The sequence below is a fragment of the Lolium rigidum genome, chromosome 2, assembly GCF_022539505.1.
Source record: "Lolium rigidum isolate FL_2022 chromosome 2, APGP_CSIRO_Lrig_0.1, whole genome shotgun sequence".
Lineage (NCBI taxonomy): Eukaryota > Viridiplantae > Streptophyta > Magnoliopsida > Poales > Poaceae > Lolium > Lolium rigidum.
The window spans coordinates 40,415,742-40,486,258 of record NC_061509.1 but is presented as its reverse complement, the minus strand read 5'-3'; the positions used below and the strand labels follow the sequence as shown (position 1 = coordinate 40,486,258).

Sequence of the window (70,517 nt, the reverse complement as noted above, 5' to 3'; positions counted from 1 at the left end):
GGCCCGCCTCCCTCTGTCGATCGCGTCCTCCCCCACCACCAAGGCCGGGCAGGTGTGCAAGACACCCCCTTAATCAGCCCGAGTGGAGGGGATTAGGGATTTACCGGAGAGGATTCGGTCGGCGCCGGAGTTTCTTCCCTTCGCCGACTCGATCGCCAGCGTCGGTCTAAACCCTAGAAAAAACTAGGTTGCTTTGCTGCTCCTCATGTGTTGGTGACTTGGTGTGCCTAAGAAGAGCCTCAACGGAGAAGGACGTGCGGAAGAAACCCAACCCTCCAGGCCCATGGACGCTCGCGGCTGGCCTACATGGCCGCAAATTTCTGGCTTTGATCTTCCACTACTTAGAGGGGATGTCTGGCGCCTTGTCAATCATCATGGGTGAAGAAAAGAAGAGGGGATCTTCACCATCGGCGTCATGACATTATGAAATTGGCATTACTGAAGTCACTGCAGCTATAATCACTACTAGGAAAAGCCTTATAGGTGGATCTTAGTTCTGTGGCGCACCACCAAAAAATGCGCCATAGAAAGTTGTTTTGTGGCGAACCAGGCATGGTGCGCCACAGAAATAGCTTAATTTTGTGGCGCACCAACAATCCATGCGCCACAGAAACTTGGTGGGGCCAGCCCCAATCATTGGTTTCACTACTTCTGTGGCGCACAGGACCACGTGCGTCACAGAAATAAGACATTCTGTGGCGCACTGGTCCTGGTGCACCACTGAATTAAGACTTTCTGTGGCGCACGCGGGATGGTGCGCCACAGAAGTTTATGTGGCGCACATGAGTTCCATGCGCCACAGAAGTTTTTTTTGCTCCCCACGCAACTCCACCACCACCCCCTAGTGGATCGCCTTTTTTACCTCTGTAAAAAATGAAAGAAATAGATAGAAATTTCAAAAAATAAATTCCATCAAGATGCCCATGTATTATGTTATCTTTTACCACTGAAAATTAGCAAACATAAATTTCGACTTTTTTTTGCAAAATTGTGTGGGAAAATCATCAATCTGGATTTCTGGTTGCATACGAACTCGAAAAAAGACGCACAATATATCAAAATGATCCCACGAAAATTCGGAGGAAGAATTCATCGGGGCTTGCCCGGTTGGACAATTTTTAGAATCCCCAAATTCGAAAAGAGTAAAAAGTTACGGCCAGTTAAAGTTTTTTTGCTGCAAAATACAAAAAAAGAAAAAAAATCTGTGGCGCACCAAGTGCCCATGCGCCACAGAATTAACGTCCAAAATTTGAATTTTCTGCCGCCCTCCTCCACTTCTCCTCCACTTCTCCTCACTTATCCTCTTTGGATGCAAACTTCTCCTCCACTTCTCTTCCTCCTCCTCCTCCTCCACCACGACCACCATCACCTCCTCCGGACAGCCTCCTCCTCCTCCACCACCACCTCCTCCGGGGCCGGCCTCCTACTCCGGCGACGACCACCTTCTCCTCCTCCTCCGGCGACCACCTCCTCCTCCTCCACCACCACCTCCTCTTCCTCCACCACCTCCTCCACCACCACCACTACCACCACCTCCACCTCCAACTCCACCTCCACCACCACCGCCACCACCACCACCTCCACCACCACCTCCACCACCTCCACCACCACCACCTCCACCTCCACCTCCTCCACCACCACCACCACTACCACCTCCTCCGGCCGTCCTCCTCCTCCTTCACCCACCTACCCACCCAGCCACCCACCTCTGGCTACCTTCCAGCGAAATATCAAAAAAACAATTAAAAAATTCGGCGGCCCTAGATCTAGATCTAGATCTGGCCGCCATTTTTTTTGAATTTCAAAAAAAAAATCTGTGGCGCACCACCGTCGGTGCGCCACAGAAATAAGTTTCTGTGGCGCACCACCGCCGGTGCGCCACAGAAATAAGACTTTCTGTGGCGCATGGGCTGGTGCGCCACATAAACCTTATTTTTGTGGCGAGAATTCTGTGGCGCACCGCCCATGCGCCACAGAATCATTTTTTGGTGCGCCACTGATGAGGCTTTTCCTACTAGTGAATTTTTCATATCTACTTGCTACATTATCTCATAATATAATACTAATCTATTTAGTAGCATCTTTATCATGGGGAAAATGGAGTTGATCAACTGGTTGGTACTATTAAGGTAAACAACTTTATTACATTTTTTGGTCCCCAACCTTTATTCTACAATCTTCACAGTGACATTGTTCCATGTCTTAGTACTCTAACAATGGAAGATTTCAAGTGAATGAATCCAAACTTCGGGAACTAGCCATTGTATATTCACAAAGCTCTCACGTACTTGAATATTCCATCTTTATCAGAGACACAAATGTCAAACCTGAAGTTTGAACTCTGCTGGGCTGGGGGTAAAACCACCCTCTTAACCACCCAATATTAGGTTTGTTCTCAACATGGTAGTTACGTATTGTACATTGTTCTTATAACAAATCTAAAAACCATGTTTGTATCATGTCTGTGCTTCAAATAGTATCTACTCATGATTAGTTGGTATTTACTCGTGTTTCTTTATTTCTGTTTCAAAAATATGACTCTTATCAGACCAAGTATAAGTCATTACATCCCTTTTTATGTGTTTTGCTGTGTACACATGTGCTCATGATCTTGTTACAAACTTGGCAGAGGAATCTTAGGAACTATGCAACAAAAGTCTGGTTTCTTTCTTTGTGTATCTGTGTGTTCATATCTTATTCGATCAACAATTACATATGATTTTTGGTGCCAAAGTCTACCACGATTAATGGGACAAGCATCATCGTCTACTTACGGAATTTGGTTGTGTTTAAGTTACGAAGGTCTGTAGTCTGTACTACTGGGCCGGATGAATACCTCTTTCTTTAGTTTTGATTGAGTTTGCAGTTTGGTATCTGGTCGTGCAATAAGTGTGGTTTCATGTTGTAGTTGTCGTTTCTAAAGTCATTTGAACCAAAAAAAAAAATTACATGCTATCGTTAGATCTAAGAGTTCACTCAAGATTTATTGTCTCTCTCTCTGTTTGTGTATAATATGGTGTACATATAGTCAACATGCCATAAACTTAATTTTTCCTTTTCCTATTTTATTTTTAGTCTGTTATTCCTCACATTCTTACAATTTTGTAATATTCAACTGAACTGATGTTGTTGTCATGGAGTTCACAGTATCTTACCATTTGTAACTATTCAAGTTAACTCATGTCGTGAAGTTGACAGTATTTGGTCCGCTTCTTACAACCTACCAACGTACTCTATTATTGGAATTAGATATGGGTTTCACCATCATGTTTTTCAATGTTGTGAACACCATTCTTTTCTACTGCAGGTAATAAGAAGACAAGGTAGTAAATATTTCCATGGTATATAATCAGTATTTTCATTCCAATGAAAATTTCAGATGATATAGGTTATACTCATGTAGATTTTGTTTTTCTCTGTGCTCATGTTACTTTAGATAATGGATAATGTACATTGTTTTTTTTTAGCACATATCAGCTTCTCGGTGCATTCATTCTCAAAATAATGACATGTTTTTTATTTCCCTGCTCCATGGAGCTGCAACATTCAGAGATGTTGGTTCAGATGACAACGTTAAGCGGTGGTGGCATCAAAATGTTACTTGGGAGTTGGCTCGCGATCTCTCTGTGAGTATATGAGTGCCTGCACGTCCATGAGTACAACGTGGTGTTGCTGATAAAGTGGCGATGAAAAGTAAGCCCCCAACCAGACATAGGTTCTCAATTGCAAGGGGCTTCACGATTTTTTTTTTGTATTGCAAGCAATATTTTGGGGTTTTGATTATGTGTGTGAAGTATTGGCATAGAATTTTCTTGAGCTTTATTCCTATGGATCATACAATGTTGTACTTCCTTCGTACCAAATTAATCGACTTGGATTTGTCTAGATTCACATGCAAATCTAGACAAATCCGAGCCAATTAATTTGGGACAGAGGAAGTAGTATTTTAGATTGTGTGAACTCCTGTCAATTGATATATATCAGTCTCTAGAGGTAGTTACATTACTTCCACTATCGATTCACTCTAATGTAGGTAGTTATCATTCATTACAGTTACGAAATAATCGAAGATGAAGCAAACGGCAGGTGCATATTATTGAGCATGATTCCTTGTTCAAAATGTTTACCTATAAAAGTTAGATACCATAAATTGAATCATAAATTGAATGATATTGCATTCGATTCAATCTGGTTACAACTTACAAGAAGATAGCCTGCTTTTCCTCAAAGATTATGTATTTTAAGATGCACAATCATTCATCTTTATATGACCATACTGTCAATTCAAGAACAGAATTTGCATGTATGTGTCCAAGATCACTCGATATACAAGGAGTTATTCATGCGTCATGTATACTATTGTAGATGCTTGATCTGAATCGAATTCAATGCATCTTGGATTTTGTCTGTACTTTAAATGTAGACATATGTTGAATGGTTATACTTGTCTAAATTTCTCCTTATGTTCTGAGGAGGATATGTGAAGGTAGAGCAGGTTATAATAGAAAGCCAACATACTCTCTACTTGAAAGGTCGGGGTTGAATAAGGTGAGGGTAAAAAAGGCTGTGACGGTAATCATATATTTATATGTTTATAGTAACGTACGAGCATTCAACTAGTGATAGTAATATAAATAAGAATATAGTCTCATATTCATATTACTTGATCTTAACATAGATGTATCTAGACACATCTTAGTTGTAGACATATCTATTTTAGCATCAATTAATATGAGTCGGAGGGAGTATAAAAGTAGCTCTATCAAATAATACTCAAAAGTTAAGCATATTTAGGTTGGAGCAATTTGAGAATGAGTGATCTAGTGGGAAGTCGTCATTTCAATTTCTAATATATATTTTTTAATTGTTTTTGAGAATTCTGTGGCGCATACCACAAATGTGAAATTCTGTGGCGTGTGCGCCACACAGATAAATTTAGTATCGACTGAAGAAGAATTGAAACGTCGGTCAAACGAGGAACGGCGATCCGATCTGCCTGGCTGCGCATTGTTTCTGATTTGCAACTGTTGACCGCCTTGACTCTTATGCTTCCCTGCGGTTGAATGGGCTAATTGCCACGTTTGGGCTAGTACTCTTTTGAGCATCTCCACCGGCAGCCTTCAAATAGACGTCGGTAGGGGCGCTGGCACCTCCGTTTGGGAACATTGGAACTACATTCTCTATTTGGGGAGCTGTTTCCATACCGGCGTTCCCAAAACGGCGGCCCCGATAAATGTTTTGATTTAAAATCATAAATGTATGCATAGAAAATTAAACAAAAAATATTTTATTCCACAAACTATAATACATAATTGGGAACATGGTTTACATGAAGATATAATTTGGAACATGGTTTTCCACAAACTAATACATAGTTTGAACCATGGTTGACACATATATAAAATATTGCAAAAAAAACTAAACCTAACTAGGCCGGTCATCGCAGGTTTCGTGGAAAGAACACTCGAGGGCACACCCAGTCACCCAAACTGGAAAATCCAGCTGGTGATGGTGTCCCTGTTGGTTCTTTCGACGAAGAACATCCGAAAACATGCGTGCCGATATTCGCTGCGAAGAAACAACACTCAATCGTCGTCCTGCTCGGCGCTGTCGCCCTGGTAGTGGCGGCCGCTACGCGTCTCGTCGAACACCTTGACGCTCATGTCCCTGTCGCCAAAGTAGGAGAACACGAGCACGAAGCCGGCTTGGAGGCGGTGGTGGCGCCGCGAACTTCTCCCAGCCGATGTGGAGGTACATCTTGCCGCGCGCGTCGTAGATCACGTCCACGATCCACCGGTAGTAGCCGCACGCAGCCTCCCGCAGATGCAGCGTGCCCGGGCGGTCGTCGCCGACGACGAAGTCGGAGAAGGTGTGGGGCAGCCGCTGGATGCCGCGTGGGTCGCCCTTGAGGACGAGGACAAACTCGAACAGCAAGGGCCCCTCCTCGTCCATGTCCGACGATGAAGACGACGGCGTCACAGGGGCGACGGTGCGTGCACCTCTGCCACGGCCACGACCACGGCCTCGGCTAGGGCTGGGGAGAGAGGCGCTAGGGTTTATGTGTGAGAGGGACGATGAGAGGCAGCCCTTTCTATAGGCCGGAGGGAGGCGGGGGAGCGGTGGCGCTCATTAACGGCGGCACGAAAAGCAAGGCGCGCACGACGAGACGGTTCGCTGCGAGTCTGCGGAAACTGCACCGCCGCTGCGCCCCTATTAACTCCCGTCGCGAGGTAGGCGATGGTTAGGTTAAAATTGAATGAGCCGCTGACGCATCGGCCCCGCCAGTACCGCTGGCGTCGACTTTTCGGATGTGTGGCTGACAGGCGTGTCCAATTCGCGCCCTTGACGAAGGGGCCGGCACGGGGCTGCCGACGATTCTATTGGGCTCCAAAATTGGCCGCCGCCGTTTGAGGCGCGCCGATGCGAGCCCATTTTCGCTCCCGGCCCCTAAAAAGCTATCGGGGGCGCCGGTGGAGATGCTCTTACAACTTGCAAGCAATTTCACATATCTAAACTCTGCACAATATTCATTCCATTCTGAGTCAATAGTCGCAGCACTTGTATTGGTATATTTCACATATCTTAGTATATGTAACTCTGTTCTTCAGGATCTTCGGCCTTTCGTTCTTCGGCCTTTCGTTCGACGACGAGATCTCTTTCCCGACGTCAATGGTGGTGCTGAAAGATTACAATTATCTAGGTATGGGTGTTCAGATCTTACTTCGCCAGATCGATCTTGGATCTTTTCTCATGGTTGCCGCGAGGAGGATTATCCTCGCAGTTCTTGTCCCGGTTGCTACGTCCTCGACAATGGTGATTCGTATTCTCGGCTCTCCATCAACGTCGACAAGGCAGATCGGTTTTTATTCCCTGACATACCGGTGTTGGTACTCTTGCCGATGTTGATTGACTACTTTAATGGTTGCGCGCGTGCACGCAGCCTTGGCATTGCGGCTCAAATTAAAATTATGGGAGAACCTTCGTTGGTATTTACATGTCTATGGTTTGTTATCTATCTTTGGCTGCCTTCAGAAAAGTACAAGATTATGTCTTGGAAGAAGAAAGAGTTTGAAGACCTCGAAGATTTGCTAGTATCTTTTAGACTTTATTTTGTAATCGCTGGAGACAGCTCGTGTATCTCTACCATGTACTATTTGTTATTATGAATATATGTGGTATTGATTGTCAAAAAAAAAAAACTCTGTTCTTCAGGACATAACCCATAAAGGATGTAGGAATTCTAGGAACATGCTCTGGATATCATCTTGGAAGGACCACAGACGAAGTGCGGGAAGGAGACGATGCCTTTGACGCTGTAGATATTGCTCATCGTGCACACGCTGCTACTACACCATTGAGTACCAGGAAGCTTTTGCTCAAAGCCTAAGAACATGCTGACCAGAACTTAAATGTATCATCGACAGTCATGCTGGCTGGGGAGTAATTCTACGAGATTTCCACAGGGAAGTGATCGCAGCGACAGCGGAAAGAAGTGGCCATGTTGCTGATGAGTTTCGTGCTGAACTGACTACGGTTAAAAGCAGTGGACCTCGCTGAGCAGCTGGGAACTATCAAATTATGTCTCAAAAGAGTAATAAAGCTTGTGCTTTCCCTCAAAACAAAAAGAGAACCCTCCCAGTAAAATTGTTAATCAATAAATGCAAATTCAAGCATCCCGACAGCAGTGTCATATGTTTGGGATATAAACTGAGCACAAACAGAATGCATACAAGGGCATACCATAGACTTAATGGGACATGAGCACACAATGCTGAAAAGGGTGCACACACAATCAACATGCTTGCTTGGAAGGCATAAAAGGAAATGAACCACGTGGTTAACTGAGAGGGCCAACAATATGGAATTAATAGAAGCAAGTTTAGTCTCTCTTCATGCCAGTTGGAATAATGTCTACTGAAACCAGATAACATACACAAATTAGCTACTTCAGATGAGTTCACACTTCAAGGTCCACCAGGGCATGCTAATTCCTACGAGATCACTTCATCTTTGACCAGGGGATGATATAGAAAGGGTCAATTTCACAGGTTCCATGCAGCATACAGAATGAAATGGAAGAACATACAGAAATTAATCCATTTCTGCATCTCAGCCAGCGGAAGTTAACTAGATACCTGCGGAGCAAAAGATGCCATCAGTCAAACCGATTCCTAATATTCATTCATGGAAAGTGTGTTAAACACCTCACAATTTTTGTATGATTCAACCGATAAATATTAGCTTCAAATTATCAAGATTGTACCAAAAGGTCAAAAGCTTTGTCATCTAAGCATTAATGGAAAAAAAACTAGCATTAGAAACAGGGAAAGGCAACATGAAGACAGTAAATCTGTAGTGGCAAACCTTCCAACTCCAAATTGTAGCACATTCTCAAGTTTTTGGCTAACTCTAGTTTCAGTAGAGGTTTAAAGTGGTTCAAATAACTCACTGGAACAACCTAGTTTATCAAAATATGTTGAATTTTTCTTTATTATTATGGAAGTATAAGGGGCTCATGGAGTAACAGAGCAGAAATGTACGAGATATATAGTCACTAGCAAATCAAATTCATGTTGTCAAGCCTGAAGTAAAGGTCGTCCATCATTTTTTTTACTCTCCACTGTAAAAACAAAACACTAGCACATACTTATGAAGAAAGCGATGTTTCAGTCATACCAACCTTATCATGTGTTCTGTATAAATTATTAAATATTCATAGTGACCAAAATGGAAGAAAATCAGACTGCACATAAACCATAAAAACATCCAACATGTAGTTTGAATCATACAAACTATACTGGAGGTTATCTGACTTAGTCATAAATAGAGATATGCTGAGAAAATATTTAACCTATCCTCCTAGCTTAACATAATTGTACAACAATAAGCGAGAACTAGGTATTACAAAGATCCTGAATGAGCAACAATATGAAATGTGTTTCCCTAAATAAGCAATAAAGTGAAGTGGCAAGTCGATATTAATAATGGAAGTTCGAAGCCGAATGCGCACGAGTTTTAAGTTATCAATTATTTTGCATTGAGGGAACATCAAACACATGATCCTCAAACTTGAACTCATAAGCACAGAAAAAAAAAACAGACGTATTGAAGCATCCAGAAAAGGTAAAAGAAAAATAGCATAAAAGGAAAGGAACACATTTCATTCTGCTACCACCGATAGATAGTTACCTGCTTGATCAATACATCACAATAGCATGTCCATCTTGACAAATCATTTTATGTTTTTTGGAAGTACAGCTCCATCATGCGCACCACCAATGCTCTTGTCTACAAACATAAGAAGTCAAGGAACCAATAAGATTCCAATGAAAAGCCAAATAGATACGAGGGGGGCATAAATGAGATATCAAAATAAACACATAGCTGTCATTTCATATAAAACCAATTGAATCTTGGTGGGACAATAAGAACAGATAACAAAACCATATCTACTACTATTTAATACAAATAATATTACAGTGCATACTCTCTTCAGTTTAATTATATAGTATATGAATATACTCGCTTATCTCATAAAATGAACAATGATGCACAACAATTAGCAGATCTCAAGGGAGAAGTCACCTTAAATTAATCTTAAGTATGTCCATGCAATCTCGGATAAAACAAAATATTCTTGTAATAATAAATTCTACAAATAAAAGTGATCATGACTATTTATATTTAGATAAATGTAGCCTGTATACTGCAAAATGGAAATGCCACATACAGCAGGACTCTTCTAAAGGTCAAAAGTTACAGTGTAAATATCACACCATGTGTTCGACATGTGAATTGGTTCAACCAAGTTTTTTAATATAGCTGTCCTCAGTTTCCGACCATTGAGTATCTCATCGTGAGAAATACCTAAGCAACAAGTTATGCACTAACACTAGCTATATTATACAGCTCTTGAATAAGTCAACAGACAGGCAACAATCAAATTTAGTTCCAATAATGTACAAATAATTTGCATGTATACACCTCAAAAAATATTTTTCTATCAATCATTGTATTCTGTTTTATACTAGGCACACCCATAGATTAAACAGCCTAAGTGTTGGTTACCTTAGACTTGAACTATATAATTCGAAACTAGTAATAAGAGAGTATCAGATAACTTGGTCTAGTTATACCTGCAGTATAGACAACTTCAAATGGATAAAAGCCATGCCAATTGTTGTAGTCGAAAACTTTCTTGAACTGCAATGATTCCAGCTGGACCGCGAATACGCCAGTCGATGTCCGTAATAACACCACATTATTGTTCTCAGCAAACCCGAGGATGAATGGGTGCTCTGTCGCACATTCTAAAAGTAGCTTGTCCAGCGCAATAGTCCTTTCCAGCAGCCACGAACTAACACCATCACAATCCATCTCCCTCTTCCATAACTGGGCGCTGAATTTTGACAGGATGAGGAAACCAAGGCCACCATCTTCTAACAAGATAACCGAAATATTGCCAACACCTTCCCACCAGTGAATCTCTTCCCCTGGCACAGGTATCAAAGATAGGCTCTGCCTATCCAAATCGAATTCAAGAATTCCGTAGATTTCCCCACTAATCAACCAGTAAAGGGAATCCCCAGCCATCACAGCGGGGTTGTATTGATTAACACTAGGATCATCAGGCGGAAGCTGTACTGTGATGAGATTACCCCATACGCCGGTCTCGGACGAGTAAACGGAGGCGACGGCCTTTCGGCGGTGCAAGTCGCTGTTTCCTACCAAGACCACCTGGAAGTGCTGGATGTCTCCGGCAGCGGCAGGGCGAAGCACCGCGGCGCTGATCCAGCTGTCATCCGCGTCGAACGCTGGAGGAATGCCCAGGCGGTGCTGGCCGCCGGTGATGGGGTCCCACACCAGGAGCTGGTTCTTGGGCGAGAGGATGAGCGCGAGGCCATGGCGGCACCCGAGGGGCCGGAAGCTGTCACCGGCGTGGATGGGGACGGAGAAGCGGGATGGCGGGATGCGATTGGGCGCGTCCAGGGTAGAAGTGAAGTGGATGTCGTCAAAGAATTTGACGAAGCAGCCGAGGAGGGGAGGGTTGCGGCGGTGGTGTGAGCGGAAGCGGCTGCAGAAGCGGGGGTCGGAGGCGAGGCTACGCCAGCGCTTGGAGACGGCGGAGGCGCGGGGGAGGGACGAGGGCTGCGGCGGGAGGCGGAGGAGGATCTCGGAGAGCAGGTCGTCGTCCTCCAGCGGCGGCGCCGCCGGCGAGCTCATGCCTGCAGTGGGTTGGACTGGAACTGGCGTGCTGGAGTGAAATGAGGTGGAGGCCCAGTATTATGTTATTGAGAATATAGTAGGGGAAATCACGTTGAGGTTCCGAGCCCAGGATGTTTTTGGGCCCAACGATGTTGAAGCAAATTCTTCTGCTAAAGAAAGAAGGGCTTGACTACGCGGCGGCGCCGCACCAGGGAGGTTTCGTGCGGCGGTTTCTCCTGGTGACCTGGTCCCACCGTGCGAAGAAAAGCAGTGCAAAAGAATTCCCTGCGGTGGCGAAAATTGCGCCTTTCCTTCCGTCGCGCATGCATGCGTGCAGGCATTGTCTAAAAAAAATGCATGCTATATCATCAGACTATGGGAAGCCATCTCCACCGTCTTCATATTAAATCTTGTGATCAAAATATGGTGGAGTATTTTTTTCAACACGACCTCACCACATAAAACCTGGCAGCTACTCCTGATTAATTAGGAAAACCTGGCAGCTACTCCAAATTAATTAGGAAATTAGGACTAATTAATCTAGCAATTGGTAATATGATAACTAAACATAATCAATCTGGGAATTACCACGAATGAACCTGGAGGTTACTGCTAACTAATCATGCAATTAATAGTAATTAACCAGACAATTACTACAAATTAAATCCAACAATAGCTAATATGGAAACTGGACTAATTAATCCGGCAATTGCACGTACTCCTAGTTTCATAAGCACATGAACAACCAGTCTCTTCCTTATGTCCGATAGCTCCTTGGGCTCGTCGGCGTGAGCCTCCCCGCAGTCGCCGGCGAAGACCTCTATCTCTCGCGCCTCCCCACACGTTCTTCACCTCTCTTTGCGGCACCTCCCCTGCTCGCTGCTCGACAACGGCGACCGGCTCCCCGCGTGCGTGCTCGCCTGAGTTTTTGCCGACGGAAAACTCCGGAAGGTGCCGCCTCCTCGCACGCTTGGCTCTCGTCGGCGTGCATCCCCGCTGCATGCCCACACGGCGGCGACCTGCCCCGCTGCTGCGTCCTCGGTGGCGAGCCTCACCCCGCTGCCGTGTGCTCGGCGGGGGCGGCCTCCCCGATTGCTGCGTGCTTGGCGGCCGCCGCTTCCCGCGCTGATGCGTGCTCGGCGGCGGCATCCTCGTCCTCTCTTCCCTTTCCGGCGCGGTGCTATTTTCATGGTGGTTTCAGAGAGAGAGAGGCAGAAAGACTGTGTGGTGGAGAGTTCTCCCAAGAGGATAAGGTAGTGAGGGGATAAGTTGCAATCACTCCTTAAGGCTGCGATGTGTTTTTCCCAATCGGTACGCGCCGCACGGAACGCTGAGAGATGCGGCGCTTTTGTATAGATTTTCCCAAGAAAGAATCAAATTCTTGTTCTCATAATGTTCTAGTAGCCTTCAAAACGGAGAATTTCGGTGTATCCATCCCACGGATTGACAGTTCTTGACTCAACGTATTGTTGTACAGTACAATACAATGCTTCAACCGAATTCAGTGGTACTGAGGACGCCAAGGGTTACGGTAGTTATGTGCCCGATGGCCATTCTTAAAGCATCAAGAGCACCTGAAGAGTGGTACTGAGCACGCTCGCCGTCGCATGTGACGCCGTCATCGTCCTCATCGTCGGACAGGCAGGACGAGGAAGGGTCCGTGTTGTTCAAGTTCATCGTCGTCCTCAAGGGCGACCCACACGGCATCTAGATGCTTCCGGATGACTTCGCCGACTTCGCCGCCGACGACTAGCGCCCGGGCTCGCTGCATCTGCGCGAGGATGGCTGCCATTGCTGCTGGTGGATCGTCGACGTGATCTACGACGCACGCGGCAACATGTAACTCCACATCAGCTGGAAGAAGTTCGCGCGCTACCACCGCCTCGAAGCCGGCTTCATGCTCGTGTTCTCCTACTTCGGCGATAGGGACGTGAGCGTCAAGATGTTCGACGAGACGCGTTGCCGCCAGAACTACCACGGCGACAGCGCCGAGGAGGACGGCGACTGAAGAGTGTTGTTTCTTCGCAGCGAAAAAATGGACGAAGGTTTCTGGATGTTCTTCCTCGGAAGAACCAACAGGGGCACCCTCACCAGCTGGATTTTCCAGTTTGGGTGACTGGGTTGAAGGAGATATGCCCTAGAGGCAATAATAAAAGTGGTTATTATTTATATCTCTATGTTTATGATAAATGTTTATATGTCATGCTATAATTGTATTAACCGAAACATTAGTACATGTGTGATATGTAGACAACAAGAAGTCCCTAGTATGCCTCTTAAACTAGCTTGTTGATTAATGGATGATTAGTTTCATAATCATGAACATTGGATGTTATTAATAACAAGGTTATATCATTATATGAATGATGTAATGGACACACCCAATTAAGCGTAGCATAAGATCTCGTCATTAAGTTATTTGCTATAAGCTTTCAATACATAGTTACCTAGTCCTTATGACCATGAGATCATGTAAATCACTTATACCGGAAAGGTACTTTGATTACATCAAACACCACCGCGTAAATGGGTGGCTATAAAGGTGGGATTAAGTATCCGGAAAGTATGAGTTGAGGCATATGGATCAACAAGTGGGATTTGTCCATCCCGATGACGGATAGATATACTCCGGGCCCTCTCGGTGGAATGTCGTCTAATGTCTTGCAAGCATATGAATAAGTTCATAAGAGACCACATACCACGGTACGAGTAAAGAGTACTTGTCGGAGACGAGGTTGAACAAGGTATAGAGTGATACCGAAGATCAAACCTCGGACAAGTAAAATATCGCGAGACAAAGGGAATTGGTATAGTATGTGAATGGTTCATTCGATCACTAAAGTCATCGTTGAATATGTGGGAGCCATTATGGATCTCCGGATCCCGCTATTGGTTATTGGTCGGAGTGAGTACTCAACCATGTCCGCATAGTTCACGAACCGTAGGGTGACACACTTAAAGTTGGATGTTGAAATGGTAGTTCTTGAATATGGAATGGAGTTGGAATATTTGTTCGAAGTCCCGGATATGATCCCGGACATCACGAGGAGTTCCGGAATGGTCCGGAGAATAAGATTCATATATAGGATGTCATTTTATGTGAATAAAATGTCGCGGAAGGTTCTATGGAAGGTTCTAGAAGGTTCTAGAAAAGTCCCAAGAACCACCAAGGTGGCCGCACCCCTTAGGGGCCGGCCACCCCCACATGGGAGGTGGGAATCCCACCTTTGGGTGGGAGTCCTAGTTGGGCTAGGATTGCCCCTCCTATGGAAGGATTTGGTTCGGGTCTTATTCGAAGACTTGGACACCACCTCTTGGGGTTCCACCTATATAATGAGGGACCAAGGGGAGGGGGCCGGCCACCCAAGAACCACCAAGGTGGCCGCACCCCTTAGTGGCCGGCGCCCCCCTCTCCCCAAACCCTAGCCGCCCGCTCCTCCACATCCCGCATAGCTTAGCGAAGCTCCGCCGGACTTCTACACCGCCACCGACACCACGCCGTCGTGCTGTCGGATTCAAGAGGAGCTACTACTTCCGCTGCCCGCCGGAACGGGGAGGTGGACGTCGTCTTCATCAACAACCGAACGTGTGACCGAGTACGGAGGTGCTGCCCGTTCGTGGCGCCGGAACCGATCGTGATCAAGATCTTCTACGCGCTTTTGCAAGCGGCAAGTGAACGTCTACCGCAGCAACAAGAGCCTCATCTTGTAGGCTTTGGAATCTCTTCAAGGGTGAGACTCGATACCCCCTCGTTGCTACCGTCTTCTAGATTGCATCTTGGCTTGGATTGCGTGTTCGCGGTAGGAAAATTTTTGTTTTCTATGCAACGTTATCCTACAAGTGGTATCGGAGCCGTGTCTATGCATAGATGGTTGCACGAGTAGAACACAATGGTTTGTGGGCGTTGATGCTCTTGTTATCTTTAGTTGAGTACTTTGCATCTTTATGGCATAGTGGGATGAAGCGGCTCGGACTAACTTTACATGACCGCGTTCATGAGACTTGTTCCTCGTTCGACATGCAACTTGTATTGCATAAGAGGCTTTGCGGGTGTCTGTCTCTCCTACTATAGTAAAGATTCAATTTACTCTTCTATTGACAACATTAGTATCAACGTTGTGGTTCATGTTCGTAGGTAGATTAGATCTATATCGAAAACCCTAAACCACGTAAAATATGCAAACCAAATTAGAGAGCGTCTAACTTGTTTTTGCAGGGTTTGGTGATGTGATATGGCCATAATGTGATGATGAATATGTATGAGATGATCATTATTGTATTGTGGCAACCGGCAGGAGCCTTATGGTTGTCTTTAAATTTCATGTTGAGTAGTATTTCAAAGTAGTTGTAATAGTTGCTACATGGAGGACAATCATGAAGACGGCGCCATTGACCTTGGTGCTTCGCCGACGATGATGGAGATCATGCCCGAAGATGATGGAGATCATGTCCGTGCTTTGGAGATGAAGATCAAAGGCGCAAAGACAAAAGGGCCATATCATATCACATATGAACTGCATGTGATGTTAATCCTTTTATGCATCTTATTTTGCTTAGATCGCGACGGTAGCATTATAAGATGATCCCTCACTAAAATCTCAAGATAATAAAGTGTTCATCCTTAGTAGCACCGTTGCCAAGACTTGTCGTTTCGAAGCATCTCGTGATGATCGGGTGTGATAGAATCAACAAATGCATACAACGGGTGCAAGCCAGTTTTGCACATGCGGATACTAAGGTGGCCTTGACGAGCCTAGCATGTACAGACATGGTCTCGGAACACGTGATACCGAAAGGTAGAGCATGAATCATATGATTGATATGATGAACACTTTGAGTGTTCGCCATTGAAATTACACCTTGTCTCGTGATGATCGGACTATGGTGTGGTGGATTTGGTTCGTGTGATCACTAAGACAATGCGAGGGATATTGTTTTGAGTGGGAGTTCACCTAGATTTTTAATTATATTGAATTAAAATTTGAACTCATTTTGTCATAAACTTAGTCTAAACTATTGCAAATATATGTTGTAGAGATGGCGTCCCCAATCAATTTTAACCAGCTCCTAGAGAAAGAAAAGCTTAAGAGCAACGGTAGCAACTTCACCGACCGGTTCCGTCATGTGAGGATCTTCCTCTCCGGCGGAAATCTGCAATATGTGCTTGATGCACCGCTAGGTGACCCTCCTGCAGAAACCGAAACCGATGAAGTAAAAGCTGTTTACGAGACTCGGAAAACTCGGTACTCTCAAGTTCAGTGTGCCATCCTGTGCAGTCTGGAATCCGATCTTCAAAAACGTTTTGAGCACCACGATCCTCATGAGTTGATGAAAGAGTTGAAGACTATTTTCGAGACTCATGCGGCCGTGGAATGCTATGAAGCATCGAAACATTTCTTCAGCTGTATGATGGAAGAAGGCAGCTCCATTAGTGAGCACATGCTCGCCATGACCGGGCATGCGAAGAAACTCAGTGACTTGGGAATAGTGATTCCTAACAGACTGGGGATTAATCGTGTCCTTCAATCACCGCCACCAAGTTACAAGAACTTTGTGATGAACTACAATATGCAGAACATGAACAAGGAGTTACCTGAACTCTTTGGCATGCTAAAAGCTGCTGAGATTGAGATCAAGAAAGAGCACCAAGTGTTGATGGTCAACAAGACCACTAGTTTCAAGAAACAGGGCAAATCTAAGGGAAAATTCAAGAAGGGTGGCAAGAAAGCTGTCACGCCTCCTATGAAACCTAAGAACGGCCCTAAGCCTGATGCTGAGTGCTATTACTGCAAGGAGAAGGGACACTGGAAGCGTAATTGCTCCAAGTATCCGGCTGATCTGAAGAGCGGCCTTGTCAAGAAGAAGAAAGAAGGTATATCTGATATACATGTTATAGATGTTTATCTCACTGGGTTCTCGTTCTAGTACCGGGTATTTGATACTCGGTTCGGTTGCTCATATTTGTAACTCGAAACAGGAACTAAAGAATAAACGAAGACTACCGAAAGATGAAGTGACAATGCGCGTTGGAAATGGATCCAAAGTCGATGTGATCGCTGTCGGCACACTTCCTCTACATCTACCTTCGGGATTAGTTTTAAGCCTAAATAATTGTTATTTTGTACCCGCGTTGAGCATGAACATTATATCTGGATCTTGTTTAATGCAAGACGGTTATTCATTCAAGTCTGAGAATAATGGTTGTTCTATTTTTATGAATAATATCTTTTATGGTCGAGCACCACAAAAGAATGGCTTATTTCTGTTAGATCTCGATAGTAGTGATACGCATATACATAACATTGATGCTAAGCGAATTAAATTGAATGATAATTCTACTTATATGTGGCACTCGTCGTCTTGGTCATATTGGAGTGAAGCGCATGAAGAAACTCCATACTCGATGGATTACTTGAATCACTTGACTTTGAGTCACTTGATAGATGCGAAGCATGTCTAATGGGAAAAATGACTAAGACTCCATTTTCTCGGTATGATGGAGCGAGCTACCGACTTATTGGAAATCATACATACCGATGTGTGCGGACCAATGAGTGTAGCATCGCGCGGTGGTTATCATTATGTTCTAACCTTCACAGATGATCTGAGTAGATATGGGTATATCTATTTCATGAAACATAAATCCGAAACTTTCGAGAAGTTTAAGGAATTTCAAAGTGAAGTAGAAAATCAACGTAACAAGAAGATAAAATTTCTACGATCCGATCGTGGAGGTGAATATCCGAGTTATGAGTTTGGCATGCATTTAAAGAAATGCGGAATACTTTCACAATTGACACCGCCGGGAACACCACAACGAAACGGTGTATCCGAACGTCGTAATCGAACTCTCTTAGATATGGTTCGTTCTATGATGTCTCTTACCGATTTGCCATTATCATTTTGGAGTTATGCATTAGAGACAGCCGCATTCACTTTAAATAGAGCACCATCAAAATCCGTAGAAACGACACCGTATGAATTATGGTTTAATAAGAAACCTAAGTCGTCGTTCTCGAAAGTTTGGGGTTGCGAAGCCTATGTAAAAAAGTTACAACCGGACAAGCTAGAACCCAAAGCGGAGAAATGCGTCTTCATAGGATACCCTAAGGAAACTATAGGGTATACTTTCTATCACAAATCCGAAGGCAAAATATTTGTTGCAAAGAACGGAACCTTTCTTGAGAAAAGAATTTCTCACTAAAGAAGTGACTGGAAGAAAAGTAGAACTCGATGAGATTGATGAATCTATACTCGTTGATCGCAGTAGCGCAAGCATCGGAAGTTGTACTCGTACCGCCTACACCGGCAACGAGGAAGCTAATGATAATGATCATGAAACTTCGAACGAGGAAACTACCGAACCTCGCAGATCGACAAGGGAACGTGCCACTCCCGATTGGTATGATCCTTGTCTAAATGTCATGATTGTGGATAACAATGATGAGGACCCCGCGACGTATGAAGAAGTGATGATGAGCCCAGCATTCCAACAAATGACAAGAAGCCATGAAATCCGAAATGGGATCCATGTATGATAACAAAGTATGGACTTTGGTAGACTTACCTCGATAGCCGAAAGGTCGTCGAGAATAAATGGATCTTCAAGAGAAAAACAGATGTCGATGGTAATATTACTCGTCTATAAAGCTCGACTTGTCGCAAAGGGTTTCCGACAAATTCAAGGAGTTGACTACGATGAGACTTTCTCACCTGTAGCGAAGCTAAAATCTGTGAGGATTTTGTTAGCAATAGCTGCATTTTTCGATTATGAGATTTGGCGTATGGATGTCAAAACGGCGTTCCTTAATGGAGACATTGAGGAAGAGTTGTATATGGTACAACCCAAAGGTTTTGTCGATCCTAAAAATGCCGACAAAGTATGCAAACTTCGGCGTTCAATCTATGGACCGAAGCAAGCATCAAGAAGTTGGAACCGACGCTTTGATAAGGTGATCAAAGACTTTGGGTTTATACAAGTGTCATGGAGAGGCCTCGTATTTACAAGAAAGTGAGTGGGAGCTCCGTAGCATTCCCGATATTATATGTAGATGACATATTATTAATTGGGAATGATATAGAACTATTAAGCAAGTGTAAAAGGTTATTTGAATAATAGTTTTTCAATGAAAGACCTTGGTGAAGCATCGTATATATTAGGCATCAAGATTTATAGAGATAGATCAAGACGCCTAATAGGGCTATCGCAGAGTACATATCTGGACAAGATTCTAAAGAAATTTAGAATGGACGAAAGTAAGAAAGGGTTCTTACCTATGTTACCATGCAAGGTCTTGAGTAAGACTCAAGGACCGGCTACGGCAGAAGAAAGAGAAAGGATGAGTAATATCCCCTATGCCTCGGCAGTGGGATCTATCATGTATGCCATGCTATGTACTAGACCGGATATAGCACATGCTGTTAGTTTGACTAGCAGATATCAAAGTGATCCAGGAATGGAACACTGGACAGCGGTCAAGAATATCCTAAAGTACTTGAAAAGAACTAAGGATATGTTTCTTTGTTATGGAGGTGACCAGGAGCTCGTTGTAAATGGTTACACCGATGCAAGTTGGAACACTGATCCTGATGACTCTAAGTCACGATCCGGGTACGTGTTTATATTGAATGGTGCCGCAAGTAAGCTGGGCAAGCTCGAGCGATGCACGGTGGCGAAGTCTTCAACGGAATCCGAGTACATAGCGGCTTCGCAGGCTTCATCGAAGCGGTATGGATGAAGAGGTTCATTGTAGAGCTCGGTGTGGTTCCTAGTGCATTGGACCCATTAATCATTTACTGTGATAACATGGGTGCCATCGCCAATGCACAAGAGCCAAGGTCACACAAGAGGCTGAAGCATATCAAGCTGCGTTACCACTCGATTCGCAAGTACATCGAAGATGGAGAAGTAAAGATTTGCAAAGTACACACTGATCTGAATGTAGCAGATCCGTTGACTAAAGCTCTCCCTAGGGCAAAGCATGACCAACACCGTAATGCCATGGGTGTTAGGTATATTACAATGTAATCTAGATTATTGACTCTAGTGCAAGTGGGAGATCGAAGGAGATATGCCCTAGAGGCAATAATAAAAGTGGTTATTATTTATATCTCTATGTTTATGATAAATGTTTATATGTCATGCTATAATTGTATTAACCGAAACATTAGTACATGTGTGATATGTAGACAACAAGAAGTCCCTAGTATGCCTCTTAAACTAGCTTGTTGATTAATGGATGATTAGTTTCATAATCATGAACATTGGATGTTATTAATAACAAGGTTATATCATTATATGAATGATGTAATGGACACACCCAATTAAGCGTAGCATAAGATCTCGTCATTAAGTTATTTGCTATAAGCTTTCAATACATAGTTACCTAGTCCTTATGACCATTTACGCAGTGGTGTTTGATGTAATCAAAGTACCTTTCCGGTATAAGTGATTTACATGATGAAGCATATCAAGCTGCGTTACCACTCGATTCGCAAGTACATCGAAGATGGAGAAGTAAAGATTTGCAAAGTACACACTGATCTGAATGTAGCAGATCCGTTGACTAAAGCTCTCCCTAGGGCAAAGCATGACCAACACCAGAATGCCATGGGTGTTAGGTATATTACAATGTAATCTAGATTATTGACTCTAGTGCAAGTGGGAGACCGAAGGAGATATGCCCTAGAGGCAATAATAAAAGTGGTTATTATTTATATCTCTATGTTTATGATAAATGTTTATATGTCATGCTATAATTGTATTAACCGAAACATTAGTACATGTGTGATATGTAGACAACAAGAAGTCCCTAGTATGCCTCTTAAACTAGCTTGTTGATTAATGGATGATTAGTTTCATAATCATGAACATTGGATGTTATTAATAACAAGGTTATATCATTATATGAATGATGTAATGGACACACCCAATTAAGCGTAGCATAAGATCTCGTCATTAAGTTATTTGCTATAAGCTTTCAATACATAGTTACCTAGTCCTTATGACCATGAGATCATGTAAATCACTTATACCGGAAAGGTACTTTGATTACATCAAACACCACTGCGTAAATGGGTGGCTATAAAGGTGGGATTAAGTATCCGGAAAGTATGAGTTGAGGCATATGGATCAACAGTGGGATTTGTCCATCCCGATGACGGATAGATATACTCGGGGCCCTCTCGGTGGAATGTCGTCTAATGTCTTGCAAGCATATGAATAAGTTCATAAGAGACCACATACCACGGTACGAGTAAAGAGTACTTGTCGGAGACGAGGTTGAACAAGGTATAGAGTGATACCGAAGATCAAACCTCGGACAAGTAAAATATCGCGAGACAAAGGGAATTGGTATAGTATGTGAATGGTTCATTCGATCACTAAAGTCATCGTTGAATATGTGGGAGCCATTATGGATCTCCGGATCCCGCTATTGGTTATTGGTCGGAGTGAGTACTCAACCATGTCCGCATAGTTCACGAACCGTAGGGTGACACACTTAAAGTTGGATGTTGAAATGGTAGTTCTTGAATATGGAATGGAGTTGGAATATTTGTTCGAAGTCCCGGATATGATCCCGGACATCACGAGGAGTTCCGGAATGGTCCGGAGAATAAGATTCATATATAGGATGTCATTTTATGTGAATAAAATGTCGCGGAAGGTTCTATGGAAGGTTCTAGAAGGTTCTAGAAAAGTCCCAAGAACCACCAAGGTGGCCGCACCCCTTAGGGGCCGGCCACCCCCCACATGGGAGGTGGGAATCCCACCTTTGGGTGGGAGTCCTAGTTGGGCTAGGATTGCCCCCTCCTATGGAAGGATTTGGTTCGGGTCTTATTCGAAGACTTGGACACCACCTCTTGGGGTTCCACCTATATAATGAGGGACCAAGGGAGGGGGCCGGCCACCCAAGAACCACCAAGGTGGCCGCACCCCTTAGTGGCCGGCGCCCCCTCTCCCCAAACCCTAGCCGCCCGCTCCTCCACATCCCGCATAGCTTAGCGAAGCTCCGCCGGACTTCTACACCGCCACCGACACCACGCCGTCGTGCCGTCGGATTCAAGAGGAGCTACTACTTCCGCTGCCCGCCGGAACGGGGAGGTGGACGTCGTCTTCATCAACAACCGAACGTGTGACCGAGTACGGAGGTGCTGCCCGTTCGTGGCGCCGGAACCGATCGTGATCAAGATCTTCTACGCGCTTTGCAAGCGGCAAGTGAACGTCTACCGCAGCAACAAGAGCCTCATCTTGTAGGCTTTGGAATCTCTTCAAGGGTGAGACTCGATACCCCCTCGTTGCTACCGTCTTCTAGATTGCATCTTGGCTTGGATTGCGTGTTCGCGGTAGGAAAATTTTTGTTTTCTATGCAACGTTATCCTACATGGGTGTACCCTCGAGTGTTCTTTCATGGCAGCGAACACACGAAACCTTCGATGTTCGGCCTAGTTAGGTTTAGTTTTTTTGCAATCTTTTATATTTGTGTCAACCATGGTTCAAACTATGTATTAGTTTGTGGAAAAACCATGTTTCAAACTATATCTTCATGTAAACCATATTCCCAATTATGTATTAGTTTGTGGAATATTTCTTCTCTTTATTGAAATAAAAATAAAAATAAACAAAAAAAGTATTTTAATATTTGGGGGAGGCGTTTGGAGGACGCAGCTGGGGAGCGACGCCCTCTAAACGCGGCACGAGCAAAACACATCCCCCAAACGCTCAATCCGGCGCCGTTTGGAAGACGCCACTGAAGATGCTCTTAGCAATAATAGCAGCAACATTGGAGATGTTGGTAGCCGGCGGCGTTTTTGGGACCATTTCCTCTTCGCTGAGTCAAGGAAATGAAACGAAACGTACTAGGACGCGCGCAGAGGACTTTTTCCCATTGCGTCAGTTGTGCTGCAAGTACTACATTTAGTGAGATATTATGAAAACTATTAATTTTGGAGGACCTGTGCATTTACTAGTACTACATTTAGTGAGATTTCTTGGTTGAGGACCTGTGCATGATAAGTCTGTCCAATTGATATTGCTCTCTGCTCATTTACCAAATTATATTTTGTAGCTGATCAAGGATGAATCTGAATGCTCAAGGAAGTTGATGATTACTGTAGCGATTACTCTGTTACTCAACTATTCAGAACAACATCGACGCTGCAATACAACCACGGAACAGAACAACTTTCTCTATTTAGCTACTGTCTGTCTAACTTTGAATGGCTGATACTGAATGGTAATTCAGGCACATACTCAATGGCTGACGTGAGTCATATTGAAGAGTGTCATCTGACTTATGTCAAGATCTGAGCCTGTCATTTGGTTGTGCTATTTCTCTCTGAGTAGTAGTTTGTATTTGATATGAGTGAAGTGCAACAAAATGGAAATATTGGGAAGAGTTTATTTTATTTTTTATAGTTTGTGCCAACTGAAGTATAATTTATGTGAATCATTTTGTGTATATACAGTGTATGTACTGCAAGCTGTTGATCACTGTAGCTAACGTGCAGAGCTACGGCTAAGCTAGCTAGTGTATACCTGATCTAGCTAGTGTATACCTGATCTAGCTAGTGTAGACATGATCTTGATCAAAGAAGCCGCGACAAGCTACTAAAGCTACCCAGTTTGCGTCGACGTGTCCGTATTGTCCAGCGGACACCGCAGACAGCCGAAGGTACTTCCACGGACTCCACGGACAGATAAATTTGCTTTCACGGCTCAGGGCATCTCCAGTGAGCGACCGTTTGTGTCCGCCGTGACCGAAAATGCGTCGTACGTCGTGCACCACCTCCAGCGGCGCGACGCAAAGTGACCGGGCCGTCCGCAGAGACGCAAACCTGGCCCAAATATGCGCCAGGTTTGCGTCTCGGCGGACGCTGCGCGGACGCGCAAAGTGACCGCTTGGTCCTGGCACGGGCCCGCCTGGCAGCGGCACAACTGCTTCGTCTTCGGCGGCATTACTTGCGGGCGGCGCGCCGCAGCCTTTGCAGGGCCGCGTTAATGGCGTGCCTCGGCTTCCGCGAGCGTGCGCAGCTAGTAGACGTGGGCAGCTAGCAGACGCAGCGTCGATGCGTCTTCTCCGCCAGTACTGGCAGCGAGGCGTCGCTTCGGCAGTCTGCGGCTGCCTCGCGTGCCGCGCGTAGTAATGGAGATGCCCCGTGTGGCGCGGCCGTCGCCGTGCCTCGGACCTATATAAACAGGGGGGCCAGCATCTCATCTCCTCCGCACTAAACCCTAGCCGCCGCTGCCGTAGCGCCACTCAGTAGATCCACCATGAGCAGCCGCCGGCGCGGCCGGCTGCCTCGCCTCCACCTCCACCTTCACCTCCCACTCCACCTCCCCCGGCCTCGAGCTCCGACGACGGGTTCGACTCCGACGACAAGCACCGACCTCCTCCACCCGGTCGGGGACGCCGCGGACCCGGGCCGGAGCGGAGAAGGAAGCAGAGGAGGAGCGGGCGGGCCATGCGGCTGTCGACGCCGAGCTGGAACAGCCGCAGCGCGGCGGCCGCCGCTGCGGCCGAGGACTCGACTCGGAGATTTCATGATCATCCGATGACCACGATGCGCCGACGCCGGAGGAGAAGGCGGCGAGCAGCGGGCCCTCGTCGCGTCTTTCGAGACGCTCAAGGACGAGGCCGTCAACGCGAGGCCGGAGCAGGCACCGCAGAGGACGCGGCGCCGCACCGAGCCATAGCGGCCGCGCGGGAGGCGGCGGAGAAGCAGGCCACGGAGCGACGCAACGACGGTGCCGGCCCGTCAGGAACCAAGTAGTCTAGGTCTTCTATAGTTTTTATGTACTTTCTATGTTTGGTTTTCATATGAATCAATCGCTCGTGGTAGAAAACCAAAGGAATTGTAAAGATCAAACTATGTTGCAATTCAAAAATGGGTCGCCCCGGTGGGAGCACACCCAGACGCAAACGGACGCGCGGTCAAAATATGTTCGCTGGGCGACGCAAACGGACGCTGCCGATCACGTTTGGGCGTCTGAAATGTGTCGCGCGATGCCCTCAGTCAATACACGCAACGGACTCTGTGGACGCGTCCGTCTGCATCCTGAGTTGTGCATCAAACTCATCCAGTCTACCAAACGCGCCCTAGGGCACGCCTCTGGGCTTCTCCTTGTCCTCGCCGTCGTGTCGTTCATATATGCTCCACCTCCACATCCCCCGAGACCTAACCATCGCCAATCCGGCAATCCGCAGCATGCACGCCGAGTGGCGGCCCATGCAAGGGTCCGACCCCGCCGCCGGAGGCGATTGGCGCGCCCAGCTCCAGCCTGAGGAGCGCAGCAGGGCCGTCCATAAGATGTATGGCCTCTTAACTGATTTTGCTTTGTTTTCGGGTCAAGTTCGTCACCGGTACATCTGATACTGCTCTGATCCATCCATAGGACAAAATTAATTTCCCGCTGGGATCATCTTGTAACGTACCTGATTCATATTCAACCTTAACTAGAATTATGCTATGGTCCTATCTTCCATAGATCAGATGTAGTAACGAGATACAACGAGGAATTGGGGATCTGTGGTAGGTGGATGAGACTTGGAGAGGAGGAAGAAGAAGCAACGGTCAGTTTTACTGTTCAATTGGACGATCCACTTCACCACTTGACAGCTCAATGGCAGCTCTAAATAGACAGCTAAGTACTACTTGACTGGCCCACGAGCTTGACGCCGTCCCTGCACGCTTAGGCCTTCTTCAGTCATGCTCCGTATTCCCACCGTCAGTCATGGCCGGTGTGACAAATTATATCTGATGAATAATTGAACACAAGCTGCAAATTCAGTATAACGCATAATATCACACCGTTTGATCTCCTAGGGGAAACCATGCTACTAGCACAGTGCCAGGATGCAGTTTGTTCTGATCTATCGTACAATTACCCTGTTACCCAAGGGATATGCCTCACATTATCGCAAGTCGGGACTAGATTAACCCTCGTAGCACTTTCTTTGTCTTAGCATAACGAAAACTGTGCCTTGCTTATAGGAATGGAGGGAGTATGTGAGTGAGAATTGGAGATCTACCTTAGTTGGCTGCTCTTCCTACCCGTTCCAGCTTACTCAGATGCCACAGATTTTGTTACACACTTGTTGAAAGCAATTCATCCCTAATTTATCCACATTTTGTGTTATATGTGTAGGATGGAAACTCTGCAGAAGTGTCTGCCAGTGTCAGTGCCAGAGAGGCTGAACGAATTTCTAGAAATTGCTGTGCAATTCGAAGAGAATATCTATACCGCAGCGACCAACCATGTAATTTAACTTATCCTCTTTCTCAGAGCAGGCTTGATGTGGGGTATTAATAGAGCAGAACTGTCTCCAAATGCTGTAGCAGATTTTTAGTCATTTTAAGTACCTTTAGCAGGTTCCTTCATATTGTGGGACTTTGGATGACTGTTTTGGCTCTCCAGCTACCAACACTTTCTTTACATGCTCTTGGGACAATATCCCATTGTTTCTCATGCTTGGTCTATCTTGTATTGTTGCACCTCAAGTTGCTTCAGTCAGTTACTCTTCCAATTCATGTTTGTATGCCATGTGTCCATGCATCTGAAATTGTTATATATGAAGTCGAACTATCTTCTGTTAAAAAGACAGCAATACCCAAGCCCATGGGATGCGAAATGGTATTCAATCATTTATCTCAGACCAAAAATCAATTAAGACCTTACTCCCTCCTTCCCTCTGTTTGAACGAGCTTCATCTTAATTGCATCTAATCCAGTTCGGTGAATAAAATTCAAATGGATTTACTTGGCTGCAGTGTACCATATCACTATTTCCAATTGGTATTTCTGGTCGACTTGTTTATTTGTGGGAAATCACCTCCTTTTTGTATTGGAGCAGTTTTATCATATTGCTTGATGACTATTGTGATTCTGTTACTATCTTGATTTGGATCTTCTGTTCATATCACTTATTTGAGACATGTGTTTTGCTGCTTAAATGACCTTTTTGTATGATTATGATTCAAATGTTAAAAGATCAAGCACTTTCTCAACTGTGCTAAACTGTTAATCAGACCAGAACTGTTGGTTGCAAACCACTATTACTCTATCAGTAATTTGGTATAAACTTTTTTTTTTCTTTTGTATTACTCAGTCTGACTATCTTCGGAAGATTTCTCGGAAATTGCTCACTATGGCTCCTGTAAATGCGCAAGTGATTTCAAACCAAAACAACCCGGTTCAAGGTACGGTATTCAGTAAACTGAGTGTTGCACATTTTATCTTCTTCGCTTGTATGGCATTTTTTTTGCTTCATCAAGTGCTGAGATTATGCGTTTTATTGTATTGAATCAACGTCCACCCTCTCTGGCATCATGTTATTTGTTGGCTTATTCATTGTATTGTGGTAAAGTATGAACCTTGGTTTTATGCAGCATATGCGGACTCTACTGCTCAAACAGGCCATGCAGGTGGAGGTAATTGGCAGGAGGAGATATATCAAATGGTAATACATAATGTTTATATCATCATTTTTGACACTCCCTTTGTTGGAACTTTCTAAAATTCATGGACAGTGGCAATAGAAGAAAGAGGTTTAGATTGCCCTGATCTAGATTGTTCGAAGATGAAACAACACACCATGTTGGATGTTGGGTCCTTTTACTTTTGCACTTCATATCGCCCATCTCTTCTTCTTTTGGTTTGTGTCCGAACAAACTCCTTCTTCTGTGTAAATGTACCACATTCTCACAGTCCTCTTATAAGGTATATATCAAATGTATCGGGGGTTATGTATGAATGCAGGCTATGGAACATATAGTATGTTAGTATCTAGATGTAGTAAAGCCACAGTACAGTTAGCAGTCCTCATTAAAGCGGTTTTATTTACTGGCCATCGTAGGTGTTTACTTTGTTTTAAATTTTTATGCTTCGAATAGGTATTTGAAATGCTACTGCCATATTTTCTGACTTGATGACAAACCGTGGTCTATTAATTGTTCTGTTTTCATCTCTAAGCTTATGTACCAAATTTATGTGTATGTGGTCTTTGGTGTCAACAGATTAAGAGGTTGAAGGGCCAATACTTTGTAGAACTCAATGAATTGTTCAATAAGGTCTCTGTGAAGCTACAGCAGATTGACAGCCTCATACCACCTCAAGAGCCATCTGAGCAGTATGAATTATTGAAGAGATTTAAAATAATGTTGGACCGTATATTACAAGTTCTGCAAATTAGTAAGAGTGCTATCCAGCCTTCTATTAGGCACAAAGTTCCGCAATGCGAGGAACAGATTATCCGTATCTTGACTTCACGAAGAAGGAAGCTAGTGCAACCACAAGCACCGCAACGGTTCCAGCCACCTGCAGGACAAGCTTCTAATTTCAACATTTCACATCAACAACATCCTTCCCAAAGTCTGTCGCAGCATGATAGTCATACCAATCTTCAAGCAAGTTTGTCAAGCATGAGCACCAGATTACAATCCTCTAGTGCAGCTGTTCTCCGGCATGTACCTGTGCATCCAACAACAAACTTCTGTTTCCCCGCACAGCAAAATGGTTCAAACGTAGAGCGGCAGGCAGGCTATGCTGTGGAGGCTGCTCAAGGAAGCAATTTCAGTTCCTGGCAGTCTGGTTCAATGGGTGGCACATTACGACAGGGAAGCGCTGGGCTGATGCAGGGTACGATGAATGTTCAACTGCAGACAGGCAGTAGTAGCATGTTATCTCACCTCTCAGGGCAGAGGGAACACATGACCAAGCGGAAGTGGCGCGACACCCTTTGATTTGGTTTTAGGAACATGGTAGGATTGTTTTGGCAATTGTGTATTGCTTGGATTTAATGTTGAGAAGGGGCTGGATCCATTGAGAAGTGCATAAGATTAGCTTTTAAAAAGAAGTTCAAGATGCCCTAATTCGGACTCCCCATGCAACTGATATGGATGGTGAAAGTGAGAGCTATCTCAGCCATCTGAAGCAGAAGTGTGGGGGACTTCATTTCGAACTTCTGCACTCAAGATGTTGTGAGAGAACCTGTACAATGTAAGAACAGTGGATTTGTTTCTTTCGGTGCTTGGTGGGAAAGTTTAAATTCATATTTACTATGTACCTTTTGTGAGCTCTGTATTTTCCTATAGCTAGAGGATTACCCCACCCGTTGCAATGGGTATTTATAGAAAGTAAAATGCTATACATACAATAGTTGTAAGCGGCATGAAATGAACAAATAATCCATTTGGGCATAATTTAATATTAATATAGAATGTCAATTGTGTAAACAAAATATTTTCTATAGAGTAGTACAATTCATGTGTTTGCCTTTTAGTTAATCTCAAGCCGAAACTTACAATTATATGCATAGAATCAACTAAGAAGATGGTAGATGCTAAATGTGAATGGCAAAGCTTGAGAGTCGACGATCAGCCCACCCACTTGTGATTTGTATCATTGTGATGATCCGAAAAACAAAGTCTATATTCAAATACATTTTCGCTTCACGTGCTCTTTGATGAAGATCTACTTTTATATCAAGAGAGCTAAGGACCGGATGTGGCCACCATAAGCGGACCTAGGAAAAGTTTGAAGCCTAGACAAAATAAATTTAGTGTGCTAATTTTATATCAAATACATATGAAATACGAACAAAAACAAGCCTGTCGGGCCGGAAGCCCAAGAAGCTGCCCGCCGCACGGGCAATTCCGGCTAGCCGCCCGCAAGTGGGATGCTAGGTCCGCCCCTGTGGCCACCACTCATGATTTAGGTGATATTATTTCCTTCAAAAAGATCAGGTAATATGGAGAGTCGATGTGGATAGACGGTGAGAATCGCACGGTGACACGATAGACTGCATCCTAAAGATAGACTGCATTTAAATGCATTTTAGTTGAGTTTTACTTTATACCAGTAAGGCATGTATAACGGTGATATCTTAGCACTGCCAGACGATAAATATTGAGTTAGATGAGAGAGAATGTAAAAAAAAAAAGGATTTTTTTTTGCGGTGATATCTTAGCACTGCCAGACGATAAATGTCTTCTCTTAATTAAGAGATTATCTCTTGGCATAATTTCTTCATCATAAATTTAAGATATCTGGTTACTAATGATAAAATTAAAAAATTATCCATCATACATCATATTTTATTGTTATATCTAAATTACGTGACGATATTAAGTCTTTTCAAGCATTGCACATGGTCTAAGAGCCAAAAGATATAGACGTGCAAGAGTTGCCAATGGTTTGGCAGCACTGGCTCGCCCAACAAACCAGAGAGTTTTTCTGTAAAAAAGAAAAAGAAAAAGAAAACACTCTGCCACTCCTCTCTTCTGAGAGCGTCTCTCCTCGTCTACCTCCGTCCCCGCGGCCGCGAGACTAACCATCGCCAATCCGCATGGACGCCAACCGGCGGCTCACGCAGGGGTCTGACCCCGCTGCCGTCGGCGGCGGAGTTGATCCGAACGCCCGCTCCGGAGGCGACTGGCTGCTGCAGCCCGAGGATCGCAGCAGGGTCGTCAATAAGATGTAGGGACTAATCGATTTGATTTGATTTGCTCTCCCCTCCCTCTAATCATACTGATTCCATCCTTCCTCCGCCATTTCTTGGTTTCCCCGCATATAATGAATTTTCCGGTCAATTTTGCCACCGATTCACAAGTTGCGTTATACATTTAGAGTGGAAACTCTGAGGATGCATCTGCCAGAGGGATTGGACGAACTTCAAAGAATCGCTGTGCGATTGGAAGAGAGTATCTATGGCGTAGCGACCAACCAGGTGATTTGACCTATCTGCTCTATTTCTCGGACCAGAGCATTGTTTATGTGCTAGCAAAAGAGCATAACTGTCTCCATATGCTGTACATGTTTTTTAGCTGCCAACATTTTTTTATACATGCTGTTGGGAATAAATCTTGATTGTTTTCCCATGCTTGGGACCAAGGCCATGGAGGCCATTTGGAGCACATCCAGTCAGGGCCGGCTTTATCTTTTGCGTGGCCCTTGGGCGAGGCGATGAAAGAGGCCCCTAAAATACCCTTTTTACAATGTTCTGAGCATCCGGCGAAGGCTGCAAATCATCAACTTGTATCATCATCTTGTTCGGGATCATACTCTGCCTTTGAAAAATGGACATCAACACTACTTGTTGCTGAAACATATGTATTTAAAGCACTTCTTTGTGATGCAATAAGTTGATTCGCTCATTTATTTTCATCCTTTTTTGTAGCACCCGATTTATGTTTCTCTTTTGGCATTATGATACCTAATATTATGAAGAAATTAAATACTCTTTCCGTCCCACGAAAGTTGTCTGAATTTGCCTAGGTTCGAATGTACCGAGACACTAAATACATCTAGATACATCCAAATTTTGACAAACTTAAGATAATTTTCATGAAATGGAGGGAGTACATCTCTTACAATATTTACACAGGATGGTAGTAAGTCGGGACCACAAAATTTCTGATCCGTAACCAAATAAGTCAGGAACACGGGCGATCTGGGAGCCTAGGAGTCCAAGCGAGGGTGCGAGGCGGAGGCGCTCGAGTCTTGGACCGAGTCGATCGCTGGCCTTGTTTCTTTCCGTCACATTCGGCCGTTCTCAGCGCTTTCTCGTTGCTTAACTTTTTTTTGTGTGGATAATGGGCTCTGAAAAATCCCCTCATGAATGGCTTTTCGCCTTGCCCAAAGGGTGACTAGAACTTTGACAAAATCATGCCCATGTAGGGACTCCATCATGGTGAATATCCATATTTTTGCAGAAGGTTCCATAGTTGCAAACATATGCTCGGCCACCTCCTCATCTCCTAGAGCCCACACACTTCTAGCCATCGCACATTCCATCTGCGAATGGTGCCATGAGTCAGCGACTGCACACAAAGTACAGGCATGTGTAGTTGACATATTACGATGATGCAACAAATCTGCTGTAGGTAAAGATTGCTTGGCTAACCGCCATAGAAAGACTTCTATTTTTTAGGGGACATCTACCTTCCACATTTTCGTCCAACACTTTGTATCTCGAGAGCTGTCATAGCTGGTTGAACGTCCATCTAGCCAAGCTTCCCTTCTCACTTTAGTATCCACAAGCATGCGATATGCAGATCTTACTGTGAAGAAGCCTCGCTTTTCAAAATTCCAAGTCCAAAAGTCTCCAACAGACCGAGTACATAACGGAATACTCTTAATTGTGTCTATATCCACCCGTACAAAGAATTGTTTAACTTCTCCATATCCCAGGACGCAGATGTAGAGTCGATCAGCTCACTTACCAGAATTGGAGGATCAGCCGCTAGGCAAGCAATTGGTCTAGCCAGTTTTGAGTCCAAATACGAGTAGATGTTCCATCACCAATGCGGCGAATGAGACCCTGTGTAAGAACCTCCCTCCCTTCTATCAATGCACGCCATATCTGTGAAGGGTGATTACCCAATTCAGCGTCCAGAAAATCAACATTTGGATGATAAACTGCTTTGATAATCCGAGCGCTCAATGTTGTAGAATCTTGGAGAATCCGCCAAGCTTGGCGGGCTAGAAGGGCGAGGTTAAAAAGTTCAGTATCCCGAAAACCTAGTCCTCCCATGTATTTAGGTTTCGTCATCTCCTCCCACGAGACCCATGCGGTCTTACGTTCCCCCTCTTTACTGCCCCACCAAAATTTTCTAATAAGAGCATCAATATGTTGCCCTTGTTGCTTAACTGTGTTTGTTTCTCTCCATAGCCTTGTTTCTTTCCATGAATACGTCGCGCTGGGCCTTTGGCCCTTTTCCAAATTCTTTTTCCAGCGGGAAGGTACAGAGGAGAGATGCGCTGACGGGCCCCTCCCAGGCAGTGGCCCATGGGCGTTGCCCATGGTCGCCTAGGGCCAGAACCGGCCCTGCATCCAGCTATGTTAGCATTTTCACACTTAGTATACATACAAATTGTAAGTTAATAAGCTAACTATGTTTTCAATTTTATTTGTTATTTACATAACTGATAGACCAAAACGGTGATCATGATCTTCGTTATTCCCTATCACGTGTTGAATCTTGTAGCCTTAAGTTGCTTCAGTTAGTTAGTCTTCCAATTCATGTTTGTATGTAAATGTCTCCGTTCAATAAGTTAATAATTGCTTTATGATTATGATTCAAATGTTAAAATCTCAAGCACCTTCTCGACCATGCTAAACTGCTAATCACACCAGAATTATTGGCTGCAAGTCACTGTTTACTATATTAGTAATTTGGTATAAAATTTTATATCATTTTCTTTTGTATTGCTCAGGCTGATTATTTGAGAAAGATTTGTCTGAAAATGCTCTCTGTGGAGGCGGAGACACAACAGGCTCCTGGAAATGCTCAAATGATTCCAAATCAAAACAACCCTGGTCAAGGTACAATATGAGTGTTGCACATTTTATCATTGTTGCTTGTATGACTGTTTTTTACTGCATCAAGTGCTGAGATTATGCGCTTTACTGCATTAAATCAACCTCCATCCTCTCCGGCATCATGTATAAGAATTTGCATCTAGCTTATCTGACGTGTGTCCATAGTTATTAAACCTGGAGTGGTTATCTTCATGGTAAATTGACTAAGCTGACCGTATTGAGCTTCTGTGTTCCTTCACCATATTTGGTTCTTTGATTTCTGAACCTTTTTTCTGTCAAGTGGTGCTAGGCTTCATAATCGTTGCAATCTGACATCTAGTTCAATTGTGTCTCTATACGTTGTTGACGGCAAGTGCACCAGTTTTCCAATCCATCCTACAATGTACTTGTAACTTACAAGTTGTTGGTTTGTTCATCGTTGTCCTCTCTGACAACCTTGATTTTTATGCAGCATCTGAGGACTCTACTGCTCAGACAGGACATGCAGGTGCAGGTGATTGGCAAGAGGAGATATATCAAATGGTAAGAAATGATATTTACTTTTGCACTTCATGTTGCTCGTATATTCTTCTTTGGTCTGTGTTCCAACAAACTCTATCTGGAACTATAACCGGAATTTAATACAACAATGCAATAGTCTGCCGTTGTGGATGCACTACATTCTAACAATGTTCTTATAACATTTATCGACGCGGATTTGCTACCATGGTGGCTAGCTATGCACCCACCATTAGCCATTGGATATAGTGTGCAAGAAATTCAAGGGATCAAGATTCCTATGTGTAGCAGTAGAGTGAGCTAACGGAAATATCAATGGCATTACAGCCGTTAGGGTGCTGGCCAAATTGGAATACATGGAATGTTGTATTCTACAATGTAGAATCTGGGTAAATAAGTGAAGTGCAATTTCAACTGTAGTACAAAAATAAATACGCTTCATAGTACACCTGATTTCTACATTTGTTTCTACACTTTCAGATAGGATTGGCTCTATAGTTTATAAAGCAGCATGCCCTCTGGACCTTGCCTTCCTGCATCCTGGATTTACTACACTTTTTTGTACACATGTAATTGCAACATGAATGGTAATACAGTCAGAACTTCGTTCAATATTAAATACATGCATGCGTTGGTTTTTGAAGGTTGCGAATTCTTCTGGGAACTTATGCCATTATAGCTAAAAACAGATTAAAACAACCGGTCAAATTATAGCATCCTTTGTGAAGGGAGTATTCCAATCCTTGGAGCCTGGCTTTGACATGCTTCGTCTAAACTGGGTTTGAAAATTGAAACTACCATTCTCACAGGCGTTTGTTTTGGCATGCTGAACCTACATGCTCTATTTCCTTGTACCGATGATAGTACAGATGATACGCTGGCAGCTGAACTGGCCAACTAATGGGACATTGCAAATTGCAACTCAAATGGCAGTTAAGCATGTTGCAACTCAAATGACAATTTAGCTGTACGTTTTACTCTTCCCACTGAAGTAAAATGGCCATCGAATGGGACACTGGAAATTGCAACTCAAATAGCACCTAAACTGACCACCGAATAGGCAAAAGCAGTGAACCATGCATATGGACATTGCAAATTGCAACTCCAATGACAGTTGAACTGACCAACGAGTAGGCAAAAACAAAACATGTGTATGGACATTGCAAATTGCAAATCCAATGACAGTTTTCTAGTACTCTATTCACACTTAGAATTTTTAACAGGTTTTAAAATTAAAAAAAGATAATTATCCACATGGTTTGTTGATAGCTATAGCAAAGAAAATGACATAGCAGAAAGCAAGAGATTACAGTTTGTACTGCGATTATAATTCCAGTTGGCGTTCGTTTTGACCTCCACACACAGCGTGACCCCGGGTTACAATACTCGACGATTAAGGGGTTGTCGCGGAGGTACGACAACGCCTCCAGGTCGCTCTTGGACATGAAACATGCGGATGATCCGGCGCACTTGTTGGCCTTCTTCTCCTCGAAGACTGTCACCTCGCCGTGCCGTGGACGGTCTGAGCCATGCTTGAGGACTGAGCTTTTCGGGGAAGCCATGACTGCAGATGATGCTGAAATATTCTTATGCTTCTGATGTAATTGCCTGTCTTCAGAAAGACCCATCCTCCACATCTTGGGTGGCCTGGATGACACGGCTGGATGGATGAGCAAAGTTGACATCTACATCAGCACAATGGAAAGTGATGCCCAATGATCGCCCAACTGCATGAACGGCACGATTTGCAAATTTTGTTAAAAGCATGTCAATGCAATATAAAGGAACGTGATATTTATTTTCATGGCGCCGCACTGGTTCATTGTGTTTTCGTAATCTGGGAAAAGGTGTATCAATGTGAGACAAAATCTAGCAGAAGATCAATTACCTTTCTGAGTTCCGCTAGCCTGAAATTTCTCTTAGCCTGTCGAACAGCCAGGCAGTCTTCCGGAGTTTATCCTCCCTCGAACGCCTTGGCCATTATTCATAAACATTAGAGTAAGGAACAGAAAAGTCAAATTGTTTGGCCATTCAGAGATAGCAAAGGTTGCGGCGATCAGCACAGACGGACTGGATCGGGTGGATTCCACTCTTCTTCGATGAAGATTTTGCCTTCACAATTACCGTGGATATTCACCACCTCATACAAGTAAAGCCACCAAGCATGATATCTGCAATTGTTAGGGACAAAGCAAAACGGAATTTAGTGGATGGCACAAAGCAATTCTGGAACCACGATCCCCCTTCCTGGAGGTGAATACTTTGCATATCATTGAACTTGACCTTGGTAAGTGAGTGAACAAGAGGAAGAAAACCAAAAGATACACATGGAGCATGATGCTCCACATTATTAACAGCTCTGACTATTCCTAAGTTTAGTAGACATTTGTGCTGCTAGATTCAGATACATGAACAGATTCGTGACTGAAGACCAAAAAAATTACAAAGCCTCTACTACATCATGAATAGATCCAGAAATCCACATAAGCAAGCATTATCAGAAACAGGTTGTGGACTATCGAGGCACTCAACTACTGGAATCCAGTAACAGGAGAGAGAAATACTGAAGGTGGAGACTAGCAGCAGGGACCTAGTCTCGCCCAAAAAATACAGAACAGAAGCAGCCCTCCTCCCTCCTGTCCGTATGCCACATCCGGTGAGGATCTCATAAACTCCATCCTCGCGACTCGCAGCACGCCGCGGCTAGAGTAGGGCTCCTTCCTCCTTGTCGACATGGGAGACGCAGAGACAGGCGCCATGGGAGAGGAGGATGGAGGGGTGTCGGGCGCTGTCGGGAGAATGCAGCGAGGGAAGCCCTCCGTGCCCGAGGAGGCACGGTGCCGGCCGAGATCGAAACCCCATGGCAAGGTCAACCACGGAAGCACCCCACCGCGCGATTCAGTTTGACCGGAGATGGCAAGAAGAGGGAAATCGACGGTGAAGTCAACAACAAACAATTTCAGCAACATCTTTACAACAGATAAAAAGGCACATACTCAGAAAAGAAAATTCGCGTAGGAGATTAGTAGGCGAGAGAAGAAATTAAGGAGATAGATATTCAAGAAATCAAGATTTAGACTAACAAATCCTGGGAGATCAGCAAAAAAATGAAATGGAAAAAAGAATGTCCACCTTCAGTCACTGCTTCGGTGTGGCTCATCGTCCTCCTCAGAGCAGCAGGAGATGAGGAGAACCTGGCCGGCCATCTCGGAGCAGCAGCAGGCGAGTTACCGAGCCGCCCCATCCCGAACAGCCCCGGCTCCCCTGTGCCTACTCCAACGCGCCGACCGGGCTCACCAAAATCTGGTAGAAGCGATGCAGATAGCCGGTGGAGAAGAACCAGGGCGATCTAGCACCTCCACCACGCGCGACCCGCCCCAGCTCCATCCCGCCCGTTCGATCTGAGGGTCTGAGGCCCGCCCGTCGACTGCCACCGGCGCAGCACATCCATGGCCGAAGTAACGGGGCGGCGTGGCTAGCATCGTGCAGGTGGTCCGCCGCCCTCGCTCGCGCCGTGGAGTGGGTGGCCAAGCCGCTCCGCCGCCGGCACCTTCCTTGGCCACCCCGCCGACTACCCGAGGGGTACATCTTCGCATCCCCGCTCCAGCCATCTCCCAGCATCCGCCGACAAGGACGTCAGTGACCAGTCGAAGCAGTACTTGTGGGGGAGTCCGGGGGCGGCACCATTGGCAGCGATTGTGGGGAAGAAAGCAAAGTGGGTGGAGAAAATGGGTGGAATGGGGGGAGATAAGATGTACGCGTAGCACTCTGAACTCTGAAGTAGAGCGGGAGGCTGCTCTGTGCTCTCGGTGTGACGGCGTTGGATTATTCTGTTATCATCTTTGTGCTCTCGTTACGTAGTATCGTGCTTCATATACGAGATCTAATGGATGGATGCATATGCACAGCTAGCCACCTAGGTAGCCCACTATTTTGGTAACATTTATATTATATGGATAGGAAATTTGTATGAGTATGTGCTATGGAGCATACAACCATACAGTATCTTAACATCTAGATCTTGTGAAGTCACGAGGTAGTTAGCAGTCTATGAACGTGATTTTATTTAATGGACATCATATGTTGTTGTTTTCTTATTCCTATGCTTCTAATGGCTACTTGAAATATCTTGCCGGTGCCATATCTTCCGACTTAGTGACAAAACATGGTGTTCTGTTTTCATCTCCATATATAGCTTCTGCACCAAACTTATGTGTAAGTGGTCTTTGTTTTTGACAGATTAGGAGTTTGAAGGAGCAACACTTTGCAGAGCTCAATGAATTGTTCAATAAGTTATCTGTGAAGCTACAGCATGTTGACAGCGTCGTACCGTGTCCAGTGCCATCTGAGCTGTATGAAAGAATGAAGATCTTTAAACTAATGTTGGGCGGTATATTAAAAATGCTGCAAATTAGCAAGAGTAGTATCCAACCTGCCCTGAGGGACATGGTTCCTCTATACGAGAAACATATCATCAACATCTTGGCTGCAAGACGGTTCCAGCCACCTACAGGACAAGCTCCTAATTCTGACATTTCGCGGCAACAACAGCCTTCTCAAAACCTACAGCAGCATGATAGTCATACTAATCCTCGAGCTAGTTTGTCAAGCATGAGCTCCGGATTACAGTCCTCTAGTGCAGCCGGTATCCGGCATGCACCTGCTGTTTCAGCAACAAACTTCAGTGTCCCCACACAGCAAAATGGTGCAAACATACAGGATCAGGCTGGATCTAATTCGGAGGCTGCTCAAGGAAGCAATTTCAGTTCCTTGCGGTATGGTTTGATGGGTGGTGGGTTACGACAGGGAAGAACTGGGCTGATGCAGGTAAGAGTGAATGCTCAACAGCAGACAGGTAGAAGAAGTAGCAGTAGCATGTTATCTCACCTCTCAGGGCAGAGGAAACACATTATCAAGCGGAGGTGGCGTGACACTTTCTGATTCGGTGACATGAGAGAACTTGTACAACAGCAATGTATAAGCACATTGCTTAATATTTTGTTGTAAATAGTTGGATCTTAGTAAACACAAATGAATGAACATATCCACCAAGTCTATCGTTGACAACAGTGATGTAAGAGTATTGAATTTATAAACTAAAGAATGGCAGACTAACTAATCACATTGGGTCAATGAACATCTACTCTTACGACAAATGATCTCATTCAGTTGAGACTAAAGTTACAATAACATTTTATTGTGGGCACGAATAAGGTGGTTCGGTGCTGAATAATAAATAGTAAAGTGCGGATGAAGAAGACGATATGTTGCAGAGGACTCCAGGAATTGTCATGCACACGGTCCATACATGATGTGTACAATCACAAAATATATCGATCTTGTACTCCCTCTGTCACAAATTAGATATCACAGACTTGTCTAGATTCACATGTATCTAGTACAACGTGTTTAGATACATGTGTGTCTAGACAAATCTGCAACAAGTAATCCGGAACAGAGGGGGTACATCCTGTTGTCTTGTAGCAACGCACATGTATCTTACAGGTAACAAGTTGGCAATGGTATTACATTCAGTCGCGTCAAAGTAAGTCCACGGTGAGCTGTGACAATCAATAATGCCAAAACAAGTCGACCACTGAACATTACATCTGGTCGTGTCAAAAATCCAGCAACCTTCGAAAGGTGTGGATATCATTCTGATTCTACCTATTCATCACCAAGAACAGACATGGACATCTTTACAACTTACATTTATGACTTGTCGAAGACATAAACAAATCACTTGACATTCAGCTGGTATCTGAACAGAGGTTGCAAAACATTACTACAATTCTACCAGCCTTGTCATCTCCCATCGCCGCATCTCCCAAGTCGCGAAGCGCAAAAGTTACTCCCGGAGATGAACTTTGTCAGAATGATTCATGCTATACTTTGTTCATCTGCGGCAACAAATGGTGAACACTACTGCCAACCCATACCGAGCTGAATAGCCAGCTCCAATCAATTCTTCCATGGGATTCAAAAGTTACCTGATTCTCTGTTTCTGTTCTTTGATATCCTCGAGCAGAACATGAACATCAACAAGAACGTTGATATTATAAACAACCTAAAGTAGGTCTTTAGCTCCTGCATTCCGAGGTCAAGGCCTTCAAGTTGTCTGTTTTCATTGCCATTCTTTTCGTCTGCATTTCTCTCCAAAATCTCTCCTCCCATGGGGACCCAGTTATCCAGTGCTCCTTGGGATGCTACTTGACTACCAGGCAGGATTCGCAACCCTTCCTCAAAAAGTATGAGAAACGCCATGCACCACTTGTTAATGACTCTCTGGAAAGAAAACTGCAATGTCAGACATTTGGAAAAACAATGTAGATGATTAGATATACAGGTTCTTGATTTGCGTACATCAAATGTTGTCTTCTCGACAGGGTTGAACATTTTGAAGCAATCGTCGGTGGATGCTTTCTCATCTCCATATATCTGAATACCAACAATGTGATGAGTCATGTTATGTCAATGCAGGTTCATAATTATCGGAATAGAGACAAGAGGTTAACTTACCTCAAAGGTGAAAGGCATTGGCACCTTTGCAATATCATACAGATAATCAGTCGTAGTCCCATGTGCAAGGTACCTAGTAAATGATGGGATGAAAAACCATTACCACATTTCCTTCTTTGTAAGCCTTAGCATAATAACCCAAATAGATTCACAGAACTTGAGCAATTAGATGGATGTTACATACCCTACAGCTCCACCACCTGATCCAACTAGGCAGCTATCTTGGAAATGTCGACGATTCAAATTCTCTAAAAGTGACCTCATCAACTGAGAAGGCGCTCCATCTGGTGTAGTATTCTTGTGGTCATATGGCATAAATAAGGCCTGTAGTGAAACAGCAGAATGAGAGAATTTGTAAAGGAACAGTTAGTGGCATCGATCAAGAGTTATTTTACTAGGGTTACACTATGGGAACTACACATAAGATTGTGGTACTACAACCATACTAGATGTTAGGCCCATCCCTCTTCATGAAATATTATGAAACTCGCTTCAAAGTATGGCATAGCAGCACAACAGAATACCTCCATTCCAGAATGCACATTAACCCAGATATGTGGTTTAAATGACTTGGATAATTCTTGCATGATCTGAGCCTCAGGTTCACTGAAAGGAGCAGTACCAGGATCCTCCTCAAATGGGTTATAATCCTGCAATACAGGATATATATAGGATATAAGATAGATGGTGTGCACACAAGTAAAGTCTGATTAATCAACCTAACAACCAATAAAGAACATGCGTAGTAAAAAGCTAGTGAGCAAAAAAAAAGATGGCGAGCCATGCTATATATAGGTGCAGTTTCTCAAAGCGTACACAAGATTGGCAAAATTATGATTACTCAACATAACAATAAGAAAGAAAATACATGGTGAAGAACCATGGCTACACTTAGTCTGTCCACTCCAGGTCTACAAACATCTGACCTTTTATTCTAATGTTCCTAAATGTCAATCAGCCTAGCTCTTCTAGGGCAATGCTATGTTATTTGCTGTAAATTACACAAGTTCTCTTGCTAATTTCTCAAGTTCTAAAAACGTTTGCATAAAAGAAGTCCACAAACTGTGGAGATTGACATAAAAGACTAAAACATTCAAAATTACATGTAAGGTGTATTTTAACAAAATTACATACATGCATACAGCTAAATCCAAAATGAGTCAGGTTTTCCTAGTGCACAGCGTTAAACAACTGGTGCACAAACCTTTTCCTTCTTCCCCCAATCAACGCTCCAATTTCTGTTAAGATCAACTCCTCTTCCTTCATAAGAAAAGAAGAAGATATAAAATAGTTGGCACAGAATCTGCTTCATGTGATTTAAGAAAAAGACTAATCACCATTTCTTCTATCACAAAGTTCCCCTGCTTCAACACGTTTGCGTCCATTAAAATTTTCCATTGGCACCACCTACAACATTGAAGGCAACTTCAAACATCACTATACCTCCTTAGTTCGAGAAATGATTCGTCAATGAGAACATAAGTAATAACAAGAAAAGAGATTGATGGGGGTGAAAAGGCAGAAGAATATGGATGAAGGTAAAGAACACCACGTAACTACATGCTTCTCAGACAACATATTAAATAGTGCAACTTTATTGCAGAAATAACTTTCTCGTATGAAAAAGAACACTATGCACTAACATTTGAACAATGTGAGCAGATCAAAATATAGTTGATTCAAGAAAGCAGGCATAATAAGGCTGCCAAAAAATGAACATGATATTTCACTATCTGTAAATTCCTTTTTCAACAAGCAGACCAACTGAAAAGTGAAAATTTCATTATAATTCTGCTTCTAAGCACCAAAGACATAAAATAAGTTGCAGGACTTACTTTGATCACAAGATGCTCCAGAATTTTCTCAAAGGATGATAGATCTACACCGGCGATTCTACGCTTCTCCGTTAAAATGTAGAGCAGACTTAACGCAACTTCAGAGGTAATAAGCTCTCTACCATGCTGCCCAAAGCTCTGGAAGACAATGAACCTTCCGTCAAAACTGCAAGGTATCAATAATTTCATTTACGCACCAACTTGCCAAAACGTATTGAAAGACACAATTGCGTTGTTTTATTTTGTGTTGTAGGCCCACTATTCCATCAAAGAATTGAGGAAAAGATGGACAAAGCAAAAGCATACTTGACCTTGAGATATTGGATGACTCAAGAGGCTAAAGCTAACCGACTTGGAGCAGAGTGATGCTTATGATTGGGAGAAAAATAGCGGAAAAATATCTGTTGGGAACTAACCAGCATGATTTTAATCTTGGAGCCATCTTCTACGGTTTCCTTGGCATGGTTAAAAGTAACGACGAACATCTCTGCAGAATACCCTTTGTTACTTGCTCTTACTGTATCCATCTGCAATGGTGGATAAGAAACCGCGTAAAGAAAGCGAACCAAACTGACGAATAACAGATGAACAAGGGCAGGTGAAGCACTCGACAGTCAAACTATCAGAATTCCGTGCCACCAAGGCCTTGATCTCACCCAGAATGGAGTCACTGTGAAGAAACAGAAAACAAAACCCAGTTACCCCAGTGCTAAGCATTGGCAAAGTCAATACAGCAAACCGAACATCCCTTAGCCTATGTGATAACAAACTAGCAATGCAAGGTTTTTTTTTTTGGATCAAATTACCGTAGGGGAAGACCCTACGGTGTGATTTTATATTATACAAACCTTTAGAGTACAAAAATATCAGAGAATTACATCAAGGGGGGAAGAAGTGGAACTGGTAAGAAACAAAGAGCTCCATCACAACAATATGTTAATAGCCCAGTCAAGGAGGGGTTGAACCAGGGCTGCTTTAACTCGAAATTGATGAAGAAGAAGATCACTCTTGAACCTGACTTTCCAACAAGCAAAGGATGGGTTACTGATTATGAAAGATGTGGTCGTTCCATTCTTTCCAAATGTTCCAAGCTGCACAAGCAAATTTTTTCCATGAAGCAGGGACCTCTAAAGGCTGCCCGGGCAGAAAAGACACGCTGGCTGATGGGAAGGAGGTATCCCACTGGACATGTCTAGATCCCCAACAGCTCGATGCAAACTCAGAGTCAAAAAATAAATGGTCACGTGTTTCTAATGAGTGTGAGGCACAAAGGACACAATCTGTCCCACCATCAACATTCCAGTGCTTCCACTGCATAAGATCTTTAGTGTTGAGGCGGTCTTTCAGCAGTAACCATGCAAAACTCTAAGCTTCGGAAGACATTTAGATTTCCAAATATATTGCAAACTCTTCATCTTGAGGGAACTGAGCGAAGGTGAATTTGTAAAAACGTGCAGATGTGTAAGTCGAGTTTCCCCACACAAACGATCTGGTGTCAGGGCATGATGGATCGATCTGAATCCCCTGTAAAAATGTTTGACATCTCCACAAATTTTTGGAATGCTTCGACGGACAAAGGCAGAGCAAACATGGAGATCCTTGCAGGTTCAGAGATTAGATCTGCTACAGTAACATCTTCATTTATTGCATGAGAGAAGAGTCTCGGACATCTATCACATAGCAGATCACCATGGTGCCAAAAATATTTCCAGAAAAGCGTCGACGAGTCATCACCAGTATCGCTGAGAGTGATGCTTCTGTAATCACCAATGAAGCTAAAGATGTCCTTCCACCAGAACGAACCTCTACTGGATTGAGCATGTGGAGCCCCAGGCCCATATAGAGGCCACACCAAATTGACCCACGGGAGGTTCTCTTTGCTAATTGCTAAGCAATGAAAGGTTCCGAACTTAAGTTTAGGTGTGCAGACATAGCAACAAGCTAACAGACAGGGCTATGGTTTCTTGGTGGAATGTTGACATCGCAAAACAAGAACCTAACTACGTATGGATCCCAGATGAAGGAAGGGCTTTGGAGATCCCAGGTAAAAGGCGCGAGACTGTGGCATGCGGGGAGCTGGATGCGCGCGCCGTACCTGGAGTGGTAGAGGTCCCGCGAGATCGGGGTGATGGAGGCCGGGATCTTCCTGGCGGAGGCGAGGGCGAGGGTCAGGGCCAGCGCCAGGAGCCGGCAGACCAGCAGGGGAGGCGCCGGATGCGCGGAGGTCAGTGCCATCGCCGCCGCAGAGCCGGCCGGGACCTTCCCCTCGCCGGCGAATCGCCCAAAGTCGAGCCGCCCGCGCGCGCGCTCAGGCTCCGTCCTCTTTTTTCTGTTCTTCTCTGTGTGTGTGGCAGCCTGGCTGGTGGGGTGATGCGATCGAGCGATTAGCTCGTCTGTCTTGTGATTAATCGATTTATACTGTACTTAGTGTACTAGGATTAGTTGGAGTAGCGTGCCATTTTGTAAGCGTGTCGGGCTCGTGCGCACTAGTAGAGCTCACCTCACTCACACTCGTTGGATGGGTTGGGTTGGGTCGATGCCATTGTACCATAACTTTGCAAAAAAAAGAAATACTCATTCAAAAAGGAGACGGAAGTTTGCTTTGTTATACTAATAGTTTGGAAGTATTATAATATATGAGAAAATTTTCGGATAGAGATTTGGTGCACATGGATACCAGTGATCCTATTTTTTTTGAAAAATAAAAAATCATATTTCTAAGCTTCAAAAAATTCTGAAAATAAATCTGTGTATAGTCAATGTTGTATTCCACAAACATATAAATATCAACTTCAAATACTTTATATTTTTATCTACACAAAAATGATAAAAGTGTAGATCCGAGTAGTCATTTTCAAATCTTCCAAAACATATCATATTTTGTCATTTTTTCTAGCACAAATTAAAACGAATTTCGGGTTGAGATTTTGCACGATTGTGAGATGTATCATTGACAGTCCCCAAAATTATTTTCAAATTTTTTAGTAACTTGTAAAAATATCTTTTGTTTTTTTTTAAATGGCGAGAGCACTAGAGCTCGAGAGCCAAAAACACTTTTCAAAAAATTTCACACCAATTAAGAAATATAAAAGTGGTGATGTAGCGGTATCGTTTTTGGTATTGTTGTTGCCCTTGGTAAAATAATCTGTATGAGTGAACATGGTACTGCAAAATTGCACAGCCGCTAGATAATTGCAATTTGAGTAAGTTGTAGTTATATAAGCACTGCATTTTTTGAAAGAATAAAAGAGTTAAATTTAATGTTTGCATTCGTACTATTATTAAGATTTTAGAGCATGTACAATGGTAGGGAAGACGCGCCTTCTCCTTAGCAGTACACATCACTAAATCTATATGGTATAATGCATTAAATCTTATTATTATCTCTAGCAATAAATGAGAATTAATTAAATTTTAGAAAGCAATTGAATTGCTCAGGGAAGGCAAATTGTACCGTGGAGAAAAAATAACCTTCTCTCTTATTTTATAAGAGATCATTACTTAGCTAAGAGAAGGCAGTCTTCTCTTTCCTCAATCTTTCTGAAACATAAATCTAATGTGTTTGATGTTTTTAGAAACTAAAAAGTTATGATAGAGAAGCAAACTAAAAAAAATTAAGTTACTTCATACTGATAATGGCATGAAGTCGTGTTCTACTATTTTTAATGATTATTGCATTATCAAACACTACACCATTATGTACACTTCTCAACAGGCATAGAGGATGAATAGAACCATTATCTTCAAAACTCGTTGCATACTGTCCAATGCTGGTATGGGCAGACGTTTTATGGCTGAAGCAGACTCCATCGCCTGCTACTTGACAAACATGTCTCTTTGCATTCTGCTTGATAAGAAACTCTCTTTGAGGTATCCTCTAGTTCACTTGTTAATTATTCACAATTATGGGTTTTCGGTTGCACTACTTATACACATGTTGATAATGAAAAGCTGGAGCCTAGATCTGTTAAAGATCTGTTAAATGCGTGATCTGTTAAATGCGTGCTGCCGCACCTGTGCTTCCTACTTTCCTAGTATCTTTAAGTTGAAATGAAGTTGTCAAATAAGTAAATGATGCTCAAGACATAGAACTGTAATGGAATTTCTATAATTCTATGAATTGTTATGCTATTCTAGGATTTTATGACATCTAGTGACTGTACTACCTCTGTTGTACTACCTCTCTTCCAATTTAGTTTGCCAAAAGTGGTTGGTGTTGATCTGAATGCTTACAAGCTGAATCTGTAAAGAACTAAAGATACGGGGCATTATGATTAGCTTTATTTTCATACACATGTTGATAATGAAAAGTTGGAGCCTATATCTGTTAAAGATCTGTTAAATGCGTGGTCCTTGGTTACCAAGAGTGCGGCGTGCTGCCGCACCTATGCTTCCTAGTATCCTTTAAGTTGAAATGAAGTTATCAAATAAGTAAATGATGCTCAAGATATAGAACTGTAATGGAATTTCTATAATTCTATGAATTGCTATGCTATTCTAGGATTTTATGACATCTAGTGACTGTACTACCTCTATTGTACTACCTCTCTTCCAATTTAGTTTGCCAAAAGTGGTTGGTGTTGATCTGAATGCTTACAAGCTGAATCTGTAAAGATACGGGGCATTATGAGATTAGCTTTCTTTTCATACACAAAAGCACGATTAGCTTTTCTGAGCCAGGCATCGTGACAAGGTGATCCAAAAGCTTTTATTTTATTTTTGACATGATGATCCAAAAGCTTTAACGATGACAAAGTAAGATGGAGACATCATCCGCTGTCTTGGAGTGATCTCAGGCGACACATAGAGCATGAATGGAGCTTAATTAACCACATGATATTGGTAACTCGATCAGAGCTCGCCGGTGATTCCCACTTCTTGATCATGGTGGACGGACCCTGGTGCTAGTACTCGATCAGAGCTTGCTGGTGCTTCTTCCTCCTATTCCCTGCGGACGGGAGGCAGTGGAGGAGAGGCTGCCCATGGCCCTGGCCTTCTCCCGGAGTCCAAACTTCTGCACCTTCCCCGTGGCCGTCTTGGGCAGCTCCTCCACGACCACCACCGTCCTCGGCGCCATGTACCGCGGCAGCCTCCCTCTGCAGAACTCCATCACCTCCTCCGCCTCCACCTTCCTCCTCACCACCACGAACGCGCACGGCGTCTCGCCCCAGTGCTCGTCCGGCCGCCCCACCACGGCCGCCTCCGCCACCGCCGGGTGCGCGAACAGCGCCGCCTCCACCTCGATCGTGCTGATGTTCTCCCCGCCGGAGATGATGATGTCCTTGGACCGGTCCCGGATCTTGACGTACCCGTCCCCGGGGTTCCGCACCGCGAGGTCGCCCGACCGGAACCACCCGCCGGCCAGCGCCTCCGCCGTGGCGGGCGCGTCCTTGTAGTACCCGCTCATCACCGTGTTGCCACGCAGCATCACCTCCCCCATCGTCTTCCCGTCGGCCGGGACGCTGCGCATCGTGACCGGGTCCTTCACGTCCACCTCCAGGCCCAGGTGGTGGAGCCCCTGCCGCGCCTTGATCGCCGCCCGCTCCTCCGCCGGCAGCGCGTCCCACTCGGGCTTCCACACGCACACCGTCGCCGGGCCGTAGGTTTCTGTTAACCCGTACGAGTGTATCACCATGAACCCGAGCTCTTCCATCCGGAACAGCACCGTCGGCGGCGGGGGCGCGCCGCCGGTGATCACGGACACCTTCTTCCCCGCCGGCATCGGCCGCTGATCCTCGGGCGCAGCGTTGACGATCATGGACAGCACGGTGGGCGCGCCGCCCATGTGGGTGACGCCGTGGCGGGCGACGGCGTCGAACACGGCGCCGCCGGTGACCCTGCGGAGGCAGACGTTGGTGCCGCCCTGCGCCGCCACGGCCCACGCCATGCACCAGCCGTTGCAGTGGAACATGGGCACCGTCCACAGGCACACCGGCGCGGCCGCCATGCCGTTGAGCAGAACCACGGCGAGGCTGTTGAGGTACGCGCCGCGGTGGGTGTAGATCACGCCCTTGGGCCGCGACGTCGTCCCCGACGTGTAGTTGAGCGCGATCGGCTCGTTCTCGTCCGCCGGCCACCGCACCGCGAACCCCGCCGACCCGCCCCTGCTCACCAGCGCCTCGTACTCGTGCTCGATTATTGTAGATTGTGACGGTGATGACGAGTCGTCGTCGTCCAGGAGCTCCGTGATGAGGACGGCTGCGGGGGCTGTGGCGCCGGTGGCGGACACGAGGCGGAGGGCTTCCTGCGCGACGTCCAGCAGCGCGGCGTCGACGAAGATCACCTTGGCCTCCGAGTGCCGCAGCAGGACGGACGCCGTGGCGGCGTCCAGGCGCGAGTTGAGCGCGCAGAGGACGGCGCCGGACATGGGCACCGCGAAGTGCAGCTCGCACATCGCCGGGATGTTCTGGGCGAACACGGCCACCTGCACGCGCAGTTCAGAACAATCAGTCAAAATCACTCGATTCTCAGCGCCGCCCGCGAAGGAAAATCGATTCAGGACAAATTTGTTTGTGGCGAGAGCGACTGTAACCGGATTTTGCACAAGGAAAATATACTATGGGAATTTCGGAGCGGAATTTGGAGTGATAGAACGGGGAGAGGACTGGATCGAGTGGGCAATTATAGAGGGGAGTGCTGGTGTCAGCATGTATTGTTACCACGTCGCGGCGCTGGACGCCGAGGCCGGCGAGGGCGGCGGCGAGACTAAGGCAGCGCGCCCGGGTCTCCCTCCATGTCCGGGGCGGCGCGTCGCCGGCGGCAGAGACGACGGCTGGGCGGTCTGGGTACACGAGCGCGGACCGCTCGAGGAAGGAGATGGGCGTGAGGGGGGCATGGTTGGCGGCGCAGAGCACGGCGCCCTCCATCTCCCTCCCACTCCGAGGCGGCGAGCTGCTACGGCGACGGCGGGCGAGCACGGAGGCGCAGGACACGATGGAGCGAGTGAGCAGTCGTTATCCTTTTCTGTCCCGAGAAGAGTTAAAAATGGCGACGCTATCATGGTGCGGCACGATCGCTGTCGTTTTCTCACCACTCCTGTAGTTCCGTGTAGTATATGTGTGTTTTCTGTGACGATGAAAAGACAATAAAACATATACACTGCACTCAAAGATTCAGGTACTGATGACTGATGAGGAGTCACGTCTTTTTGCAAAAACAAAGAAGAGGAGTCACGTGACGTGCCACATTTTACATTCTTTGGAGTAATGTAGTGCGAATTGTTTTAGAAGCTCGCTCTACATTGCTCCAAAGAATGTAAAATTATACTTATTTTTTATAAATTTAACAAATAATACACTGTCGGGAGGCATGCCCGAGAGAAAGATATCGGGCAAGAGTTTCCCGAGAGGCCGAGATTTTATGGCTAAGCAATATTATTAAAAAAACAGTAATGCTACACTTACAAAAACATTTTACAAAAAAGTCTTATGGACTTGGAATGGGAATCCAAAGTCAGCCCCGGTTTTTCAGGAGGGGACGAAATTTCAACCAACCAATGTAACCCACGTCAGCCCGCCCGTACGTTTTCCGTAAGCCATTTCGTCCGTACGTCCAGGATTAAAGGTAGTCTTATGAACTATATATTTAACACTTCAGTTAATTCAAGCTAATTTTTCATGTACTTGTCTTCAACTTCCATCTTTTATGTATCTCGTGTGGACAAAAAACTGCACTTCTGTAGTACACTGATAGAGATTCTATAATAATAATGTGAGAAAATTAAGAAGAACTTCAGTGCATATTTATTGACAAATGAGGTGCCCCCCTCCCTGCTTCAATCACAAAACCTACATAATACAGTGGGATGATGACAGCCAATTAACTGGATACAGAAGCTGGTATTGTGAAACAAACAAAACTAGATAACGGTAAAAAAAGTTTCCAGATCATAACTTGTTGCATAAAACTTCACTACATTAGTAACGGGAAAGAATACTAGAGAACAACATCTCTAGCAGCAAAGAAGTAAGGATGTGAATGTCATTCATGATTAAACTAAAGTTGTTGCTTCTGATGAATCTAGTCTTTCCACTTCGATCATGTCTTTGGTATAAAGTATTAGCCATCCATGGTGGACAAATTGAAAAAAAACCTGACTACACACAAAGGACATATGTAGTTTAGACTAGACAAACTATACTGGTGGCTAATTTACATGTGCAGATTAGACAAACTATTCTCACTTGAATATGAATAATTAGTATTGACTAATCTAGAGTTACTCTCAAGCTCGTTCCACACAATATCTAACAGAATAGAACATGCTCATACTAATAAACCAATCAATATAGTTGATCATGACTATGCAAATTTAATAAATACATCCTGAAAATATAAATGAACTCATTTTTTCTTTTGGAACAAATGGACTTCACTCACATCAGGACTCCCCTATAAGTGATAAAATGAACTGGTTTGTACACATTAAACCAAGTCGTTGTTATGGATTTAAGATAACTGGCAAGATCTGCAGATGTGAGAATATTGAATAACAAAATAACTATCTTTAAGCTTCGAAATGTACATATTGAACTATATATTTAACACTTTAGTTAATTCAAGCTAATTTTTCTTGTACTTGTCTTCAACTTCCATCTTTTATGTATCTCGTGTGGACAAAAAGTTGCACTTCTGTACTACACTGATAGAGATTCTATAATAATAATGTGAGTTAAAAAGAACTTCAGTGCATATTTATTGACAAATGAGGTGCCTCCTCCCTGCTTCAATCCCAAAACCTACAATACAGTGGGATGATGACAGCCAATAAAACTAGATAGCGGTAAAAAAAGATGTTTCCATAAAACATCACTACATTAGTGACCAGACAGAATACTACAGAAGAACATCTCTAGCAGCAAAGAAGTAAGGATGTGAATGTCATTCATTCAATGAACCAAATATCCAAAAGTGATCTGATTTTTTCATACCCGCAGTGTAAAGATATGCTATTTACCTGCAGCATATACACCTTCGAATGGGTGGTAGCAAGACAACATGCTGGGTTCGGAACATTTCTTGAACTGCAAGGACTCAAGCTGGAGCATGAAAAGGCCCATAAGTGTATAGAGGAACACCACATTATTGTACTCGGCAAACCCTGTAATCACTAGGGAATGTTTGTGCACCTCTGGATTCAGGGAAAGTAGCTCTTCCAGTTCAATAGTTCTTCCCAACACCCACGAAGCGGCACCATCAGAATCAGTATTCCTCTTCCATAATTGGGCGGTCAAACCAGACAGGAAGAGTAAGCCGAGCCCACCACCATCTGCCTGCATAGCCATGAATTGCAGAGGCTTGCTAGGTGCAAATGTATCCGCTGGCAGATGTATTACAGCTAGGCTCCGCCTATGCAAATCAAACTGAAGAATTACAGGTGAAATCCCGGTAAGCGTCCAGTAAACGGAATTCCCAGCCAGCACAGCGGGCATGGTTGAAGAAAACATGAAGGGCCTGTAATCCATGGATGGTAGCAGCGTTGAGATGACATCACTCCATACGCTGGTCTCCGACGAGTAAATGCAGGCGAACGCTTGTGTATGTTGTTGTATCTTGCCTGAGCGTGCCAATACCACCTGGAAGTGGTGGGCGTCTCCAGCAGGGCGAAGCACCGTCCCCCCGATCGGGGCTATGCTAGCGTCGAACCTCGAGGGAACGGCAAGGCTGTGCCGGTCGCCGGAGAACGGGTCCCATACCACCACCTATTTCAGTTTCTCGTCGAGCACCAGTACGAGGCCATGGCGGCATCCGAGGAGCTTGGGGCGGAAGCGGCCGTCCGACAGCATGGAGAAGCGGCCGGACGGGATGCAGTTGGGGGGATCCATGGTAGGTTGGAAGTCGATGCCGTCAAAACCTTGGCCGAAGAAGCCGAGGAGGGGAGGTGGGTTGTGGCGCCGGAAACGGCGGACGAAGCCAGGGTCGGAGACGAGGCCGCACCAGCGCTTGCAGACGGCGGAGACACGCGGGAGGGAGGATGGTTGCGGAGGGAGGCGGATGAGGATCTCAGAGAGCAGGTCGTCATCTTCTAGCGGCGGCGCCGCCGCCGGCAAGGTGGAGCAGGGGCAGACGAGGCTCATCTTGCTCCCAGGAGGTTGCAGGTTGGCCCAACATGACCCTGCCAATACCACCTTATCACGCTGCCAGTGACAAGCCCACGGGTTCAAAACACTAACGGAAGCCCATGAGGCCGGGGCGAAGCCCAGAATAACTAACAGTACTCGATATAGCGCTAAGTCCCATCTACATTGGCGATTTTTTAAAATATTTTTTTCTTTATTTTAAAAAATAATACTCAATTTTGATTTGTTTAAGAATAATACACTGTCGGGTAGTGTTCCCCGATTAGTACTTATCAGGCAAGGCTAGCTCAACTAATTGAGATTGGTTGGCCAGTTTATGCGATATAGCAAGTGAAAAACCTATCAGGAAAAGCTAACCAGATTAGTACCTACTATATTGGGGAAGCCTTCCCCCAACCTTGGAGCGCTTGACCTTCTCTCGGCGGTGGTGGTTTTGCTTGTCGTGCTAAGTTGCCATGCCGGACGGGTTAGAGGATGTCGAGGCGGTGGCCTCGGGTAGGTGGTTGTGAGCCGGGGCGGTGGCCCCGGAAGGTGGTGCGGCAACATCTCTATGGTGCTGGGATGCGGCTTTCCACGACTGGGGTGGCGACCATGGCTGTGTGGGCGGAAGGGCAGTCGGCTCGGCCGGAAGCGTCATAGTGGGGACGGTCGGACGTTATGTCGGGGCGGCGGCCCCGAAGGAGTTGGTGTGATGCCCGTGGTCTGTGGTCGTTTGCCCTGTGCAGCTTGGGTTGCGGGTGGACGGTTCATGCGGCGTTGCAGCTTGAGAGCGAGCGGTGGTATGTCGGGGCGGCCCCAAAAGGAGGTGGTCTTGGTGGACGCGCAGGGCGTGACGGAGCAGCGGTATGTCGGAGCGGCGGTTCCAAATGTTCGTCAGCTTGATAGTGTTGAGGACATCGACTTTGTGTCGCGAGGGCGACAACGTCATTTTGGCGTAGCTAAGAGGTTCGTCTTCTTCAGCTATGTTGGAGTGTCCCGTGTCTGCTCCTTCCATAGTAGGCACGGCGTCTTCTCTCCGGCTTGGTTGGATGGCAAGCTGGTCTTGGCGAGTGTGTCGTCTGCTTGTATCAGTAGTGGGTTTGAGTGGGCTTGCCCTTGTGGCATGGCGCGGGGCCTGGCCGGCTGGCCCCGTGGTATCTTGTTGTATGGTTTTCGCCCGGTTTTCTCCTAAAAATTGTGCACTTTCTCAAGGCAAAGCTTTTGCCTCCGTTTTAAAAAAAAATCTCAATAATGTTTGAGTTGATCCTTCTTTGGACTTTTAGGTGCAGTTTCCACAATGGTGAAGCTACTGCGTACTGTTTGAATCATATTATGTAACTTCAATGGTTTTTCCATGATTAGAGAGTCAAATTGGTTTGACTAATGATATTATCGCTCGGTATCAAGAATTTTGTTCCGGTTGCTGGAGTGTAGGAATCGACTTGCCGTGGGTTCTTCCATTTTGAATAACTTCATGTGGAGGTCGATAATCTGAATAGCTTGCGCCGGTCAATCGGAAATCGGACTTGTAGCAGCTTAATCATTTTATCTTGGCAACTTCCCGTATTATCTAATTTCTTGACAGAATTAGCCAACCGGTATGGTGAAGAATGGTGAGGATACGGTGACTTTGCTCGGTTGATTTGTACTTAGCTTTATTAAATTATGCACATTCATGCTTAAATACGGTACTACAGATTAAGTTTTGCTCAGTGGGAACCGAAAAAGCTATACACCGCCGCCGTATTCAGCCACTGATGAGAAGTCACGAGCCGCGTTTTTCTTAGACAACCTACTAGATTTTATTGCTTTGTAAGAATGTTTACATCATGGGGAGTGTCCAGCCAAACAAACCGGCCAACTCCAATAGAAAGCATTTATCTGGTTAGGTTGTGAGCCTCAAAGCTCCGTATCTTCCCATTATGCCTTCCAGGATATCATCCACCAACGGACTGAGATCCAGTGCCTCGCTTAAGGCAAGGCACAACGCGCCTTGAGGCATAGCATCCACCGTATATTAGCATCCAACGGACAGCATCTGTTCCAAGCCAAGCAACAGCAGTTAACGCTAATTTTAGTCCTTCGTTCTCACCAAAAGGAAATTTGGCAGGCTTCCGAGGCACTGGATCTCAGTCCCCTCAACGCCCCCCTCTCCTTCGTCTCACTCACCTCTTCACTCTCACCATCGCCCCCCACTCCGACAAGCATCTCCGCCCCACTCCGGCGGTGCCGTGCGCTTCCCCATCGCCCCCCACTTCGACAAGCGCCCCTCCGCCCCGCTTCGACGGCACCGTCCACTCCGGCTGCTCTCAATGACTATGTAAAATGGTGAAATCTATGTACTACTTAAATGACTATGTAAAAACATATATTTCGATGCTAGATGATTCGAAATTTCAATTTTTTGAATCCAAAGAAGTGTTGAGCTTGTTCAATCTGTCATTGTAATACGGCTCAGGTTCTGCTTGTTCAATCTGTTGTTGTATTATTGTTGATTTGCAAATCTGCTGCTATTTTTTCTGAACCAAAATGCAGTTTTACTTGTGACTAGAGTGCTTTTTTAGCTGCTGAACTGGGACGAACCGAACTGTGTGCTTCTTCACTGAATAAAATTTGATGCCAATCGTTGCTTGCTCATGGCTACAAGCCGCTAAGGATGATGTCTCTACTGAGGACGGGGCCGTCAGAGCGAGCAGAAGCGTGCGCGACAAGGGCCGTCGATGGAGGCGGAGCGACCTATCGGAGTAACGGCTAGAGGTGGGCGGAGGGAGCCGTCGCGGCTGTGTTGCAGGTGCATGCTGACGAAGCCCGTGTGGAGGTACAGCTGGCGCAGCTCTCCTCCCTTTCCCGCAGCGGCGGCGTCGGAGGTCAGGGAACGTCCGCGTACTCTGTTTCCCCTGCGCGCGGGTGAGAACGAAGGACTAAAATTAGCGTTAACTGTTGTTGCTTGGCTTGGAACAGATGCTGTCCGTTGGATGCTAATATACGGTGGATGCTATGCCTCAAGGCGCGTTGTGCCTTGCCTTAAGCGAGGCACTGGATCTCAGTCCGTTGGTGGATGATATCCTGGAAGGCATAATGGGAAGATACGGAGCTTTGAGGCTCACAACCTAGCCAGATAAATGCTTTCTATTGGAGTTGGCCGGTTTGTTTGGCTGGTTATGCCGCGTTTCCCCGAAGGGACGCGGCGTTTCCGTCTTTCTTTCCCACGCGTAGCTCTCTCATGACAACGGGCGAGGCTCCACAAAAAACTGCCATTTCAGCCGTTCCTCCAGGACCTGTCCCGGAGGTGCTTTAAAACTCGGTTCATGCAACAATGCGGACGACTTCAGTCAACCAAACGACACATTTTATTTCTCAGCCCATGCAATAAAGAGGCCTGCAGGCTACCAAACGAGCCCTAGATGTCCTAGTCATGTTGGGGTGTTCTAGCAGATCGGCAGTTGGGATAGACGGCCGGCTATTGTGGGCTGGGCCTCAGCCTCGTGGGCTTTCCATATTTGCCAAGCATAGGTTTCTCACTGGCAACGTTGAGTCCGGCCCTGATCAGTCCTACAGCGAGATGAGCATGCTCCGCGAATGCCCTCGCTTGCCGGTGGCGGCGGCGCCGCCGCCGCTGGAATACGACAACCTGCTCTTCGAGATCCTCCTCCGCCTCCCTCCGGAGCCGTCCTCCCTCCCGCGCGCCTCCGCAGTCTGCAAGCGCTGGCGCAGCCTCGTCTCCGACCCCGGCTTCGTCCGCTGTTTCCGCCGCCACCACCGCCGGAGCCCTCCTCCCCTCCTCGGCTTCTTCAGTCAAGGTGCTCGCGGAATCGCCTTCCAACCTACCATGGAGCCCCCCAACCGCGTCCCGCCCGGCCGCTTCTCCATGCCGCCGGACGTCGGCTTCTCCATCCTGCCGGGCGCTCACTTCCACTCCAAGATCCTCGGATGTCGCCATGGCCTCATGCTAGTGCTCCAGCAGAAGCTGAAACAGGTCCTGGTGTGGGACCCGGTCGCCGGCGACCAGCACAGGCTTGCCGTTCCCCCGGGGTTTGACACGAGCATAATCCCGATCCAGGGGACGGTGCTTCGCCGTGCTGGAGACGCCTACCATTTCCAGGTGGTATTGGAAGGCTCAGACAAACAACAAGTGTTCGCCTGCATTTACTCGTCAGAGACCGGCGTATGGAGTGATCTTATATCAACACTCCTTCCATACGAGGATTTCATGTATATGCCATTGATGGGCAGGACCTCTGTGCTGGTTGGGGATTCCGTTTACTGGATGTTTGCTGGGACTCCGCGTGCAATTCTCGAGCTTGATTTGGGTAGGCAGAGCCTAGCTCTGATACATCTGCCGGTGGAGATTGCCCTTTGCAAAACTTGGAACTTCATGGTTATGCCGGCAGAGGGTGGTGGGCTCGGCTTACTCTTCTTGACTGGTTTTACTGCCCAATTATGGAAGATGAATACTGATTGTCATGGTGTTGCTTCATGGGGGTTGGGAAGAACTGTAAAACTGGACAAGCTACTTTCCCTCAATTCAGAGGAGCAGAGAGAGTTCCCAGCGATTGCAGGTTTAGCTGAGTGCAATAATGTGGTGTTCCTCTCTACAGATATGGGCCTATTCATGGTCCAGCTTGAGTCTTTGCAGTTCAAGAAATGTTCCGAATCCAGAGCGGCGTTTTTCTATCATCCATTTGAAACTGTCTACGCTGCAGGTAACAGCATACCTTTACACTGCAAATAGTAAAAAATCAGATTTATTTTACAGAATGCCGTTCACATTCTTGTCTGTTAAGCTAATAATTTCAAGTATGACCGTAGTAATTACTTCTTTTGCTGCTCAGCATGCTGTTCTGTAGAATTCTGAATTCTGTCCTGTTACTATGTAGTGGAGTTTTATACAATGGTTATGATCTGGAATTTTTTTTGTTTTACCGGTATCTAGTTTAATTTGTGTTGCAATTTCTGCCTCTATATCCAGTTTATTGGCTGTCATCATCCCACTGTATTGTGGCTTTTGTGATTGAAGCAGGGATGGGGGTACCTCGTTTGCCAAGAAATATGTACTGAAGTTGTTTTTAATATTCTCACATTATTATTATTATTATTATTATTATTATTATTATTATTATTATTATTATTATTATTATCATTATCATTACCATCGGACAAGATGGTTCAAGTTAGGTAGTCGAACTCTCTTTATCAGTTTAGTGCAGCAGTGCTTTTTTCTTCTCAACATGTGATACATAAAAGGTGGAGACAACTTACATGGAAAATTAGCCTGGACCAATTAAAATGTTAAATATATAGTTCAACATGTACATTTGGGAAGCTTAACGCTAGTTTTTAGTATTCTACTTCTTGTGATCTTGCTAATAATCCTAAATCTGGAACAATGACTTGGTTTAATATATAGAAAACAGTTGTTCATAACTTCATATTATCACTTTTAGGGAAGTCCTGATGTGAGTGCCAAGTCAATTTGTTCCAAAAACATATTTAGTTCATTTGCATTTTCAGGCTGTATTCATTAAATTTGGCTAGTCATGATCACCTATGTTGCTAGGCTTATTAGTATGAGCATGTTTTATTTTACTTGTATTAGATATTGCAGGAAACAAGCTTGAGAATTACTCTAGATAACTCTCTCTTCCAATTAGCCAATACTAATTTTTCATATACTTAATTGAGAATAGTTTGTCTAGCCTGTATCTGTAATTGGCCATTAGTCGCTAGTATAATTTTGTTTACTCTAAGCTACATGTATGCTTTGTGTGCAGTCTAATTTTCTCAATTTGTCCACCATAAATGTTTAATACATGATACTGAAGACATGATCGAAGTGACAAGACTAGATTCATCATAAAAACTGTGCTAATCACGAATTAGAACCTTTTATTTGCACTAACATATTATCATTAGAACCAATGCAGTTTTAAAAAATGGCATCTATTTTGTAGTGAAGGAACTAAGGAAGTTTTAGTTAATAAGATGATGTATATATGATCCCTTTTTGAGGTTGAGTTTGATTAAATTCGATTTTGAGTGACTAGCTACCTCGTATATTTATAGAAATATGGATATGAGCTAGAAACCTGAAGTTTTTATTTTCTACTCCATGAACCTCTCACATGTCTATGATAGTAAATAATACTTCTAATGATTTTGTAAGCTAGATGTGGATCAGCATTTTACCTCTACGTGGGGTTATTTGAACCACTGTCTCTTAGCATCTGCGGAGGCCTGATGGCAAGATACTAGAGAATGTGTACAGTAAAAGTTGGAATTGTGCCACTAGACTAAATTTCCGATCACATTTTTTTTTCTTCTATTGTTGGGTTTTCCCAATAATGCTGAACTTGATTCAACATTGTATATTTTAGTGCAGTTTCCCCAATGGTCACGCTATTGTTTACTGTCTGAATCATAATTTTTTGTTCAATTGTATAACTTCAATGATTTTTGCATGATTGAACAGTCAAATTGGTTGGACTAATGACATCGTTGCTACACAGGTATCTAGTATTTTTCTCCAGTTGCTGAGGTGTAGGAATGGACTTGTTTGCTCTGGGCTCTTCCGTTCTGAATAACTTCACGTGGAGCCAGGTCAACCATCTGAATAGCGTCTGCTGGTCAACTGGAAATTGCACTTGTAGGAGTTAATCATTTAATCTTGGCAACTTCCCTGTACTACCTCCGTTTCAAGGAATAAGGCGCACGCGTATTCCAAGACGAACTTTGACCATAAAAATTGAACAACAAAATCTTGATTATATTATATGTAATTAGCACCGTTGGATTCGTATTGAAAAGTACTTTCTAATGATGCTAATTTCACTCAAAAAATCTTTATATATTTGAAGTAATTCTTGGTCAAATAAAAAACACGTAAAACGAGGACGCCTTATTCCTTGAAATGGAGGTAGTATTATCTAATGTCTGACACGGTGAAGAATGATGAGGACATAGTGACTTAGTTCGGTTGATTTGTACTTAGCTTGCGGTACATTTGCTTAATGATTTCCAACCAAGCTCGTTGAAGCAAGCTTGCCTGTCTGACGACGTTTGCTGGCATCTTTGTGTCTGGATGTGCTTCTTCTCACAGTATATGTTTTGATTCTGTTATGTTCAGTAATGCTTAGCGGTTAACAGCTAAGATTTGCATACTGAAGAGACTAAGGTTTGCATACTGAAGTAACTGAGCCCTTTCTTCCATTGCAAAAATAAGGAACAGCTTAAACCTCTCTATTACGGTCAGATGTGCTGCTCGATAGAGGATGCTTTTGAATTGTTCTGAATAACATAAGCCTTGTTGCGGATTAGCCTCGGACCACGTCCATGTTCCTCTGTCTACGTACAGACCAGTTGCGGCTCGAGTTTCTAGTAGGTCGAGCTTTGTGTAGACGTGTATATTTTTTTTTTGAGCTTAGTGTAGACGTGTATATAGACCACCGTGTCTGCATGTGGACCGAGTCATTATCTGTCTCAGATGATGCCGGGCCGGCTGGCCGGTGCAGAAGCAGCCTTCCTCAGGCAGAGAGGCAAGGGTAATTAACCAGGCGGTTGACAAAGTACCTTCATGTTGCAACGCCTCTCCCCTCTCTCTTATCTACTCCCTCCGTTCCCCAAAGATTGTACTTCGAGCTTTGTTGAAAAGTGACTCAGTTACATATAAAAAAAATACTTCTTTTGGTTCAAATTAATTGACTCATCTTTGGGTAAATACGGATGTATTTAGACGTTTTTGTTGACCCCATACAACTAGGTCTAAACAAAGTTGAGTCAATTAATACGAATCGGAGGAAGTATTAATATTTATGAAATCGAATACTCCATCCGACCCATATTAAGTGGGAGATGGAGTAGCAAATAGTTATATGGTCTATTTCATTATGAATCTACGGATGCTGATTTAATGGCATAATAGTGTTTTTCTTTGTAGTGTGAAGAGAAACTTAATAAAGTTTGCATTCCAAAAATGATGGATGTAAACTCTTTATGGGATGAGGGGAGGAGAAAGATGTACCTATGTTCCAATGAATAAGACACACATGCTTTTAAAGATGAACTTTGATCAAAAGAAATGAGCAACAATATCTCAATAACATAGTACATACTTAATAATATCTCTATAATGAGAGTGGTGTTTTGGCACATGGGAGCATATGCTCCCTTTATTTTTGAATGCATGCTATACATATTTTGATTTTTTTTAAATTGAAACTAAAAATTACCACGTACATCTTCACGTGCTACGCTCTTACAAATTCATTGCATGAAAAATTGACTTGTCGTGTGGCCTGTGTAAAAAAGACAAAATTCAATGCTAAACATAAGGCTTTCAATTTTTTTTTCTCTTTTTTACATAGACCACAAAAAATATTGGTTCGTTGCGAAACTTGACGAACGCACATATATTGTGGGAGATGTACATGTAGAATTTTTTGTCAAAATGTTTCGATATTTAAAAATATAATTTTCTAGTAGAGGGAGCATATGCACCCGGGAGCCAAATTGAATTTCTGTTCTATAATATAGTACATACTACCTCCGTTTCAAGGAATATGCGTGCTTTTTTTGACCAAATATTACTTCAAATAGATAAAAAATTGTTTGTATGAAATTAATATCATTAAAAAGTGCTTTTCAATACGAATCCAACGATACTAAGTACAAATAATATAATTAAAATTTTGTTGCTTAATTTTTATGATCAAAGTTCATCTTTGAATACGTGTACGTCTTATTCCTTGAAACGGAGGTAGTACTACTTGATAGGGAAATCCTCTTTGACTCATAGGTGTAGATGCACCCTTTGTCTAAAATATACATTTCAAAATGCTCACACACTAAGTTTCGCAAAGAAATGATATTTTTTATGAGCTATGCAAAAAAAGACAATTTTTGGTCATTGAAAATAGCTTTTCACGTGACATGTTTTTATGTTTTTTACGTAGCCCACACAAAATGTCTTTTTTCCACAAACTTTTGTGAGTGAACATAGAGTGTCCAAATGTACATCCAGGATATCTTTTTCAATTTTCCAGTATAATTTAGTTTTCTTAATAGGTGCAGTTAGACCCATGGGTCAAAACACCATGTCCATACTTGATATTGTTATAGATTCATACTGAAAAGCATTTTCTATTGATACAAAGTTTTCTTTCGGAAATGTGTGCCAGTCCTATTCATTGGAATGGAGAGACATCGGCCCCTTGCTTGCTAGCCAATTATTCCTCTGTTTCTTGCTATAAACATCCACAAATTTACTGTCTATTTCTGAACTCTGCGAACTATATAATATAAGGATCCACGATATTGTACAATTCGTTTTCCAAGTTCAATTAAAATAAGGGAGGCACGTAAGCGCGTACTAGAGTTTAGGCTATTTTCTTCTTGGCCAAGATATTTGAATTTTTATTGCCGAAAAAACGGTTTCACCAGTTTCTAGAAAATTGTAATGCCAGATGAAATTTACTGGTATTTAAATAATTTTTTGATTAATCTGTAAATCTTTTGACAATTTTTTGGTTTGTATTTCCGAAAACATAGTTTACTCATGTCTCAACGGGCATTTTTTGTTACGGAGGATAAAAAAACCCTGCTCTAGTGTCCATATCGACGACCACGAGGGAGAGGTGGCAAATTTGTGGATCTCCGAAGGCTTGTAGTCGTACATGAAAAGGATGTGTATGCGATGTTTATTTTATTTTTCTCAAAAGTAAGATGGCGAAATCGTTATGAAAATCCTGGGAGCATATAGCTAACATTGCATCGATGCGTTATATATTTTTTTTTTGGCAGTGCAGCAGTCTATTAGAAACATCTGAAGATTTTTTCTGTTGAGAGGACATATGGATCGAGAATATTATCGCACCTTCTTTTTAAGCGTATAAAATCTCTATAACTCAATTCCTTCCCTGGGTAATTAACGTACGTAGTAAACACAAACTTATAACAGTAAGTAAGTAGTCCTAATTCTTAACATATACTACCTCCGTTTCAAGGAATAAGGCGCACACGTATTTCAAGACGAACTTTGACCATAAAAGTTGAGGAACAAAATCTTGATTATATTATATGTAATTAGTATCGTTAGCTTCGTATTGAAAATTACTTTTTAATGATACTAATTTCATACAAATAATGTTTATCTATTTCAAGTTATTCTTGGTCAAACGAAGAACACGTAAAACAAGGGCGCCTTATTCCTTGAAACGGAGGTAGTAAAAGTTTTTTCCGTAAACAAATAGATAGACGTGTGGTAGGAAGTTAGGGAAAAATAAACAACGTGGCAGCAGTAGGAAGTTGCGCGCGCGCGCGAGACCACGAGGAGGTATATCGTCGTGGAAGCGAAGCACCAAACGGCCCCGGAGCACGCACGACCCACTCAAAAGGAGTTTGGAGTTGGGTCACGCCACCCTCCCGCTCGTCCCCGGCTTCCGATCTCGCGACCACACCGATCGTCGAGACGAGAGACGAGACCCTTCACCAACGCACGCTCCACCCACCGCCCACCGCGACGACGGGCTCCATGATCCTACCTAGCTGCCTGCTAGACGTACAGGACACCGACCGCATAGTGCTCCTGCTAGCTAGCCAGCTGCTCGATCGCCCGGCGTCATGAAGCCGGCAGGCACGGCCGCCGAGTACCACCACCACCCGGCCTCCCCGCGCGCGTCGCAGTCCCAGCGCCGCCGCCTGGCCGCCGTGGTGGCGCCGCTGCTGCTCTTCCTCGCCGCCGCGCTCTCCTTCCCCTCCGCCCTCCGCCTCCCCGCCCTGCAGTTCCCGCCGCGCCTGCCACTCCAGCAACCGCCGGCTCGCTCTCCTCCTCCTCCTTCAAAGCGCGTGGCGGTGTGCCTGGTGGGCGGCGCGCGGCGGTTCGAGCTCACCGGCCCCTCCATCGCGCGCCACCTCCTCAACAGCCTCGGCGACGACAACACCGGCGTGGACGTGTTCCTGCACAGCCCGCTCGACGCCGACGCGTACAAGTTCTCCCTCCTCGCGCGCGCCGTCGCGGACACCACCACGCTGGCCGCCGTCAGGGTGTTCCGGCCGGAGCCCGTGGAGGAGACCCCCGAGCGCGCGCGCGTCCTCACCGCCGCCAACTCCCCCAACGGCATCCAGGTACGTAACCTCTACCACCACGGTAGCACCACGTTGTTCCTTGCTTGCCTCTAGTTTGGAACTTTGGATTGCTTGCTTCGTCTCTCCATGCATCCCTGCTCTTGCTTGCCGCGCATTGCATCCATGGAATCTTCTTCCTTGTTAAACAAACCTCATTATTTTAAACAAAATCGACGGATCTTGCGTGCGAAGATTCGATCGGTCCATCAATCAGCCCGACAGCCAGCCCCCTTTCCGAAGCAAACACATAAATAAAGATCAGAACCTTTTTGCGTATAGTAGCTTTGTTGCACGCCTCGCTTAATTGGGACCCGGATCGTAACGGAGGCGGTTTCTCTCGCAGTAAAATCAATCCAGGAGGCGCGCGGGACGGTTTTAAACACTCTTTGATTTGATTCGTTTCTTATTTAGAGTCCAACAAACTGCAGATTGCCGGCCTAATTAAAGAAGATGGCACGATCTGGTACATAGCGTCTTGCAGATAGACACCTACTTAATTGCGGATTTGTTGCTTCAGATAGAAGATGGGTTACCATCCATCTGCATCTTTTCGTCGTCCTTGCATTGCGAACTCGAAACCGACGTTCGCGCGCGCGTTACATCAGCACTGAAACCCGTGGCCTGCTGGAGAGGAAAAAGGTAGAGGTCCTACGCGCCTGCCTGCCTACCCTGCCTGAAAAACTGACAGCGAGCCCCCACAAAACGATCGTTATCGACCAAACGTCTCTAACCGGCGGCTGGCTTGACATGAGGATCTGAAACTTTGGTCGACTTGTTCTACGGATGAGAACGTATTTTCGTAGATATAGTTCGATCAAGATCACACTGGACCAACTTGATTGAATTCCGATGGAGAGAGATCGAGCAGGGCAAGCGAACAAACTGGACACGTCTACTTTAGCCTAGGTATAGGTAGCGACGCCTGCATGCCAACTTGTTCCAAGTGGCAGCACCCGTCTCACACACAGGTCGATCACCTAATCTATTAGGCCCTGTCAAATACAGAAAATATTCGGTGGTAACGTACGATTTTGATTCTGTTTCGAGGGAAGAAAGAGATAGTATTAATTTGATTTGTATAGGTAGTATGTGGCGCAGTTGGCGGCTGCGCGCGGTCGTCATGCAAACCGTCCACACGGTCAAAAGTCAATTGAACTGTATTACTAAGGCTGCTCATAGTGGAGAGTAATTTAGACTAGTAACATATATCATGTTACTAGTCTAAGTTACTACCTTCATAGTGGGTAGTAACTTAGATGTGGTGTCATGCAATGTGTCATTAATTATGTTGTAGACTCATATTGTCTTGAGATGTGTGATGTTATGGTAACATAGCTAGTTACCACCTCACTCTCTTTCTTCATTTATTAGTATGCCATGTCACCAAAATGCCTTGAGATGTGTGATGTTACTACCTATGTTACTCCCACTATGAGCAGTATAATACGTACGTAATGCAACTGCCTACCTCAATCGGCCAGGTGGCATATATATGCGTGTATCTAAATAGATGCTCACCCATTTTAGTTCTTTTCATTGTTTTAGTTCAAGAATTATGAAACAGAGGGAGTAGCACCAGGAAAAGTGGTATCCTTGTCTCACAACAAGCTAGGGACAAGTCAAGATGGCATGCCATGGATGATGCAAGGTTTTGGCTCCCTACTTTTTTTTTCCTTCGAGGGAGCTCGGGATTCCCGTACGTACCATGGAAAAACTCAAAAAAAAAAATTGAATTTAAAATTTCCTCAAAACATGCCGCGAAGTGTGATCGATCGACCAAGAACGTGCATGCATCATGCATGCATGGACTTCTCTACTATACCAGAGTGCACGATGACGGTATATTGTACTACTATAACATCGCCAAGCTTTTCTAAGAAAAAGAGAAAAGGTCCCCCAAAAAGTCGATCATCGTCTCCCTTCACAAAAGCTCCTATCCAATAATCCCCTTTCCCGTCTTCTTTATCTTGTTGCCGTCTTTCGAATTCTGCATCCATGTGTCCAACAACCACCAAAAAGATTTATGTGTTGGATAATATGGTACCATTAATAATTATTTTTCGATTGGAGGCAAGAGCAAGACACCAATCACCACAGGTGAGAGCAAATCCGACGTTTGCCGTTTTGCCTGTTGTTTCATCCGGCTTCGGCCGGTCGCTTGTTCTACACACTCTAGCTTGATTAATCACTGGAAACGACAAAGCGAACCAATTGGCCATTTTTAATCAGTGTAATAAGGAGGAGAGAGTAGTGGCACTAATTTATCAAACATCTGTCAATCGATCCAGAGACTGGTTTCAGATCAACGTATATACTTCTTGCAGCACATGCATTCCCCCAACCGTAGAATATACTCAATAATTGACAGATGTGTGATAGTCGCGTGAACAATGCACATGGTTTAGTGTATGATCAGTTGATACTACTTTGCTGGGTTGCCAGTACAGTCCCTGCTAAATGCTAATACTACCTTGGGTTTTGAACATCATCTGACCTGCACATGCATTTGGGAAGAAGACTCCGATCCTTGCATACTACTCCAAAACCATTTGACCAACTAAAACTAATAATAATCTTGTAGGCTCTGCACATGCATGTCACTTCTAATCTCTCTTAATTAACTTGATTTATACTACTTCTAACCTTGCTGGCCATTTGCAACTATGTACGCAGGGTCTTCTCCAGTACTTCCACCTGGTGGAGGGATGCTTGGACTTGATTCGGGAGAGGGAATCTCGAGGCAACTTCACCTACGCCTGGATCCTCCGAACACGTGTCGACGGCTTCTGGACCGCGCCACTCTCTGCGGATGATGCCTTCCCACGCTCCGATGGTGTCTACGTAGTCCCAGAGGGCTCCGCGTTCAGCGGCCTCAACGATCGACTCGGTGTCGGGACCCGTGCCGCCTCAAAGGTCGCGTTATCCCGCCTCTCCATGCTACCCCGGCTAGGCGAGGCCGGGTACACGGACCTCAATTCAGAGGCGGCCTTCATGGCGCAGCTAGAGGTGTCCGAGGTGGCAGCGCGGGAGAGGAGGATGCCCTTCTGCGTGCTCAGCGATCGGAAGTATGCATACCCGCCGACGGGCTATGGTGTGCCCGTGGCGTCGCTCGGGAGCCCTGGCCCGCTCAGCGGGGCCAAGTGTCGACCATGCCGTCGTCCTGTGGCCTGCAGCGAGGGGTGCGCAGTTGAGCAGCTGGAACACGCGTGGAGCTGGACGGAGTGGCGGAACGGGACATTGGAGTTGTGTGACGCGAGCGGACCATGGGAGGACGGGTGGGAGGAGGTGTTCGACCATGCTGCTGGCAAGGAGGCAGCGGAAGAGCGGTTGAGGATTGCGAGGATGGGGATTGAGGAGTGCAAGATAGAGATGGAGGCGCTTCGGGCACGGACGGAGCACTGGGATGTGCCAAGCTCTGACGAGATATGCCGCCTCGGTCTCGGCAGCTCGACAACGGCATCAGCGAGCCGCCGATCCGGCCCTTTCTCTTCGTCTTCAAAAGAGACAAGTAGTTAGTCCAACACCCTTGATAATTTCTTTGTCACTTGGCAAACTTTGTACAAATTTTATACACAAGTGTTAGTGACCAATCAATGATATGTAATATATGGGAGATAGGATTGGCATAGTTGGGTCCTTCTGTATGTAACACGCCAGGATTTTGGAGAAATTAACCTACATGGAATTTTTAGCATTCCAAAGGGACAGATAAAACAAAAATTTGAAAAGTTATTTAGTGTGCTACCAAGGCTGCCATGATTTACAATATCAATGTGCTCTCCTAACTTTTACTAAAATATGTATGCTTGAGCGAATTAATCGAGCACCATGGTAGCTAGATATATTATCTACCGCCACATAAATATCTTATCCAAATCTGATTTAACTACGGAGAAATAAACGACAAATTTCAGTCGTGGAGCCAACAGAAAACAACTGCTTGGTAGCGACACCAGGAAGGTAGTTGCGTGGGCGTGCCAAAGTTGTCCAAGTGGCAGCAGCAGGCGCCACATAGACCATGCAACATGTCAAAGTGAAGGGGGAAATTTTTGCAGCGGCCACGAAACAGGTCGGTTAGATTTTCATGTTTAACCGAAAAGAGGGAGACATTTTGATTTTTATGTCGATGATACCGCCTGCCGAGATTTGGTGTTCGTGCACTCACACAACAAGCAACCCTTAAATTTCCTCTAGAGGTAGTGTGTTTATAAAGTCAACGGTGAGACCATTACTTCCAAAAAAAAAAATACGATACAGACACATTATCACATATACTTTAGTAATATAATGGATGGTCTGTTAATTGTCATGATTGAACGGCAAAAGCTAAATGACCCTATTGAAGTCATGAAGTGATAGTTCTGCATCTTGTGGATGGGGGGGGGGGGTCTATTAGGGATGATACGGTTGACTTTACATAACATGACCTTGATAAGGCTAAGAACCTGAAATTAATTTTATCATTGTTCGGGCAACTCTTAGGACTCAAAATAAAATTTCACAAGAGCCAATTGTTTAGGCACATGATGATGCCACTCTTTATACCGAACTATTCAGTTGCGAGTAAGACCAAGTTCCTATTGGGTATTCCAATACATTACATGGGATCCACAAATGCCTAATGAAAACAAGTCGAGGACCGCATGCAAAAAAGGCTTAGTAGCTAGAAATGGAAGCTACTATCTCTTGATGGAAGATTATTTTTCATAAACTCGGCACTAAGTGATAAGGTATCATATATGATTTTTTTTCTTCCAACTATCTAAAGGAGTCTCACACAGAGTAGATTATTTACGTTCGAGATTCTTTTGAGGGATAGTGAGAAAAAGAAATATCCACTAGCAAGGTGGAATGTCGTTTGTAGACCTAAAAATCAAGGGGGGTATTCATGACCTTGAGGCCAAACATATATAAATTTGCAGCAAATGACTTCTTAAGCTACTCACCGAAGATGGGGTTTGGTGAAGTTTTCAAAAAAGAAAGTACATATGCTCAAATTGTTTTGTTCTTCGTCTATTGAAACAGGGTGACTCTCATTTTTGGGATGTTCTGATGGCGACGAAGAAACATTTCTTCCATTGTGGATCGTTTAATATTAAGGATAGTTCGGAGATTCTCGCATAATAAAAAAAAGACAGTTTAGAGATAAGATTCTTAGAGGATAACTGGTTAGGTAATAACACACCTTAATGTTTTAAAAAGCACCGACCTTGCGTGCCAAGATTCGATCGGTCGAAGGAGGCGTGCGCGCGGTTTATCTCGCACTAAAATTCAATGGGCGCGCCGGGCGGTTTAAGAGCATCTCCAGTCGAGTCCTCCAAACCATCCCCAAACCGCGCCGAATTAAGCGTTTGGGGGACGAGTTTTGTTCATGCTGCGTTTGCGGGACGTCGCTCCTCAGTCGCGTCCCCCAAAGGCCGCCCCCAATGAGGAATTCAAATAGTTTGCATTCAAAAGAGATCGTTCCGGTTGAAGTCGTCGCGATCAGATTAACGGCGATCAAAGTACTGGGCGCGCGATCATATTACAGGCCGACGCAAGAATTAGAAAAAGGTAAAGGGGTTGGGCGACGCTGACAAGGGATTAACTTATCAATTCCTACGTATTGTAGACTAGGGTTTTAGTCGGAAGTAGAGGGCAAGTAGATCTCGAAGGTTTCAGCCGAAAAGTACTCGACGATGTAAAAACTAGGGTTGCGTGAAACAATGAATCGATACTCTCTTTGTCCCTCGACTCCCCCTTATATAGGAGGTGGAGTCGAGGGATTCATAATACACAAGTTACAGAGTCCGGGAGGGTTTCCAACCCGTCCCGCAAGATTACAAGTAGTACTTCCTAATACAACTCTAGCTTTCCTTAATAATAACTTGGGCTTCCGAATCTTCTTATTCTTCGAGTTATGGGCCTTCAGTAAACCTCGGGTACCATCTTCGGCAGGCCCATTGGGGATGCCTATGTCAGTAGCCCCCGAGATTTTGCTTGAATCGAAGAATCAGGGAAAATCTCCAACTTTAATCATTCAATAACTCTGTCGAATTTATCACATATCTTTGGATATGCAATTATATATTGTACAGGGATGATGGTAGTTGGGGCTAGTTCATCTGACGGATCAGGTACTAGTTAACTGCTCTAGTGGCAATCCGCAAAAACCTACTTCAAGATCACGTCCCTGGACATGATCTCGGAATACTGGTGTAAATTTCGACAGGTGCCGCTTAAGGTCTTACCATTCTGTCGAGTCACAGTCATATTTTATCGGGTACCTAACGCGTCCGTTAGGATTTTTATTCGTATCTGTTGATACGGAAAAAAGTAGCAAACCGACGTCAGAGACGGCGCCACGCCGCTCAGAACGGATCTGGGGTCTTACCTTCGCAAAATTTGCGGCATTTAGAGATTATTCGCAACTTTGGCGCTCTGAGAATATATTGTCGAGTGCTTTTTCGGCTGTTGGAATAGCACATTTTATTGAGTCAACGGATGACTTATCTTGCCTTCCCGATGGGAGTATATGCAGAGTTATTTGTATAACTCGAAATATGCTCACTTTTTTTTTATAATTTCATCGGGCACGCGAACAGCGTTCCCGATGGGAGTAGCCCCCGAGGCTACAGCCAAGGACTAGTGCTTGGTTGTAGGCTCAACACTTTAATGCATCATGTCGCTATATTGTCATTCTTTCTCGAACTTTTCATATCTATCGGGTGCGCGACCAGCGCTACCGATGGGAGTAGCCCCCGAGGCTATGAACAAATGCTTGCATTTGGTCATAGGCTCTCGCCATTTCTATTTTGTCATACTCGAATTTTTATTTTTTCCAAAGTAGCCCCCGAGCATTTGAGCAAGAACTTGTATTTGATCAAAGGCTTCTCGAAATTACCAATAGTCTTTGTTTGCCGCCAATTTCATTAATCGTCATAGCTGAGATTTTTCCTTTTGGCAAGGTGACATCATCACTGA

At 44.7% G+C, this 70,517-nt stretch overlaps 6 protein-coding genes and 1 long non-coding RNA gene across 8 annotated transcripts; 4 read left to right on the top strand and 3 right to left on the bottom strand.

Annotated features, from left to right (window-relative positions):
- Positions 1-7,842: 7,842 nt before the first annotated feature.
- Positions 7,843-10,292, bottom strand: LOC124686291. The gene is made up of 3 exons (XR_006997775.1): positions 10,137-10,292; positions 9,190-9,288; positions 7,843-8,135 (listed from the first exon to the last, which is right to left on the bottom strand). It is a non-coding gene; the product is annotated as an uncharacterized LOC124686291 (long non-coding RNA).
- A 15,121-nt stretch (positions 10,293-25,413) lies between these two features.
- Positions 25,414-29,278, top strand: LOC124689562 (mediator of RNA polymerase II transcription subunit 15a-like). Its single transcript, XM_047223074.1, has 6 exons — positions 25,414-25,517; positions 26,354-26,465; positions 27,314-27,404; positions 27,594-27,664; positions 28,221-28,626; positions 28,705-29,278. The coding sequence occupies exons 1-6, from the start codon at positions 25,414-25,416 to the stop codon at positions 28,944-28,946; spliced, it is 1,026 nt and encodes a 341-aa protein (XP_047079030.1). The 3' UTR covers positions 28,947-29,278.
- A 1,187-nt stretch (positions 29,279-30,465) lies between these two features.
- On the top strand, positions 30,466-39,143 carry LOC124691624 (mediator of RNA polymerase II transcription subunit 15a-like). The gene is made up of 5 exons (XM_047224912.1): positions 30,466-30,681; positions 30,832-30,931; positions 33,421-33,529; positions 33,978-34,048; positions 38,264-39,143. The coding sequence occupies exons 1-5, from the start codon at positions 30,551-30,553 to the stop codon at positions 38,963-38,965; spliced, it is 1,113 nt and encodes a 370-aa protein (XP_047080868.1). The 5' UTR covers positions 30,466-30,550; the 3' UTR covers positions 38,966-39,143.
- Positions 39,144-39,523: 380 nt separating this feature from the next.
- On the bottom strand, positions 39,524-44,628 carry LOC124691623 (metallocarboxypeptidase A-like protein ARB_03789). The gene is made up of 12 exons (XM_047224911.1): positions 44,474-44,628; positions 42,991-43,048; positions 42,795-42,905; positions 42,379-42,516; positions 41,881-41,950; positions 41,748-41,803; positions 41,068-41,193; positions 40,728-40,867; positions 40,544-40,616; positions 40,388-40,462; positions 40,015-40,309; positions 39,524-39,924 (listed from the first exon to the last, which is right to left on the bottom strand). Exons 1-12 carry the CDS (start codon positions 44,611-44,613, stop codon positions 39,905-39,907), a joined length of 1,302 nt encoding a protein of 433 aa, XP_047080867.1. The 5' UTR covers positions 44,614-44,628; the 3' UTR covers positions 39,524-39,904.
- A 2,444-nt stretch (positions 44,629-47,072) lies between these two features.
- LOC124686289 (butanoate--CoA ligase AAE1-like) lies at positions 47,073-49,244 on the bottom strand. The gene is made up of 2 exons (XM_047220263.1): positions 49,038-49,244; positions 47,073-48,802 (listed from the first exon to the last, which is right to left on the bottom strand). Exons 1-2 carry the CDS (start codon positions 49,242-49,244, stop codon positions 47,294-47,296), a joined length of 1,716 nt encoding a protein of 571 aa, XP_047076219.1. The 3' UTR covers positions 47,073-47,293.
- A 7,058-nt stretch (positions 49,245-56,302) lies between these two features.
- Positions 56,303-59,376, top strand: LOC124691622. 2 transcript variants are annotated; one of them, XR_006999019.1, is made up of 3 exons: positions 56,303-57,139; positions 58,943-59,114; positions 59,350-59,376. XR_006999019.1 is itself a non-coding variant. In XM_047224910.1 (2 exons), exons 1-2 carry the CDS (start codon positions 56,305-56,307, stop codon positions 58,948-58,950), a joined length of 843 nt encoding a protein of 280 aa, XP_047080866.1. In that variant the 5' UTR covers positions 56,303-56,304; the 3' UTR covers positions 58,951-59,180. The 2 variants fall into 2 exon arrangements, 1 of the variants encoding a protein (XP_047080866.1); XM_047224910.1 differs by lacking the exon at positions 59,350-59,376 and having other exon boundaries at positions 58,943-59,180.
- Positions 59,377-63,050: 3,674 nt separating this feature from the next.
- On the top strand, positions 63,051-67,282 carry LOC124689561. The gene is made up of 2 exons (XM_047223073.1): positions 63,051-63,554; positions 66,228-67,282. The coding sequence occupies exons 1-2, from the start codon at positions 63,051-63,053 to the stop codon at positions 67,068-67,070; spliced, it is 1,347 nt and encodes a 448-aa protein (XP_047079029.1). The 3' UTR covers positions 67,071-67,282.
- The last annotated feature ends 3,235 nt before the right edge of the window (positions 67,283-70,517 follow it).

Bases quoted from the DNA above. Each gene is read 5' to 3' on its own strand.
- LOC124691624 (XM_047224912.1), top strand. From the start codon at position 30,551: ATGGACGCCAACCGGCGGCTCACGCAGGGGTCTGACCCCGCTGCCGTC. The intron at 30,682-30,831 runs GTAGGGACTAAT...TTATACATTTAG, and splicing joins AGCAGGGTCGTCAATAAGAT to AGTGGAAACTCTGAGGATGC. The intron at 33,530-33,977 runs GTACAATATGAG...ATTTTTATGCAG, and splicing joins TCAAAACAACCCTGGTCAAG to CATCTGAGGACTCTACTGCT.
- LOC124691623 (XM_047224911.1), bottom strand. From the start codon at position 44,613: ATGGCACTGACCTCCGCGCATCCGGCGCCTCCCCTGCTGGTCTGCCGG. The intron at 41,194-41,747 runs GTTTGTGCACCA...CCTGTATTGCAG, and splicing joins ATTGGGGGAAGAAGGAAAAG to GATTATAACCCATTTGAGGA. The intron at 39,925-40,014 runs GTAACTTTTGAA...TTGTTGCCGCAG, and splicing joins GAACAGAAACAGAGAATCAG to ATGAACAAAGTATAGCATGA.
- LOC124689562 (XM_047223074.1), top strand. From the start codon at position 25,414: ATGCACGCCGAGTGGCGGCCCATGCAAGGGTCCGACCCCGCCGCCGGA. The intron at 27,405-27,593 runs GTACGGTATTCA...GGTTTTATGCAG, and splicing joins CCAAAACAACCCGGTTCAAG to CATATGCGGACTCTACTGCT. The intron at 27,665-28,220 runs GTAATACATAAT...TGGTGTCAACAG, and splicing joins AGGAGGAGATATATCAAATG to ATTAAGAGGTTGAAGGGCCA.
- LOC124689561 (XM_047223073.1), top strand. From the start codon at position 63,051: ATGAAGCCGGCAGGCACGGCCGCCGAGTACCACCACCACCCGGCCTCC. The intron at 63,555-66,227 runs GTACGTAACCTC...CTATGTACGCAG, and splicing joins ACTCCCCCAACGGCATCCAG to GGTCTTCTCCAGTACTTCCA.
- LOC124686289 (XM_047220263.1), bottom strand. From the start codon at position 49,244: ATGGAGGGCGCCGTGCTCTGCGCCGCCAACCATGCCCCCCTCACGCCC. The intron at 48,803-49,037 runs GTAACAATACAT...CTGCGCGTGCAG, and splicing joins GCGTCCAGCGCCGCGACGTG to GTGGCCGTGTTCGCCCAGAA.
- LOC124691622 (XM_047224910.1), top strand. From the start codon at position 56,305: ATGCCGCCGGACGTCGGCTTCTCCATCCTGCCGGGCGCTCACTTCCAC.